General features: G+C 40.0%; 3 protein-coding genes and 2 pseudogenes across 3 annotated transcripts; 4 read left to right on the top strand and 1 right to left on the bottom strand.

The window, feature by feature from the left end:
- The first annotated feature begins 9,212 nt into the window (after positions 1-9,212).
- Positions 9,213-10,160, top strand: LOC147358825 (olfactory receptor 5B12-like). Its single transcript, XM_086342154.1, has one exon. It carries the CDS (start codon positions 9,216-9,218, stop codon positions 10,158-10,160), a length of 945 nt encoding a protein of 314 aa, XP_086198280.1. The 5' UTR covers positions 9,213-9,215.
- A 15,740-nt stretch (positions 10,161-25,900) lies between these two features.
- Positions 25,901-26,839, top strand: LOC147358824 (olfactory receptor 5B12-like). Its single transcript, XM_086338743.1, has one exon. The coding sequence runs from the start codon at positions 25,901-25,903 to the stop codon at positions 26,837-26,839; it is 939 nt and encodes a 312-aa protein (XP_086194869.1).
- A 6,776-nt stretch (positions 26,840-33,615) lies between these two features.
- On the top strand, positions 33,616-36,615 carry LOC147358823 (olfactory receptor 5B12). The gene has a single exon (XM_086338741.1). The coding sequence runs from the start codon at positions 35,645-35,647 to the stop codon at positions 36,587-36,589; it is 945 nt and encodes a 314-aa protein (XP_086194867.1). The 5' UTR covers positions 33,616-35,644; the 3' UTR covers positions 36,590-36,615.
- Positions 36,616-52,031: 15,416 nt separating this feature from the next.
- Positions 52,032-52,975, top strand: LOC147358822 (olfactory receptor 5B2-like; annotated as a pseudogene).
- A 4,290-nt stretch (positions 52,976-57,265) lies between these two features.
- Positions 57,266-58,209, bottom strand: LOC147358821 (olfactory receptor 5B3-like; annotated as a pseudogene).
- Between the last annotated feature and the right edge of the window lie 13,880 nt (positions 58,210-72,089).

Raw genomic sequence — 72,089 nt, 5'->3', positions numbered from 1 at the left:
TTCTGTACTATGTATGAACACCTTTCTTAGCAGAATAACGTAAAGTTTAAACGTCATACTTAGGATTTCTGTAGCCTGATTTCTCACATGTACCTGCTGTCTGTTTTTGGCAAGTTATTTAACTTCTCAAATGTGTTTCTTTTTCTTATTTTTAAAAGATGATAGTAATGATATCTCTCTGGGAGTTTTTGTGAGTATTGTATTAGATTGAGCCAGGCATATAATATATGCTCAGCAGTCATATATATTTCATGCAAATAACATACAATCTACATTATATATATGAAAGTGGAAGTCACTCAGTCTTGTCCAGCTCTGAGACCCCATGGACTATATAGTCCATGGAATTCTCCAGGCCAGGATACTGGAGTGGGTACCTGTTCCCTTCTCCAGGGATCTTCCCAACCCAAGGATGGAACACAGGTCTCCTGCATTGCAGGCAGATTCTTTACCATCTGAGCCATAAGGGAAGCCCAAGAATACTGGAGTGAGTAGCCTATCCCTTCTCCAGGGGATGTTCCCAACCCTGGGACTGAATCCAGGTCTCCTGCATTGCAGGCAAATTCTTTACCAGCTAAGCCAAAAGGGAGCTCATATTTTATATACATTATATATATTTATATATATATGTATACACACACACAAATATACTATTAATGAAGACAACATTACAGTCATTCTAAATGCTAATAGCAACTGACTTGTAATTTTCTGACCATAGTCATCACTTTTTATTTGTAGCATAATAATTTGTATGCATGTTTTATATTAAATTTTAAAGCATAAGCTTCTAGGCTTTCTGGGGGAAAAAAGGATTTAATATGTTGTGTGTTGTTAAGGGAGATTTAATAAAAGAATAACAATAAGCAATAATAATATTTTTGAGTGATTATCACTTCAGGCACTATAATGAGATTATATATAAAAGTTGCCTTCCAAGTGTATTATGATACAATGATGTGAGCAGTAGTATCATGCCTATGCTACACATGTTTAGAGTTTCCTAGTACAAAATGGGGAATCTGGTATTTATATGTCTGCCTGCACTTTATATGCTCATCTCTCTCACACTATATAGATGTTGCCCAACCATGGACTTAGAAGATTCTAATGCATTTCTAGTAATAAGAGTAGCAGCTGTTTCTTCGAGGATGAGAACAGTAAACAACAGACACTGGTCGTCTAAGATGGTCTCAGTCCTCTGGTGTATGAGCATTCCATTCAGGCATGCCTCCGTAGTGCAGACATTACTCAAACTGTTACCGAGTCTAAGCTTGCTTTGCTAGATGCATGACAGGCCAATGAATTGGAGAATGAATTACAGGCCAATGAATCAGGACTGAGAAGATACAGACTAATGTCTCAAAATATCCATTTTATGGGGTCTGCATGCCAGGTTCTTTTATGGATCAAACAAAGTAAAAAGTCCATTAATCTTGCAAATATATCCAAGTGTGGCAAGCCTCAGGCAGAGGATGTGTTCATTTCTTCCTTCCTGACATCTCCAGATGGACACGGGTCTGAACAAAGGCTCTTTAGATCGACAGTCGGGCACAGGAGCAGGATTCTGTGAGGCGGGCCTTTATGTATGATTCTAGCAACTGAAACAACTAAAAGCAAGTCAAAGAAACAGAATCAGAGCTGATTTTTCCCTGCAACAAGAAAAATTATCACAAGGAAAATTCTAGGAATTAGTGCACTGGGGCTTTTAAAACTGATAGGCTGTAAGAAATAGATTTTAGGTGTGATAGATTCTCCTTGAGAAATACATTATGGCTTGGCACACAATGATGCATATTTCCAAATTAGTGGGAATAAAATGTACTCCAGTCTGAACCTAATCGTCAGTCCCAATGGTTTTTGCTTTATGCAGGACAGGATTTCAATTATTCTTGCCAGTTGTCCACGCTGGTCTTATGGTCCACACCAATCATTCCTCCTGATGATTTTGGTGTTTGGGATGGGCATTTTTGTTTGTTTGCATTTGTTTATGAATTTTTGTTCTGAAAAGGACGTAGAAAACAAACTTTCAAGGGACAAGTCTTGCTAACTGTTCAGTAGACATTGTGGGTTCTTTAGATTCTGCCAACTTCTTTGACAACTTGAAGACACCATAGCTTTTCACTTTGTTTGGGCAATCGTTCCTATGCAATGGAGAGGGAAATGGCAACCCACTCCAGAATTCTTGCCTGGAGAACTGCAGGGACAGTGGAGCCTGGCGAGTTACAATCCATGAGGTCGCAGAGTTGGCCACGACTGAGCGACTCTCACTCACACTCACTATGTTACCTCTATCCATCCTTCATGCATTGGCTGAGGTGTTGATTCTCTGAGAAAACCTTCTGCCTGTCATTGAAAGTATGTTTTTATGGGACTTTTCTATAGTGAAGTGAAAGTCTCTCAGTCGTGTCTGACTCTTTGCAACCGCATGAACTATACAGTCCATGGACTTCTCCAGGCCAGAATACTGGAGTGGGTAGCCTTTCCCTTTTCCAGGGGATCTTCCCAGCCCAGGGATTGAACTCAGCTCTCCTGCATTACAGGTGGATTCTTTACCAGCTGAACCACAAAGGTTCCCTGTATTAGTCAGTGGTTTAAAATCCACCTCGCAATTACCTAGCAATGCAGGCAACAGATTCAATCCCTGGTCGGGGAAGTAAGAGCCCACATGCAGAGGAGCAGCTGAGCCTGCTTGACACAACAAAACACCCCGCTTCATGCAACGAAGATCCCGCCGGCCAACTAAGATCTGACACAGTCAAATAAATGAAGGTTTTCAAAAGTAGATTTTCATTATTCATTCTCATGTGGGCACCTTGTTCTAACCATAATTGTGTATCCTTATTTGTGAGTTTCCTTGATGTTTGTCTTCTCCTATAAACCTGAGAATGTGAGACTATGAACATGGTTGTTTTGCATGGATATTTACATGCATGGTCAGGACTATGCCTAAACTCATCTGGGACCAATACACAATTGAATGAATGAATGAATCAGATCAGTCGCTCAGTAGTGTCCGACTCTTTGCGACTCCATGAATCACAGCACGCCAGGCCTCCCTGTCCATCACCAACTCCCAGAGCTCACTGAGACTCACGTCCATCGAGTCAGTGATGCCATCCAGCCATCTCATCCTCTGTCGTCCCCTTCTCCTCTTGCCCCCAATCCTTCCCAGCATCAGAGTCCTTTCCAAAGAGCCAACTCTTCGCATGAGGTGGCCAAAGTACTGGAGTTTCAGCTTTAGCATCATTCCACCCAAAGAAATCCCAGGGCTGATCTCCTTCAGAATGGACTGGTTGGATCTCCTTGCAGTCCAAGGGACTCTCAAGAGTCTTCTCCAACACCACAGTTCAAAAACATCAGTTCTTCGGCGCTCAGCCTTCTTCACAGTCCAACTCTCACATCCAGACATGACCACAGGAAAAACCATAGCCTTGACCAGACGAACCTTTGTTGGCAAAGTAACGCCTCTGCTTTTGAATATGCTATCTAGGTTGGTCATAACTTTCCTTCCAAGGAGTAAGCGTCTTTTAATTTCATGGCTGCAGTCACCATCTGCAGTGATTTTGGAGCCCAGGAAAATAAAGTCTGACACTGTTTCCACTGTTTCCCCATCTATTTCCCATGAAGTGGTGGGACTGGATGCCATGATCTTCGTTTTCTGAATGTTGAGCTTTAAGCCAACTTTTTCACTCTTCACTTTCACTTTCATCAAGAGGCTTTTTAGTTCCTCTTCACTTTCTGCCATAAGGGTGGTGTCATCTGCATATCTGAGGTTATTGATATTTCTCCTGGCAATCTTGATCCCAGCTTGTGTTTCTTCCAGTCCAGCATTTCTCATGAATGAATGAATAATTCTTATCAATGGTGCAAATGTTTGAGATGAAGTAAGGCATGCAATTCTATCTGAAATCCATTTGGCTTAATAACAGACTTCTGTCCCTGTTACTCCATGTTTATACCAATATGCAACCCTAGAGGTAAGGATATAACTTGATTTTAGCATCATCAAAGAGAATTAATACAAGTCATGTTAATACACTCATGGTCTCCCTCAGCAGTCAGAACTGGATTCCTATGCACAGATTCATCACTTTTTGTCCAGTAGTCTGAGATAAGGACCTATTGTTGCTCTCATGGGAGCTTTGTCCCCTGAGAGCTCCATGGGTGTATAACACTCTCTTTCAGTTCCCAATAACCCCATTTGACTTTATATGTAATAGACCAAGTGCCGGAGTTCCTTGAACATTCATTCATTCATTCCACTAATTGTCAATGGTGTCTATTACCTTCTTTGGCCTTTACCCAGAGTGGGATCTCTCCAAACTGGGAGCCTGCAGTAATGACCAGGGCAAATACCTGCAAATACTCATGACTTTGATTGTGATGATCACCATTTTCAGGACACTACAGGGATTCTCTTCTGTTCTCATGCCAGCAGTAGTCTTTCAGCGAGGGTGTTGTTTGGGGCTGCCTTTCTAATCTCTCCATTTTATAGATGAACATATAGTGACTTAAAGCAATTAGGTGACTTATCTGAAGGGACAGATCAGCAACTCCTACCATACTGTCATGTTAGCTATTTCTGTGGCATTGCTTTTTTTTCTCATCCTCTCTTGGCTGTGAAGAACTTTTCCCTTTTGATCAAAGACTAAGAAGAACATCTCAGTTGAATGTTTCTCATCTTTTATGAATTGAATTTCTGATTTTAGACTCAATTGTGAAATCAATGAACTTGCTTATTCATTGTTCGGGGAGCCGGGTAAGCCTCCAATCAAATCTACAGTCTGTATATGTTTTCTGAGACAGAGGTAAGCAGGAAAATATATCAAGCCACCCATTTCCCTCCTGATTTATTCATAACTAAATACTGAATGTTTTTGCAGCATATTGGATATTATTATGTGTTTGTGATTTTTAATGACAGACTGTGTTACAAATACCATGGAAATTCTTAAGAAGGATCTGTATTTATGTTGTAAAAAAATAAAAAGACCAAGAGGGTCTCGAGTCCCTGCTTTGCTATACGTGAGCTTATAGACCTTGGACAAGTTGTTAAACCTTTCTCAATTTAGCTTCCTCTCTTGAAGTATGGTAATATTAGTTAACAGTGGCTAATCCCAAGATCTTTGAGAGCATCAAATTAGATCTGAATTTGAAAATTTATTATAATTTGGAGAGTACATTTGTCTTTAATGAAAAAGAGAAAGAATAGAAAGAAATAAAATGAGGGGGACCCAGGCTAGTCATCAACTATAAAAATGCACTAAAATGAGAGGCATAAAAAATCATATCAGATCAAAGAATATAAGAGAATGAAGTAATCTGAACTGTTGTTATTATTCTGAAGTTTGCTAGCATTAGACACTCAGATTAATTATTAGATATATTGGCTGGTGATTTATAGTGTAAATGAGACCATGGTACCACCCCACTGGACTGAGAGATAAAAATAATGCTCTCTGCTTGGGAATAAAGAATAGGAATATCCCAAATAATCATCATTTTATATATTACTCTTGTACTTCTATACTTTCTGATCAGGGAATATGTTTTTTACATCATTCTAGACCTTAGAATGGAGAAGGAAGCGGCAACCCACTCCAGTGTTCTTGCCTGGAGAATCCCAGGGATGGCGGAGCCTGGTGGGCTGTAGTCCATGGAGTTGCACAGAGTCAGACATGACTGAAGCGACTTAGCAGCAGATCTTAGAAAAGCACACAACCTGATACGCTGTAAGGACTTAGGTTGGAGAGAGAATGAATGTTGGATGAATTACTGAACAAATTCCAGCACTTTATGTGGCTTACTAATAGGTGTTATTGATAATTCATATAACTTTTAAATATAGAAGTAATCTCGCATACAGGGTTATCGCTACCATCTTTCTAAATTCCATATATATGTGTTAGTATACTGTATTGGTGTTTTTCTTTCTGGCTTACTTCACTCTGTATAATCGGCTCCAGTTTCACCCACCTCATTACAACTGACTCAAATGTATTTTTTTAATGGCTGATTAGCAAAAGAGACACAGATGTACAGAACAGTCTTTTGGACTCTGTGGGGGCAGGGATGATTTGGGAGAATGGCATTGAAACATGCATAATATCATATATGAAATGAATCGCCAGTCCAGGTGTGATGCATGATACAGGATGCTCGGGGCTGGTGCACTGGGATCACCCAGAGGGATGGTATAGGGAGGGAGGTGGGAGGGGTGTTCAGGATGGGGATCACAAGTACACCCGTGGTGGATTCATGTTGATGTATGGCAAAACCAATACAATATTGTAAAGTAATTAGCTTCTAGTTAAAATGAATAAATAAAAATAATTTTTTTAAAAGTAATCTTTCCTTTCCTTTTCTTTCTTGATAGAGGGAGGAGAGGAATTTTATTGTAAACACATGTGGGTATATTTCTTGTTACTTGACTTGTAATCAGAAAGATAGTATATTAGCTAAATTCCTAGTAGCTAATTGTGTATTTGATTCCAAAACCAACAATTTTAATTTCTCCACATTACTTGTGAATAATGCACACAACAAATTAGTTATTCATGAACAGGTCAATATTATGAATAACATATTTCATGCCCCAGCTGGGGTAGATTGACTATATATAAAATACTAGGAGAATATTTCTTGGTGATCAAGAACTTGGGCTTTGATTCAAAATGACATGACTTCAAGTATCAATGCTGCTACTTGCTAGATTTATGGACTTCATTGTGTAACTCTTTGTGAGCAAGCTTCACTTCCCCATTTGTGAAATGGGGATAGATAATACATCACAGAGTTGGGTGATAAATCAATGTAGGTATAATACACACGTATATTTCAGGTGCCTTGAAAATAGAAAGTACTCAGTAGTTTCTGACTATCATTTAATTCATTATTGAAGTTTGTACATCTGCTTATTTAGTATTGATGATGTATATGGGAGATGAATCCAAATTAAGATGAAACAATTTATTACAAGTAACAAAGTGGTCGATGGTGTTCCATAGGTTATAACAGAAAGGTACTGTCTAGAGAGTAGGAGTTTTTGAAGACTTCATGGATGTTTTGAAACTCATGTTATTCTCTGAAGAACAAATTTGGATTGTACTAAGTGGGATTGACAGCCAGTCATCAGCATAGCCAGAAACTCTCCTCTGGAAATTCCCTTAACCTACTGTCCAGCTGAAATCTGTGTCCTGGGACAGAGCTTCCCTAGCGACCACCTCATTGGTGACATTCTCTCTCCCCTCTCTTGTTAGTGCTGTACTGTTCCATGATCTTGACTTTACAACATTATCATACTCTTATTTTTTCCTCCAGGCTCCTTCATTTAGGTTTTAATGGTCTTTTCTAGTTTTGTTAATTTAATATGATATGTCAAATTTAAACCATTAGCAAATTGCCAATATAGTTTTTTGGATGGACTGATGCTGAAGCTCTAAATCTTTGGCCACCTGATGTGAAAAACTGACTCATTGGAAAAGACCCTGATGTTGGGAAAGATTGAAGGCAGGAGGAGAAGGGGATGACAGAGGATGAGATGGTTGGATGGTATCACCGACTCAATGCACATGAGTTTGAGTAAACTCCAGGAGTTGGTGATGGACAGGGAGGTCTGGTGTGCTGCAGTCCATGGGGTCACAAAGAGTCAGACATGACTGAGTGACTGAACTGAACTGAATGTAGTTCAAATTAATAAAATCTGATGCAACTGGTCCAATTTTTTATTCAACCTTTTTTAGCTAAAAGGAATCTCAAACTCACCACATCTAATCTGAAATCATCTTTCTATTCTTTCTAAAACATCTGTTTCTTCTACACCACTCCCTCTGTTGGTATACAAAAAATGGAGTCATCATTGTTTCCCATTTCTCTAAAGTATTACATTCAACACATTGTGAAATCCAGCCAGCTCTATTCTGGAATATATCTAGAACTGAATACTTTCTGATTGCCTCTTTCACTACCAGTCTACTCCAAGCCATCACCATCTGTTACATAGATTAATGAGATTAATGCAAAGAAAAATGAAATGGGTGAAATCATAGTGTACTAGACCTCAATCTCACATGCAAGTTGTCCTTATCCTCACCTACATTTTGAGTCCCCAGAGATTCTGTCACTACCTTCTAACAGTAAGAATATCTTCATTGATTGTATTCTGTTAAGTGCCAGGCAATGTCATTACATCCATTTTATAGGTGGATAAACTGAGGCTAAGATACACTAGTTAATATGCAGTGTCATTCAGGGAAAAAAAATGAATTCTTACTTGGAATAGCTATAATGTCCTCTATGTGAGTAGACAATAAATATTGTATGAAAAGTTGGAGGAAGGCGTGAGTGGAATATGATAGTGGAAGAAATTTGGGGCAGAAACAAATAGAATGCATCGGGATACAGGACATTCGATTTTCTAGTTACCTGGAATTCCTCTAATCTTCTTCTCAAATCAGTGCATAGATGGTAACCTATCCATAATACTTAAAAGCCTGCAATGCCAGTTTGTATTATCTCTCCAGTTTGATAATGAGTTCAAGGAACAACTGATGGACAAATGATATCGAGTAATACCCAACGTCTGTCATCTAGTACAGGATAGAGCAGAAATGTGCATCCAGATGTCTCTATTCTGAACACACACTTTTAACTTTTATTCTCTAGATGTCTTTATTTCTTGTACAGGATTCACTACAGTATCCCAATCTGTGGAAGTTACATATTCTTTGTATCCCATTATCCTTTGAGACTACTAAAGACTAGAAAATGATATACTAAACTATGTTTTAGTAGAATATAACACTGCTCGATACAATAGCAGTAATTGAAATGAAATGAAGTAATTTACAGGATCCTATTTTATTGAGTAAATAGTCTGTCAGTGTATAAAAATCTGAATTGTGATGCTAACGTATCTAATTTAATAACAAATCCTGTGATTTTCCATAAGTTGCCTTTTGTCTCTGAACTTTAATTTTGATAATTTATTAAGATAGAAGATAGGGTTGTATTACCTCCAAAATCATTTAAGCTAGAACAATCTATTTTTAACCAATGTTTAGAAATTACAGTTTGTTGTTACACCCATGTGAAATTCAAAAAATTCTGATACAAGGTATATATTGGACATAATGATAATTCTAACTCCGTTGCTAACAAGCTCCTCTTTTCTCATTGCTATAGGCCATTCACATACTGCACAAATAACCCCCATGAAGAACAGTACAGTCGTGACTGAGTTCATTCTTGTCGGGATAACTGATGACCCACAACTGCAGATCCCACTCTTTCTAGTGTTCACACTCATCTACCTCCTCACTCTGGTTGGGAACCTGGGGGTGATCACGCTGATCCTGCTGGACTCTCGTCTCCACACTCTCATGTACTTCTTCCTTAGCAACCTCGCTCTGGTGGACTTTGCTTACTCCACAGCCGTCACTCCCAAAGTGATGGCTGGATTCCTCACGGGAGACAAGGTCATTTCCTACAATGCTTGTGCTGCTCAGCTTTTCTTCTTTGCTGTCTTTCTCATTATGGAAAGTTTTCTTTTGGCTTCAATGGCCTATGACCGTCATGCAGCGGTGTGTCAACCACTCCATTACACCAACATCATGACACCAAGAATGTGTTCCTGGATGGTCACAGGGTCCTATGTTCTTAGTTTTCTGGAGGCCTCTGTTCACACTTGGAACATATTCAGTCTGTCTTTCTGCAGATCCAATGTGATTGATCACTTTTTCTGTGATGCTACTCCTCTCCTGGCTCTCTCATGCTCAGAAAGCAACAGAAGTGAGATGGTTTTATTTCTTTTGGTTGGCTTCACTGTCCTCTCTTCTAACCTGGTCATCCTGGTCTCCTATCTGTTTATCTTTGTCACCATTCTGAGGATGTGCTCATCTGAAGGACATCAAAAGGCCTTTTCCACCTGTGCTTCCCACCTCACTGCTGTCTCCATCTTTTACGGGACAGCTTCTTTCATGTACTTTGAGCCCGGCTCCTGCCATTCCATGAGCACAGACAAAATGGCGTCTGTGTTCTACGCCATAGTCATCCCCATGCTGAACCTTCTGATCCATAGTCTGAGGAACAAAGAGGTCAAGAGGGCACTAAAAAAGGCTGTGGGGAAGGCAAAGTCTTCTCTAAGATTCAAAATTTAATTAACTAGAAACACATTTCATACGTACCAATCAAGCTAGGGAAAATAGTGACTTGCTAGACCAACAGGTTTATAAATTATTGATGTACTTTCTCAAATCCTTTATTAAGTGTATGATGAAAAGAAAAATAGTTTAGGTAGTATCAACCTTGAACTCAGACATCTTATATAAAATTTCTCTTTAATTGCATTTCATTATTTCACATTATCAGCCCCACTCTCATTTCATTCAATGTATATTAAGTAAATGCCCAAAGAAACATCATTTATGGAAACCTCATGTAAATCACACATTCATGAATGGACAAAAAATGAGTTCAGTATAAATGAGATTAGGCTATTAGAATATATTTGTAATATATATTAAATAATTTAATAAAACAATGATTTTGGTGTCTGATAATGCATTCTTAAATAAACTTGGTGCCAAATATCCTGGCTATAGTTTTATTGCTTAATGTTTTGTTTTCTTTTTTTTTCCTGTTTCAATGATAATAAGCATAATTATATGGTCATCTTTAATTTGCTCAATTTTCCTATTTGTCAGCTCATTATCCAGAATCTACATCTTCATATGACAATTTGGGGACTTTCTTGGTGGCTCATTGGAGAAGGCAATGGCCACCCACTCCAGTACTCTTGCCTGGAAAATCCCATGGACGGAGGAGCCTGGTAGGCTGCATTCCATGGGGTTGCAAAGAGTTGGACACGACTGAGCAACTTCACTTGGTGGCTCAGAAGGAAAAGAATCTGCCTGCAATGCAAGAGACCTGGGTTCAATCCCTGGGTCAGGAAAAACCCCTGTAGATGGAAATGGCTACCCATTCCAGTATTCTTGCTGGAGGATCCCATGCACAGAGGAGGCTGGTTAGGTACAGTCTATGGAGTCGCAAAGAGTCAGATGTGACTGAGGGGCTAACACTTTCACTTTCATGAAAATTTTAATTTAAAAATTAGACCAGAGTATAAGACAAGAGAAATAATAATATATGCATATTTTAATTTATGGAAATAAAAATAACATTTGATTTAAAAAAAAGATGACTCTGTCATCAGCCTAGGACACATTTTATTTCCATTCCTTCCTGTTTACAGTCAGGCTGCCAACTTAGAGACTGGCATTTAAGCTCAGAGTAGAAGTTGGCCTAGTCCTTGTCAATCTCTGTGAATAATCTAGCCTATGTCTCAATTTTTGGATGTCACAACACAACAAATCATTCTGTGTTATGACAACAATTACGAAGATATTTTTTAAAGAAATCTAAAGATTTAACATCATGATCAGATAAGATTTATTTCATTTATTTCACATGAATTGTTCACCATCCAGAAATCAATCAATGTGGTAAACCACATTATCAAAAGGAAATACAAAAACCACATGACAGTATCATGGATGCAAATGTCATGCATATTTTGAAAGTAATTGCATTAAATATGTGGATCTCTTTGGGTAGTGTAGCAATGTCAAAAAAGCATTTGACAAAATTCATTGTCCTCTCATGATATAAAATTATCATTAAAGTGGGTATAGAGGGAACATATCTCAATGTGTAAAGGCATTTTATGGCAAACTCACACCAACATAATCAGTCAGTTCAGTCGCTCAGTCATGTCCAACTCTTTGCAACCCCATGAATCACAGCACGCCAGGCCTCCCTGTCCATTACCAACTCCCAGAGTTCACTCAAACTCACGTCCATGGAGTTGGTGATGCCAAAGGAGATCAGCCCTGGGTGTTCTTTGGAAGGAATGATGCTGAAGCTGAAACTCCAGTACTTTGGCCACCTCATGTGAAGAGTTGACTCATTGGAAAAGACCCTGATGCTGGGAGGGCTTGGGGGCAGGAGAAGAAGGGGACGACAGAGGATGAGATGGCTGGATGGCATCACTGACTCGATGGACATGAGTCTGAGTAAACTCCGGGAGTTGGTGATGGACAGGGAGGTCTGGTGTGCTGCGATTCATGGAGTCGCAAAGAGTCGGACATGACTGAGTGACTGAACTAATTGCAATTTTCATCTTTCACTTATTACATTATACCTTAATATTTATTTTTCTTCATTATATAGCAGTTTAATTCTGATTGATTCCTACTCCTTTTGCTCTTATTGTCAAATATTTTAACTTTACATACAATTAAAACTTTAGAAGATTTTTAAACAATATTTAAAACACAATATATTTATTTGTGCTATTGACATAGTTTTTCCACTATTATTTCTAACTTTCTCTTTTTTTCATTTTGGAACTTTTTCCTAGAAGAACCTCCTTTAGTATTTCTGTCAGGATAGATATACAGGCAATTAGATCATTCCACTCAACCCTGAATTGATTGCTTATGTTGAGAAATCTGCATTCAGTCTCACTGTAGCTCTTACCAAAATAAGTTAGTTTTCTTCTCTGGTTGCTTTTCATATTTACTTTTTGACTTTCATTAAATGAAAATATCATGATGAATCTGAGGAACTCAGGAGTATTTTGAATTACATTGCTACATTTATTCTCAAACATATGCTATATAAATTCCCTGGTGGCTCAGATGGTAAAGCGTCTGCCTACAATGCAGGAGACCCAGGTTCGATCCCTTGGTCAGGAAGATACTCTGGAGAAGGAAATGGCAACCCACTCTAGTACTCTTGCCTGGAAAATCCCATGCACAGAGAAGCATGGGAGGCTACAGTCCATGGGGTGGCAAAGAGTCGGACACGACTGAGCAACTTCACTTTCACTATGCTATATAAAATTTATCGGAGTTCCTTTACAAGTAGGTCCAGAATTAAATAAAGTTGGGAAAACATTGGATTTGTCAAATCTAAACTTAACTTTAGAATCACAGATAAGTAAATACCCATGAAAGTGTTACACAGCATATTATGAATATTTGAAAAAATATTACCATGTTGAAGAAATAGATGCCCATGGATCAATTTTCAAGACAAACAGTCTCACTGTGATCCACTTCTACCATATACCCATTGTTCTGCACTGTGTATGAACACCGTTCCTAGGAGAAGAGCTGCTGCTGCTGCTGCTGCTAAGTCACTTCAGTCGTGTCTGACTCTATGCGACCCCAGAGACGGCAGCCCACCAGGCTCCCCCGTCCCTGGGATTCTCCAGGCAAGAACACTGGAGTGGGTTGCCATTTCCTTCTCCAATGCATGAAAGTGAAAAGTGAAAGTGAAGTCGCTCAGTTGTGTCTGACCCTCAGCGACCCCATGGACTGCAGCCTACCAGGCTCCTCTGTCCATGGGATTTTCCAGGCAAGAGTACTGGAGTGGGGTGCCATTGCCTTCTCCGTGGAGAAGAGCATAAAGTTTAAATGTCATACATAGGACTTCTATAGCTTGATTTCTCACATGTACCTGATGTGTGTTCTTTGGAAGTTACTTAACTTCTAAAATGTGTCTTTTTTTCTTATTTTTAAAAGATAATAATAATGTCTATATGGGGTTTTTGTGAGTACTGTATTATTTAGCCTGACATATAATATATGCTCAGCAGTCATATATATGTTATGCAAATAACATAATCTACATTATATATAAGTTAAAGTTAAAGTGACAGTCACTCAGCTGTGTCTGACTCTTTGTGATCCCATGGACTATACAGTCCATTAATTCTCCAGGCCAAAATACTGGAGTGAGTAGTCTTTCCTTTCTCAAGGGGATCCTCCCAACCCAGGGATCGAATCCAGGTCTCCTGCATTGCAGGCGGACTTTTTTACCAGCTGAGACACCAGGGAGCCCACATAATATATATGTGAACACATATATTGTTGTAGCCACATGTTCCAGGAAACAAACTCACTCAGAAGGACAATGCAGATAGTGGAGTGCAGTTTATTTCACCGGTGGGCCCAAGGCAGAGTATCCTCTTAGCCAAGGACTCCAACCAGTTTTTGTGAAAACCTTATATACCCTAAGTGTATAAGGTTCCCTGAAACTACTTTGAACAAAGGAAAAAGAAAGATACAATCAAAGTTAACCAGTGATTCATATGCCTTAAGCTTAGGTAGTTAACACTGGACAATTATCAATAGGCCTGTGGTCATACCCAAATAAGCATAATAGAATGTATGATTCCATTTGATTACACAGATAATTAGGGTATTCTTTTAGGTGATGGAGAGCCCTGGGGCTCTTCCTTCCGGGGGCCTGGTTTTCCAGTTGGTTTGTCATTTCCATAGATATTGGGCATATAGCTCTAAGTCCACATTCCGGCCCAAGATGGAGTCCTGCTTTCAAGATGGAGCCTGTTCTAATTCCTCCTTCAACATATATCAGATCAGATCAGATCAGATCAGTCACTCAGTCATGTCCGACTTTTTGCGACCCCATGAATCGCAGCACGCCAGGCCTCCCTGTCCATCACCAACTCCTGTAGTTCACTCAAACTCACGTCCATCGAGTTGGTGATGCCATCCAGCCATCTCATCCTCTGTTGTCCCCTTCTCCTCCTGCCCCCAATCCCTCCCAGCATCAGAGTCTTTTCCAATGAGTCAACTCTTCGCATCAGGTGTACATATATACATATTATACTATTAATAAGGACAACATTGCAGTCATTCTAAATGCTAATAGCAACTGACTTGTAATTTTCTGACCATAATCATCACTTTCTATTTGAAGCATAATAATTTGTATGCATGTTCTATATTCCAATTTAAAGCATAAGCTTCTGTGTTTTCTGGGAAAAAAGGATTTAATATTTGTGTGTTCTTAAGGGAGACTTAATAAAAGAATATAAGCAATAATATTATTTTTGAGTGATTATCACTTTAGGCCATATAATGAGATTATATATAAAAGTTGCCTTCCAAGGATATTGTGATACAGTGATGCGTGCAGTAGTATCATGCCTATGTTACACATGTTTAGAGCTTCATAGTAAAAAATGGGGAATCTGATATTTATATGTCTGCCTGAACTTTATATGCTCATCTCTCTCACACTATATAGATGTTGCCCAACCATGGACTTAGAAGAAAGATTCTAATGCATTTCTAATAATAAGTGTAGCAGCTGTTTCTTCCAGGATGAGAACAGTAAACAACAGACACTGATCGACTAAGATGGTCTCAGTACTCTGGTGTATGAGAATTCCATTCAGTCATGCCTCCGTAGTGTAGACATGAGTTACTCAAAATGTTACCAAGTCTAAGCTTGCTCTGTTAGATGCATGAATTGGAGAGAATGAATTACAGGCCAATGAATCAGAGGCAGTTGGGTGACTGAGAAGATACAGACTAATGTCCCAAAATATCCATTTTATGGGGTCTGGATGCCAGGTTCTTTTGTGGATCAGGAAACAAAGTAAAAAGTCCATTAATCTTGCAAGTATATCCAAGGGTGGCAAGCCTCAGGCAGGGGATGTGTTAATTTCTTCCTTCCTGACATCTCCAGATGGACAAGGGTCTGAACAAAGGCTCTTCAGATCAAAAGTTAGGCAGAGGGGCAGGATTCTCTGGGGCGGGCCATTGTGTATGATTTTAATGACAAAAGCAACTAAAAGCAAGTCAAAGAAACAGAATCAGAACTGATTTTTCCGTGCAATACAATATCACAAGGAAAATTCTAGGAATTACTGCACTGAGGCTTTTCAAACTGATAGGCTGTAAGAAAGAGATTTTGGGTATGATGGATTCTCCTTGAGAAATAGGTTACAGCTTGGCACACAATGATGCACGTTTCCAAATCAGTGGGAATAAAATGTACTCCAGTCTGAACCTGATCGTCAGTCCCAGTGGTTTTTGCTTCATGCAGGACAGGATTTGAGTTATACTAACCAGTTGTCCACGCTGGTCCTATGGTCCACACCAATCATTCCTCCTGATAATTTTGGTGTTTGGGATGGGCATTTTTGTTTGCTTGTATTTGTTTATGAATTTTGTTCTGGAAAGGACACTGAAAACAAACTTTCCAGGAACAAGTCTTGCTAACTGTGCTGCAGTCCCTCTGGCTTCTTTAGATTCTGCCAACTTCCTTGACAACTTGAAGACACTGTACCTTTTCACTTTGTTTGGGCAATCCTTCCTATGCTGTGGAGAAGGAAATGGCAACCCACTCCAGAATTCTTGCCTGGAGAACTGCATGGACAGAGGAGGCTGGTGGGCTACAGTCCATGGTTGCAAAGAGTCAGCCACGACTGAGCAACTGTCATTCACGTTTACTATGTCTATTCATCCTTCATGCATTGGCTGAGGTGTTGATTCTCTGAGAAAACCTTCTGCCTGTCATTGAAAGCGTGTTTTTATGGGGCTTCCCTATAGTAGTCAGTGGTTAAAAATCTACCTTGCAACTGCCTTGCAATTTAGGCAACAGATTCAATCCCTGGTCTGGGAACTAAGAGCCCACATGCAGAGGAGAAACTGAGCCCTCCTGACACAACGAAAAATCCTGCCTCGTGCAACGAAGATCTCACGGACCAACTAAGATCTGACACAGTCAAATAAATGAAGATTTTCAAAAGTAGATTTTCATTATTCATTCTCATGTGGGCACCTTGTTCTAATTATAATTTTATATCCTTATTTGTGAGTTTGCTTAATGCTTGTCTTCTATTAACCTGAGCATGTGAAACTATGAACATGGTTGTTTTGCATGGATATTTACATCCATGGTCAGGACTATGCCTAAACTCATCTGGGACCAATACACAATTGAATGAATGAATGAATAAGTTTTGTCAATGGTGCAAATGTTTGAAATGAATTAAGGCATGCAATTCTGTCTGAAATCCATTTGGCTTAATAACAGACTTCTGTACCTGTTATTCCATGTTTATGCCAATATTCAGCCCTAGAAGTATTGTGTAACTTGATTTTAGCATCATCAAAGAGAATTAATTCAAGCTATGTTAATACACTCACGGTCTCCCCCAGCAAGCAGAATCAGATTCCTATGCAAACATTCATCACTTTCTGTCCAGTAGTCTGAGATAAGGACCTATTGTTGCTCTCCTGGGAGCTTTGTCCCCTGAGAGCTCCATGGGTGTATAACTCTCTCTTTCAGTTCCCAAGCACATTTGGCTTTATATGTAAAAGACCAAGTGCCAGAGTTCCTTGACCATTCATTCACTCAACTGATTGTCAATGCTGTCTATTACCTTGTATGGCATCTCCCCAGAGTGAGATCTCTCCAAACTGGGATCCTTCAGTAATGACCAGGGCAAATACCTGCAAATGCTCATGACTTTGATTTGATGATCACCATTTTCAAGACACTATAAGGATTCTCTTCTGTTCTCATGCCAGCTGTAGTCTTTCAGTGAGGGTGTTGTTTGGGGCTGTCTTTCTAATATCTCCGTTTTATAAATGAACATATAGTGACTTAAAGCAATTAGGTGACTTATCTGAGGAGACAGATCAGCAACTCTTACCGTACAGTCATGTTAGCTACTTCTGGGGCATTGCTTTTTTTTTTCTCATTCTCTCTTGGCTCTGAAGAACTTTCCCCCTTTGATCAAAGGCTAAGAAGAACATCTCAATTGAATGTTTCTCATCGTTTATGAATTGAATTTCTGATTTGAGTCTCATATGTGAAATCAATGAATTTTCTTATTCATTGTTCAGGAGCCAGGTAAGCCTCTAATCAAATCTACAATCTGTATAAATTCTCAGGGCCAGAGGTAACCAGGAAAATATATTAAGGTGCCCATTTCCCTCTTGATTTATGCATAACTGAATACTGAATGTTTTGAATGTCACTATATGCTTGTGATATTTAATGGCAGACTGAGTCACAGATACCATGGGATTTCTTAAGGAGGATATGCATTTATCTTGTAAAAAAAAATAAATACATAAAAGGAACAAGAGGTTCCTGAGTCCCTGCTTTGCCATACATGAGCTTGCAGACCTTGGACAAATTGTTAACCCTTTCTCAATTTTAGCTTCCTCTTTTGGAGTATGGTAGTGTTAGCTATCAGAGAAGGCGATGGCACCCCACTCCAGTACTCTTGCCTGGAGAATCCCATGGACAGAGGAGCCTGGTGGGCTGCAGTCCATGGGGTCAGGAAGAGTTGGACACGACTGAGTGACTTCCCTTTCACTTTTCACTTTCATGCATTGGAGAAGGAAATGGCAACCTACTCCAGTGTTCTTGCCTGGAGAATCCCAGGGATGGGGGAGCCTGGTGGGCTGCCATCTATGGGGTCACACAGAGTAATGTTAGTTATGCTGGCTAATCCCAAATTCTTTAAAAGTATCAAATTGGATCACAATTTGAAATTTTATTATAATTTGGAGAATACTTAACAACATTAATGAAAAAGAGAAGGAATAGAGAGAATAAGATAAGGGGACCCAGGCTAAGTGACCAACTATAAACATGCACTGAAAGGAGAGGTGTAAAAATCACATCAGAATGAAGAATTTATGGGAATGAGGGAGCCTGGACTTTAGTTTTTATTCTGAATATTTGCTTGTATTAGGCACCTAGATTGATTAATTATTAGATCCACTGGCTAGTGAACTATAGCATAAATAAATGAGACCATGGTACCATCCCACTAGCTTGAAGACAAAAGCAATGCTCTCTGCTTGGGAATAAAAAAATAGGAATATCTGAAATAAGCAACATTTTATATGTTTCTCTTGGTCTTCTATACTTTCTGACCAGGGAATATGTCCTTTATGTCATTCTAGACCTCATGTATTGTAAGGACTTGGTAGCTGAAGAAAGATGAATGTTGGATGAATTACTGAACAAATTCTAGCATTTTATGTGGCTTATTAATTAGGGTTACTCAAAACTTATGTAACTTTCAAACATATGTAGAGGTATTCTTTCCTTTCCTTTTCTTTCTTGATAGAGGGGAAAGGAATTTGATTGTAAACGTGTGGATATAGTCCTTGTCACTCAACTTGGATTCAGAAAGATAGTATATTAGCTAAATTCCCAACAGCTAATTGCATATTTGATTCCAAAAGTCCATGCTCTTTATTTCTCCACATTACTTGTGAACAACACACTCAATAAATTAGTCATTCATGAATCAGCTCAGTTCAGTGCAGTCGCTCACTCGTGTCTGACTCTTTGCAACCCCATGGACTGCAGCATGCCAGGCTTCCCTGTCTATCATCAACTCCCAGAGCCTATGCAAACTCATGTCCATTGAGTCAGTGATGCCATCCAACCATCTCATCCTCTGTCATCCCCTTCTCCTCCTGCCCTCAATCTTCCCCAGTATCAGGGTCTTTTCCAATGAGTCAGCTCTTCCCATCAGTTTGCCAAAGTATTGGAGTTTCAGCTTCAACATCAGTCCTTCCAATGAACACACAGGACTGATCTCCTTTAGGATGGACTGCTTGGATCTCTTTGCAGTCCAAGGGGCTCTCAAGAGTCTTCTCCAACACCACAGTTCAAAAGCATCGATTCTTTGGAGCTCAGCATTCTTTATTCATTCATGAATAGGCCAATATAATGAATAACATTTCTGTGCCCAGGGCTGGGGTAAGAGATTACATATAAAATATAAGGAAAATATTTCTTAGTGTTCAAAATCTCAAGCTTTGATTCAAAATGACGTTATTTCAAATACCAGCTCTGCTATTAGATGGTTTAATGGACTTCGTTATGTAACTCCTTGTCAGCAAGCTTCAGTTTCCCCATATGTTAAATGGGAATAATATCTCACATGGTTGGGTGATAAATCAATGGAGGTATAGCATGCATGAGGTTCCCTGAACATAGAAAGTGCTCAGTCGTTTCTAGCTACCATAGTTCATTATTTAAGTTTGTACATCTGCTTATATAGTATTGAAGTCCTATATGTGAGATACAGCTTAGATTAAGACAAAACAAATTATTATAAGTAACAAAGTGACCAGTGGTGCTCCATAGGTTATAACAGAATGGCAGTGTTTAGCGGAGAAGGCAGTGGCACCCCACTCCAGTACTCTTGCCTGGAAAATCTCATGGATGGAGGAGCCTGGTAGGCTGCAGTCCATGGGGTCAGAAAGAGTTGGACACGACTGAGCGACTTCTCTTTCACTTTTCACTTTCATGCATTGGAGAAGGAAATGGCAACCCCCTCCAGTGTTCTTGTCTGGAGAATCCCAGGGACGGGAGGAGCCTGGTAGGCTGCCGTCTATGGGGTCGCACAGAGCTGGACACGACTGAAGTGACTTAGCAGCAGCCGCAGCAGTTTTAGAAAGGAGTTTTTGAAGACTTCGTGGAAGCTTTGAAACTCATGTTATTCTTTGAAGAACAAATTTGAATTGTACTAAGGGCACAGAACATCTTGTACCCTTTTAAACTATGTCCTGAATATCCAATATGTGGTGGCCCAATCAAACAAAAAAATGTAAAAAGGATTGCTAAAATGTCAACACGTGATTTAAAGACATTTTATAATTCTACCTTTTCAGTAGATTAATGTCAACACAGGAATGTGCTTGAAACTATTTTTTCTTCCCTGTAGGAAAGTGCAGGATTAAGACTCCCTTCTTCATTTTGTTGAGAAGAAAGATGGTAAAAAAAAATAAAATAAAATGCTTTCAGTACATTCTACCCCCACCCCCAGATTTGGGGGACATCTAATATGAGTATTGATTAAGGTAAGTAGGAACCAAGAGGGTGTCTTCTCTGAATGATAATGCCCCCCAGTGGCCCCCCTACCACCAGCAGCAGGAGTAAAGATGGAGTGGACAGCTGCAGGCTCCTGTCAAGACTTTCACCCTCCCCTTCCCCCCACAACCTCCTAGCCTGATTGCCACCCTCTAGACCATCTAATCTAGAGATTAGACCTGAGGACTAATCTCCTGATTCTCTTTACTGGTGTGTCATTCACCAAGCTGAGGAATTCAAGTCAGCCCTAAACTCCTGTTAAATAATGTCCACATCTCTTCATATCCCTCTTTCTAAACCCAGCAGCCACTCCTGCCCAAATCCTGAAATCACTCTACTGTTCCTTCTGGAATTTACAGAAGGATTTACATTTATCAGCATAACCAGGATATCTGGACGCTCCCTTTACCAACTGCTGCTAAGTCACGTCAGTCGTGTCCGACTCTGTGTGACCCCATAGATGGCAGCCCAACAGGCTCCTCTGTCCCTGGGATTCTCCAGGCAAGAATACTGGAGTGGGTTGCCATTTCCTTCTCCAATGCATGAAAGTGAAAAGTGAAAGTGAAGTCGCTCAGTCATGCCTGACTCCTAGCGACCCCATGGACTGGAGCCTACCAGGCTCCTCCCTCCATGGGATTTTCCAGGCAAGAGTACTGGAGTGGGGTGCCATTGCCTTCTCTTTACCAACTAGTCCACCTGAAATCTGTGTCCTGGGGCAGGGCTTCCCTCGCAGCCATCTCTGTGGTGACAATTTTCATTCTCACTTTCCTCTTAATGCTTTATTGTTCCATGTTCTTAAATTTGTAACATTATCATACTCTGATTTTTTTCTCTAAACTCTTTCCTTTAATGGTCTGAGTTAGATGTGTGGATTTAATATGATATATGAAGGTTAAACAAGTAGCAAATAGCCAATATAATTAGAATTAATAAATTCTGATGCAACCAGTCCAATTGTTTATGCAGCCCTTCTAAGTTAGATGGCCAAGAAGAATCTCCAACTCACCATGACTAATCTGAAATCATCATTCTTGCTCTTCCTCAAACATCTGCTTCTTCTACTCCATTCCCTTCACGATTCATACAAACAAATGAAATCATTTTTCCCTCTTTCTCTAATATCCTCTCTAAACTCCAGCAAGCTCTACTTTATAGAAATATATCTAGAGTTTGGTAATGTCTCCTTGCCTTTCTCCCTACCACCTTGCTCCACACCATCATCTATTGCATAGGTTAATGAGACAAATGCAGAGAATATGAATTGGGTGAAATTATAGTATCCCACATTTCATTCTCAACATGAGAGCTTTCCTTAACCTCGGACCTTACGTATTACCATCTGAGCCAGAGCCCTGGGTCAATAAGATACATAGAATGTATAATTCCACTCCACTGGAATGCATCTACCCACTCCAGTATTCTTGCTGGGGAGATCCCATAGACAGAGGAGCCTGGCAGGCTAAGGCCATGGGGTCAAAAGAGTTGGAAATGACTGAGCAACTGAACATATTAAGTCCCTTGATAGAGTCCATCACTATCTTCTAACTGTAAGATTATCTGCATTGATTGAATCCTACTACATGCCATGAAATATTGTTGTATCCACTTTAGATATGGAGAAGCTGAGGCTCAGAAACCTTAGCTAATACACAGGATGACTCAGAAGAATAAATTAATTAATTCTCAGTATAGCTGTGCCCACCACTATCTGAGTAGAGGAGAAATATTGTGTGAAAATTAGAGGAAGGCATAAATGTAATATGACAGTGGAAGCGATCTGGAGCAGAAGCAAATGGAGTGAGTGAGGATATAGGATGTTTGATTTACAGTTATCTGCAATTCCTCGATTATAACATCCACTCCTTTAATCAATACAGAAACAAATAACTCTGTCCTAGTCATAGTGTGTAAAAGCCTACCATGCCAGTTTGAATTGTCACTCCAGTTTGATAATGAGTTCAAGGAAAAACTGATGGACAAATGATATTGAGCAATACCCAAAGTCAGTCATCTAGTACAGGATGGAGCAGGATTGTGCATCCAGATGTCTCTAGCTTGGAATCACACTTTTAATGTTTATTCTCTGGATGTCTTTATTCTTTCTACAGGATTTTCTACAGTAGCCCTTTGTGTTGGAATTATACATTCTGTGTATCTTATTGACCTAGAGATCTGGCTCAGATGGTAAAGAATCTGCCCAAAATACAGGAGGCCCAGGTTTGATTTCTTGGTCTGGAAGATCTCCTGAAGAAGAGAATGGCTACCCACTCCGGTATTCTTGCCGGGGAGATCCTATAGACAGAGGAGCCTGGCAGGCTAAGGCCATGGGGTCAAAAGAGTTGGAAATGACTGAGCAACTGAACATGTTTCCTATTATCCTCTGAGGCTATTGAAGAATCAGTTCAGTTCAGTCGCTCCATGGACTGCAGCACGCCAGGCCCCCCTGTCCATCACCAACTCCTGGACTTTCTCAAACTCAAGCCCATTGAGTCAGTGATGCCATCCAACCTCTCATCCTCTGTCGTTCCCTTCTCCTCCTGCCTTCAATCTTTCCCAGCATCAGGGTCTTTTCCAATGAGTCAGGTCTGCACATCAGGTGGCCAAAGTATTGGAGTTTCAGCTTCAGTATCAGTCCTTCCAAAGAGTATTTAAGGTTGATTTCCTTTTGGATTGACCAGTTTGATCTCCTTGCAGTCCAAGGGACCCTCAAGAGTCATCTCCAGCACCACAGTTCAAAAGCATCAATTCTTCAGCACTCACCTTTCTTTATAGTCCAAATGTCACATCTATACATGACTAATGGAAAAACCATAGCTTTGACTAGATGGACCTTTGTTGGCAAAGTAATGTCTCTGCTTTTCAATATGCTGTCTAGGTTGGTCATAGCTTTTCTTCCAAGGAGCAGCCATCTTTTAATTTCATGGCTGCAGTCACCATCTGCAGTGATTTTGGAGCCCCCCAAAGTAAAATCTGTCAGTTTCCACTGTTTCTCCATCTATTTGTCATGAAGTGATGGGACCAGATGCCATGATCTTAGTTTTCTGAATGTTGAGTTTTAAGCCACCTTTTTCACTCTCCTCTTTCACTTTCATCAGGAGGATCTTTAGTTCCTCTACACTTTGTGCCATAAGGGTGGTGTCATCTGCATATCTGAGGTTATTGATAATTTCTCCCATAAATCTTGATTCTAGTTTGTACTTCATCCAGCCCAGCATTTCTCATGATTTACTCTGCATATAAGTTAAATAAGCAGAATAACAATATACAGCTTTGATGTACTCCTTTACCAATTTGGAACCAGTCTGTTGTTCCTTGTTCGGTTCTAACTGTTGCTTCTTGACCTGTATACAGATTTCTCAGGCGGCAGGTAAGATGGTCTGGTATTCCCATTTCTTTAAGAATGTTCCACAGTTTGTTGTGATTCACACAGTCAAAGGCTTTGGCATAGTCAATAAAGCAAAAATAGATGTTTTTCTGAAACTCTCTTGCTGTTTCTATAATCCAATGGATGTTGGCAATTTGATCTCTGGTTCCTCTGCCTTTTCTAAAACCAGCTTGAACATCAGGAGGTTCACGGTTCACATATTGCTGAAGCCTGGCTTGGAGAATTTTGAGCATTACTTTACTAGCATGTGAGATGAGTGCAATTGCGTGGTAGTTTGAACATTCTTTGACATTGCCTTTCTTTGAGATTGGAATGAAAACTGACCTTTTCCAGTCCTATGGCCACTGCTGAGTTTTCCAAATTTGCTGGCATATTGAGTGTAGCACTTTCACAGCATCATCTTTTAGGATTTGAAATAGCTCAGCAGGAATTTCAACACCTCCACTACTTTTGTTCGTAGTGATGCTTCTTAAGGCCCACAACCATTTTGCCTTTTTGCATTTGTTTTTCTTGGGGATGATCTTGATCACTGCCTCGTATATAATGTCATGAACCTCTGCCCATAGTTCTTCAGGCACTCAGTCTATTAGATCTAAGCCCATGAATCTGTTTGTAACTTCCACTGTATATTCGTAAGGGATTTGATTTAGGGCATACATGAATGGTCTAGTGGTTTTCCCTACTTTCTTCAATATAAGTCTGAATTTTGCAATAAGGAGCTTAGAACATGATATATTAAAACTTCTGTTGTTAGATCAAGTATATTCCCCTTGATACAATTGTAGTGAAATGAAGTAAATTGCAGTAACCTATTTTGTTACATGAATATTCTGTATCAGTTTTTAAAGTCTGACTTGTGATGCCAATATATCTCATTTAGTAAAAATCCTATAATTTTTCATAAGTGACCTCTATTTCTGAACTTAAATGTTATCATTTACTAGGGTAGAAGATTGGGTTGTATTATCTACAAAATCTTTTAAGCTAGAATAGTCTGTTTTCCTGTTGTTGTTACTATTTAGTCTCTAACTCGTAACAGATTCTTTGCAACTCCGTGGAGTGTAGCCCTCCAGGCTCCTCTGTCCATGAGATTTCCCTGGGTTGCAATTTCCTTCTTCAGGGGATCTTCTTAGCCTAGGGATTGAACCCGCATCTCCTGCATAGCAGGTGGATTCTTTACTACTGAGCCACTTAGGAAACCTATCAATTTAACAATGATGTTTTGTTATTAGGCCCAGTGAAATTCACAGAATCCTGATATAAAATATTCAGCTCAGTTCAATTCAGTTGCTCAGTCATGTCTGACTCTTTGTGACCCCATGGACTGCAGCATGCCAGGCTTCCCTGTCTCTCACCAATTCCCAGAGTTTGCTCAACCTCATGCCCACTGAGTCAGTGATGCCATCCAACAATCTCATCTTCTGTTGTCCCCTTCTTCTCCTGCCTTCAATCCTTCCCAGCATCAGAGTCTTTTCCAATGAGTCAGTTCTTCCCATCAGGTGCCCAAAGTATTGGAGCTTCAGTTTCAGCATCAGTCCTTCCAATGAATATTCAGGACTGATTTCCTTTAGGATGGACTGGTTGGATCTCCTTGCAGCCCAAGGGATGATCCAGAGTCCTCTCCAACACCATAGTTCAAAAGCACCAATTCTTTGGCACTCGGCTTGCTTTATGGTCCAAGTCCACATCCATACACTGGACACTATGATAGTTCTAACTCAGTTACTTAACAGTTCCTTTTCTTTTCTCTTTTTAATTGCTATAGGACACTCACATAATGTACAAATGACCCCCATGAAGAACAGTACAGTCGTGACTGAGTTCATTCTTGCCGGGATAACTGATGACCCACAACTGCAGATCCCACTCTTTCTAGTGTTCACGCTCATCTACCTCCTCACTCTGGTTGGGAACCTGGGGGTGATCACGCTGATCCTGCTGGACTCTCGTCTCCACACTCCCATGTACGTCTTCCTCAGCCACCTCTCCCTGATGGACTTTGGTTACTCCACAGTCGTCACTCCCAAAGTGATGGCTGGATTCCTCACGGGAGACAAGGTCATTTCCTACCATGCTTGTGCTGCTCAGTTTTTCTTCTTTGCTGTCTTTCTCATTATGAAAACTTTTCTCTTGGCCTCAATGGCCTATGACCGTCATGCAGCGGTGTGTCAACCACTCCATTACACCAACATCATGACACCAAAGGTGTGTGCCTCGATGGTCATAGGGTCCTATGTTCTTAGTTTTCTGGAGGCCTCTGTTCACACTTGGAACATATTCAGTCTGTCTTTCTGCAGATCCAGGGTGATTGATCACTTTTTCTGTGATGCTACTCCTCTCCTGGCTCTCTCATGTTCAGACAACAAGAGAAGTGAGATTGTGTTTTTCATTTTGGCAAGCTTCAATATCGTCTCTTCTGTCCTGATCATCTTGATCTCTTACCTGTTTATCTTTGTCACCATTCTGAGGATGCACTCATCTGAAGGACATCAGAAGGCCTTTTCCACCTGTGCATCCCACCTCACTTCTATCTCCATCTTCTATGGGACAGGCGCCTTCATGTACCTACAGCCCGGCTCCCGCCATTCCATGAGCACAGACAAGATGGCGTCTGTGTTCTACGCCATAGTCATCCCCATGCTGAATCCTCTGATCTATAGTCTGCGGAACAAAGAGGTCAAGAGCGCCTTTCACAGGCTGTGTGGAAAGCAACGTCTTCTATAAAATTCATATCTTAATTATATAGATACAACAATAAGGTGGTTTCATACAGGTCAGATCAAGTTATGGGAAGTATAGGCCAACATTATGCACATTTTTGATATACTTTCTCAAGTTCTTAACCAAGTCTATGACACAAATGGCGTGAAAACAGGATATCTCAGGAATAATAGCTTAGGAATATCAACCTTGAACCTAGAAGTCTTAGTGCATAGTTTCTTCTTAGTTACATTTCATTATTTCTCATGATCATCCCGTCTCACTTTATTCAATGCATATTTAAATACATGCCCACAGAAACATCATTTAAACAAGCCGGTGCAACTCACACATCCATGAGTGACAGAAAAATGAGTTCAAAGATGAATGGGATTAGTCTATTTTCATAGTATAATTTAAAGCAGTGATTATGATATCTGATAATTCATTCTTAAATGTAAACTTGGTGTCAAATAGTCTGGGTATTGCTTAATTTATTGCTTAATTTTTGTTTCTGTTCTTGTTTCAGTGATAATCAACATCATTATATGGTTATCTTTAATTAGCTCAATTCTTGTCTTTATCAACTCATTATGCAGAAGTTGCATTGTCATATGACAATTTTAAAATATCAGACCAGAGTAAGAGAAATAAGAATAATGGCATATTTTAATTCACTGAAAAAAATAGTCTTTAATTTTAAAGTAAGGCTTCAATCCATCTTCAGATGGTCAATCTTGTACTCCTTTAATGCTCCCTCTTTCATGTAGGCATTCAGGCCACCAAATTATAGATTGGCAATTGGGCTCAAATTAGAGGTTGACCTGATTGGTCCTTACCAATCTCCAAGAATAACCTATCCTGGCTTTTAAATTTTGGCATATTAGGACACTATGAATCATTCAGGGTTATGATAACACTTATAAAGATACCTTTTAAGGCAATTTGAAGACTTAACATCATGCATGACAAGTTTGATTTATTCCATGGTCACTTGGGTGGCTCATCATACAGAAATCCATGTGGGACAGCACATTAACAAGAGAAAAGTTTAAAAATCACACAGTAGCCTATATGGGAAAAGAATCTTAAAAAAGAGTAGATATTTGTATAATTGATTCACTTTGCTGTATACCTGAAACTCACACAACATTGTAAATCAACTACAGTCCAATAAAATTTTTTAAATGAAAAACATTTTTAAATTTCATCACATTATAATCTCAATAAATGCAAGCCAAGAATTTGACAAAATCCACTGTCCATTCATGATAAAAAAAAAAAAAATCTCATCAAAGTGGGTATAGAGGGAACAAATCTCAACATGATAAAGCCATTTTATAACAAAACCACAGCCAACATAACACACAGTGGGAAAATCTGAAAGCTTTCCAGTTTGATTTGACAAGAATGACCCCTCACCACTTCCATTTAATATAGTTTTGGGAGTCCTAGCCACAGAAGTCAGACAAGAAACAAAATTACAAGCCATGCAACCTGGAGGAAAGAGTAAAACTGTCACTTTTGTAGATAATATGTAATATTTTATATTGTGTAAAAATCCTTCTTCCAAAAAAAAGCCCAAAAAACTGTTAGAACTATTAAGTGAATTCAGCAAAATTGCAGAATACAAGATTAATATACAGAAATCTGCTGGATATATGTACACTAGTAATGAAATATCAGAAAGAGAAAGTAAATAGTCCTATTTAAAGTCACATCGAAAAACCTAAAGTATCTAGAAATAAATTCTATCAAGGACTTGAAAGATCTGTACTCTGAAAACTATTAAACACCAATGAAGGAAACTGAAAATGATGTAAAGAAATGGAAAGAATGTAGCCCATGCTCTTGAGTTGGAAGAATTAATGCTATTAAAATTGCCATGGTATCCAAAGAGCTATGCATACTTAATGCAATCACTATCAAAATGCCCATGACCTTTTTACAGAACTAGTACAAATAACCATAAAATTTATATGGATCCACAAAACACCCATAAGTGGCAAAGCAATTTTTGAGAAAAAGAACAAAGCTGGAGGTATCTCACTCCCAGACTTCAGATTGTACTGTAAAGGTACAGCAATCAAAGTAGCAGATATTGGCACAAAAATAGACACACAAATCAATGGAATAGAATAGAGAACTCAAAACAAACCCACACAGTTAACGGTCAGTTAACCAATTACAAAAAGGGTAAGAGAAATACCAATCACCTCAGATATGCAGATGGCACCACCCTTATGGCAGAAAGTGAAGAGGAACTAAAAAGCCTCTTAATGAAAGTGAAAGAGGAGAGTGAAAAAGTTGGTTTAAAGCTCAACATTCAGAAAACTAAGATCATGGCATCTGATCCCATCACTTCATGGCAAAATAGGTGGGAAAACAGTGGAAAGTGTCAGACTTTACTTTTTGGGTCTCCAAAATCACCACAGGTGGTGATTGCAGCTATGAAATTAAAAGACGCTTACTCCTTGGAAGGAAAGTTATGACCAACCTAGACAGCATATTCAAAAGCAGAGACATTACTTTGCCAACAAAGGTCTGTCTAGTCAAGGCTATGGTTTTTCCAGTGGTCATGTATGGATGTGAGAGTTGGACTGTGAAGAAAGCTGAGCGCTGAAGAATTGATTTTGAACTGTGGTGTTGGAGAAGACTCTTGAGAGTCCCTTGGAATGCAAGGAGATCCAACCAGTCCATTCTAAAGGAGATCAGCCCTGGGTGTTCTTTGGAAAGAATGATGCTAAAGCTGAAATTCCAGTACTTTGGCCACCCATGTGAAGAGTTGACTCATTGGAAAAGACCCTGATGCTGGGAGGGATTGGGAGCAGGAGGAGAAGGGGACGACAAAGGATGAGATGGCTGGATAGCATCACCGACTCGATGGACGTGAGTCTGGGTGAACTCCGGGAGTTGGTGATGGACAGGGAGGCCTGGCGTGCTGCGATTCATGGGGTCGCAAAGAGTCGGACACAAGTGAGCGACTGAACTGAACTGAAGAATATACATTGAGAAAAGGACAATCTTTTCAAGCAGTGGTGGTAGAAAAACTGGACAACACATATAAAACAATGAAATTAAAACATTCTCTCATACCGCATACTAAAATAAACTCAAAGAAAGTTAAACATAAGACCTGAAATTATAAATTTCTAGAAGAGACCATAAGTGAAGAAGTCTTTAACATAAGTTGTAGCAATATTTTCTTAGATCAGTCTTCCAAGGGAAAATAAAAGCAAAAACAAACAAATGGGGTCTAATTAAACTTACAAGCTTTGCAATGAAATAATAACCCACAGACTGGGAGAAAATTTTTGCAAGCAGTGTGACCAACAAGGGATTAATTCTCAAAATATAGAAAAAGCTTATGTAACTCAACAACAACAGCAACAAACCCATAAACAAGCAAATTTGAAAAATGGTCAGAAGACCTAAACAGACGTTTCTCCAAAGAAGACATACAGGTGGTCAGCAGGCACATGAAAAGATGGTCAGCATCATTAACTAATAGAAAAATGCAAATTAAAGCTACAATGAGATATCATCTCACACCCATCAAAATGGCTATCATCAAAAAGTCTACAAATAAAGAATGTAGAGGATGTGGAGAAAAGGGAACCCTCCTACACCATTGCTGAAAATGTAAATTGTTGCAGTGATTATGCAAAACAGAAGTTACTTAGAAAACTGAAAATAGACCTAGCATATGATTCAGCAGTTACATTCCTGGGCATTTATCCAATAAAGACAAAAGCCCTAGTTAAAAAAGATACCTCCGCTCCAATGTTCCTGGTAGCACTATTTACAATAACCAAGACCTGGAAGCCATCTAAGTGCATATTGACATATGAATGGATAAAGAAGATACATATCTACATGAAATATTAATCAGCAACAAAAAAATGAAATAATCCTATTTGCAGTGACAAAGATGGATCTAGAGATTATCATACTAAGTGAAGTAAGTCAGAGAAAGACAAATACTATAGGAGATCACTTATATGTGGAATCTAAAAAACAGTAAAAATGAACTTATTTACAAAATAGAAACAGACTCACAGACATAGAAAACAAGCTTATGATTACCGAAGAGGAAGAGGGGGAGGGATAAATGAGAGTATGAGATTGACAGATACACACTACCATTTATAAAATAGGTAAATAACAAGGATTTATTGTATAGTGTAGGCAACAGTATTCAGTACCTTGTAATAAACTATAATGGAAAAGAACTACAAAAAAAGAATATAAAGTGTATGAATATATATGTGTATATATCCAACCACCAAATCATTGGATTATATATACCTGAAACTAACACAATTTTGTCAATCAAACATACTCAGTTAAAAAGAACATTTTTCTTTTGATCCATAAAAAAGAAATTGTGTACTTTTTAATTTATCAATAAAGCTCTAGGCCACAACTTCTTTGTTGACACAAATTAGAATTTTTGTTAAAACATTGCTTTGATTCCCAAATATCACTTAAAAATTGTAAATATAAAACAGATTGTATCAAAAAGTGCACTTTTATTATGTTTAAATAAGAATATATTGGTGTTTTTAATTAATATTTATTCAAAATATTGAGAGTCTAGCAATTCAAAATAAATAGCTTTCAAGTTAAAAAATGTTTTCCACAACAAGGGAAACCACTGAAAATAAGAAAAGACAATGCATGGAACTGGAGGAAATGCATGCCAGTGCTGTGGCCAACAAGGGCCTCTGGTTCCTGCCTTTTCTAAATCCAGCTTTTAAATCTGGAAGTTCTTGGTTCATGCGCTGTTGAAGCTCTCTGCAGGTCATGGGGTTGCACAGAGTCAGACGGGACTTAGAAACTGAAGAACAGCAACAACAGTTGAGTGCAGCACGTTCACAGCATCATCTTCTAGGATTTGAAACAGCTCAGCTAGAATTCTATCTCCTCCACTAGCTTTGTTCATAGCAATGCTTCCTAAGGCCACTCTAGGATGCCTTTCTCTAGGTGAGTGATCACACCATCATGATTACACAGGTCATTAATACCATTTTAAATAGTCCTTCTGTGTATTCTTTCCACTTCTTAATCTCTTCTGCTTCTGTTGGGTCCTTACTGTTTCTATCTTCTGTCTTGCCCATCCTTGGCTGAAATAGTCCCTTGCTATCTCCAGTTTTCTTGAAGAGATCTCTAGTCTTTCCTATTCTATTGTTTTCCTCCATTGTTTTGCATTGTTCACTTAGGAAGGCTTTTTTATCTCTCCTTGCAGTTTCCTGGAACTCTGCATTCAGATGACTCTCTTTCCCTTTCTCTCTTGCCTTTCACTTCCCTCCTCAGCTACTTGTAAAGCCTTCTCAGACACCACTTTGCCTTCTTGAATTTTTCTTTGGGATGGTTTTGATGATCACCTCTGTCCGTAGTTTTTCAGGCCCTCTATCTACTGGATATAAACCCTTGAATCTATTTGTCACCTTCCCTGTATAATCATAAAGGATTTGATTTAAGTCTTACCTGAATGGCCTTGTGGTTTTTAGTACTTTCTTCAATTTAAGTCTGAATGTTGAAGTGAGGAGCTCATGATCTGTTACAACCAATGCCAGGTCTTGTTTTTGCTGACTGTGTAGAGCTTCTCCATCTTCTGCTGCAAAGGACATAATCAATCTGATTTTGGTATTGACCATCTGGTTATCTCCATGTGTAGAGTAGTCTCTTGTGTTGTTGGAAAAGGTGTTTGCTATGACCAGTGCATTCTTTTGACAAAACTCATTAGCCTTTACCCTGCTTCATTTTGTACTCCAAGACCAAACTTGCCTGTTACTCCAGGTATCTCTTCACTTCCTACTTTCGCTTTTCAATCCCTCATGATGAAAAGGACATATATATATATATATATATATATATATATATATATATATATACATGTGTGTGTGTGTGTGTGTGTGTGTTTAATAGTTCTAGAAGTTCTTGTAAGTATTCATAGAACTGTTCATCTTCAGCTTCTTTAGCATAGTGGTTGGGGCATAGACTTGGATTATTGTGATACTCAATGGTTTGCCTTGGAAACAAACTGAGATAATTCTGTCATTTTTGAGGTTTCACCAAAGTACTTCATTTCAGACTGGCTTTTTTGTTTGTTTGTTTGTTTTTACTATGAGGGCTGCTCCATTTCTTAAGGCATTCTTACCTGCAGTAGTAGATATAATGGTCATCTGAATTAATACTTTGGCCACCTGATGTGAAGAACCGACACACTGGAAAAGACCCTGATGCTGGGAAAGAGTGAGGGCAAGAGGAGAAGGGGCCAACAGAGGAAGAGATGGTTGGATGGCATCACTGATTCAATGGACAGAGTTTGAGTAAACTCAGGGAGACAGGGAAGGGCAGGGAAGCCTGGGATGCTGCAGTCCATGGGATCGCAAAGAGTTGGACATGACTGAGCGACTGAACAACAAAGTGAAGAGCTAATTCCTGGAGTCCACTTCACTTTTTTAATTACAAAGTATTACCCCATCCCCCAGTATTTATGTCAAATTGCAGCCCCAGAGATCATGCCATGGATGATTTTGTGCATCAGCAAAAACAATTCCTGCAAATTGTATATATCCACTCATGGTCTCCCTCAGCAAGCAGAGCTGGATCCCCACAGACACTTCAGTCACATGTTCCCTGGTTAGGTGAGATAATAAGGTTTGTAGCCGTCACAGGGGGTTTGTCCCCTGAGAGTTCCACGACTACATAACTCCCTTCTGGTTTCCACATGACTCCAACTGTCATCAGAGCAGAGTGCAGTTGAAAAGTCAGAGTTATTTTGACCATTTATTTTTCTTTTCATCTGTTAATAATCATCTAGTAGCAACAATGACCTTCCCCCAAACTGTGTTATTGCTAAGAACATTCAACAATGTCCAGGGAAAACAACCCAAAATAATTGTCATGATGACTGTGACTGTGATGGTCACCTTTACCAAGTATGAGGTACTTTTGGACTTTATTTTCTTATCATAGCAAGAGTCTTAAGTGAGGGTGTAACTTTCTATTATTTCCATCTTATAGATGAAGATATCGAAGTTCAAAGAGTTCTTATCCAAGAAGAGTGACCAGCAGATCAAAGAGTAGAATTTCAGGAAACTGATTCCAATAGCATTTTTTCCCTTCAGTTTCTTCCTATCTCTGGAGAATTTTATGCATTCTGGCCAAACACTGAAGAACAACATCACAATAGGGTGTTTACTTTTTTTTTCATTGATTGAATCTCTGATTTAAGATCCACTCACATATGAAGGTGCTAGACTTGCATGTTGAATTGTTCCAGGAATAAGATAAACCTTTAAATCTACTAGATGAAATCTAGTGTCTGCATAAATTTGCATGGATGGAGGTAATCAGAAAAATCTCTTTAGAGAAAGGAACAGGTCTCTCATTTATTCAGTTTGATGGGCTTGATGTTTTGAAGATTTTTTCTGTTTCATGTAATTGGGAATTGTACATCTAAACAATATATAGATCCTATTAGAACATGGATGCTTATTGTGTGGCTAAGAGGAAAACACAAAAATATCTTGAGTGTCTGCTAAGTATAAATTTGTTGAACTTTGGACAAATTAAGCTTCTTTAATCTGCTCTGTCTTTCAAGTAATGTAATAATATTAGTCATTTGGACTAATCCCACAGCTGTCACAGTTTATATCTCTTAACCCATACCCCTCTCTCCTTTGCTTCCCCTTTGGTAAGCACTTTTGTTTTTTCAGTCTATGAGTCTGTTGTTGCTGTTTTTTAGTTGTATACATTCATTTGTGTTATTTTTTTAGAGTCCACATACAAGTGATGTCATTTGTACTCATATACACAAATTCACGTTCACAAATACATCATAGGATTTGTCTTTCTCTGTATTCTTTCACTAAGCGTATTATCTGGGTCCATCTGTGTTGCTGCAAACAGCAGAATGTCACTCCTCTTTATGGCTGAGTAATATTCCATCATACTGATGGATATGTACCGTATCTTCTTTAGCTATTCATTTGTTGATGGGCACTCGGGTTGCTTCCATGTCTTGACTATTGTAAATAGTGCTTCTGAATACTGGCGTGCATGTGTCTTTTCTAATTATTTTGTTCTTCAGCTATATGCTCAGAAGTGGGATTGTTGTATCATATGGCAATTGTGTTTTTAGTTTTTTGAGGAACCTCTCTACTGTTGTCCATAATGGCTGCCACCATATATTCCCACCAACAGAGTATGAAGATTCACTTTTTCCCAAATCCTATCCAGCATTTGTTATTTGTAGAATTTTTGATGATAGCTGTTTTGACAGGTGTGAGGTGATAACTCATTGTGGCTTTAGGACATGTCTTATTTAACTGTCTTTCGTTACCATATTCAGATGTTCTGATGCAACAAAAAAGACAATATCAGTTGAAGTAAAGTTAATTCAGTTTCACATTAATTTTATTAAACTATTGTAGTTTAATACAAAAATAATTTGTGATTATTTTGTAAACTTTGACTTGGCTGTCCGAGCTGCTCTGGTTAGCAACTAATCTGATAAAATTGCTTAAATCCTTTTATTTTTATCTGAATTCCCTTTTCTATGAACTTAGGAGATTGGATGTGTTATCTCCAAGTCCTTTTACCTGGACTATTCTATGGCTTATTAATAATCCAAAATTGCATTTGATCGTCATGGCCATGCTTTAAATCTAAAAACTCCTGGGAACAAGTTATTGCAATACTGAAATAAGGCACGAGTAAACACGCTGACTGGTTTCAGTAGAGTCTTTCCTCTATTTATCATCCTGATTATATTTTCCCATTGCTACAGAGCAGCCACACAATTCCCAGTTGATCTCCATGGAAAACACTACAGAGGTGACTGAGTTCCTCCTTGTGGGGTTATCCGATGACCCGCAAGTGCAGATCCTGCTCTTCATCACTTTCTCTCTCATCTACCTCCTCACCCTGGTTGGGAACCTGGGGATGACCGAGCTGATCCTGCTGGACTCTCGTCTCCACACGCCCATGTACTTCTTTCTCAGCCAACTCTCGCTGGTGGACTTTGGTTACTCCTCAGCTGTCACTCCCAAAGTGATGGCTGGATTCCTCACAGGAGACAAAACCATTTCCTACGAGGCTTGTGTCACCCAGTTCTTCTTCTTCGTAGCCTTTATCACAGTAGAAAGTTTCCTCTTGGCCGCAATGGCTTATGACCGCTATGCCGCCGTGTGCAAACCCCTGCACTACACCACGGCCATGACGACCAAAGCGTGCGCACGTCTGCTCATAGGCTGCTACTGCTGTGGCTTCCTGAATGCCTCCGTCCACACTGGGAACGTTTTCAGGCTCTCCTTCTGTAGGGCCAACGTGGTCAATCACTTCTTTTGTGACGCTCCTCCTCTGCTGGCTCTCTCATGCTCAGACAACTACGTCAGTGAGATGGTTATTTTCTTTGTGGTGGGTTTCAATGACTTCTTTTCTATTCTGGTCATCTTCATCTCCTACCTGTTTATATTTATCACCATTCTGAGGATGCGCTCTTCTGAAGGACGCCAGAAGGCCTTTTCCACCTGTGCTTCCCACCTCACTGCTGTCTCCATCTTCTACGGGACAGGCATCTTCATGTACTTACAGCCCAGCTCCAGCCACTCCATGAGCGCAGACAAAATGGCGTCCGTGTTCTATGCCATGGTCATCCCCATGCTGAATCCACTGGTCTACAGCCTGAGGAACAAGGAGGTCAAGAGTGCCTTTAAGACGGCTGTGGGGAAGGCAAAGTCTTCTATAGGATTTGTATTTTAATTACATTAAACCTATAATAAGGCAACTTTGCTGCTGCTGCTGCTGCTGCTAAGTTGCTTCAGTCGTGTCCGACTCTGTGCGACCCCATAGACGGAAGCCCACCAGGCTCCCCCGTCCCTGGGATTCTCCAGGCAAGAACACTGGAGTGGGTTGCCATTTCCTTCTTCAATGCATGAAAATGAAAAGTGAAAGGGAAGTCGCTCAGTCGTGTCCGACTCTTAGCGACCCCATGGACTGCAGCCCACCAGGCTCCGCCGTCCATGGGATTTTCCAGGCAAGAGTACTGGAGTGGGGTGCCATTGCCTTCTCCCACTGCCATTGCCATTGCCTCCCAAAGTGGAGGCAACTTTATCCACCTCCAACTATCTAGGGAAAATATTTTCCTGTCTGCCCCACACATTTCTAAATTCTTACGGCAATTTCTACAGCTGTTGATTAACTTCATGAATTAAAATCTCCAAAAATATGATAACAAGGAAGAATAGGTTACCAGGAACATGGAATTTTTATTTTAAATATTCTACCTAGTAAGCCTACTCACCCACACTCTCACATGAACATATACATTTACATGTATGTATTAGCATAGGCACACATGTACATCACTCATGAGAAACTCACGAAACCCACACATCTACAGAAGAGAAATTAGTTAAGACATAAAGTAATGCTCAAAATTCTCCAAGCCAGGCTTCAGCAATATGTGAACCGTGAACTTCCAGATGTTCAAGCTGGTTTTAGAAAAGGCAGAGGAACCAGAGATCAAATTGCCAACATCCGCTGGATCATGGAAAAAGCAAGAGAGTTCCAGAAAAACATCTATTTCTGCTTTATTGACTATGCCAAAGCCTTTGACTGTGTGGATCACAATAAACTGTGGAAAATTCTGAAAGAGATGGGAATGCCAGACCACCTGACCTGCCTCTTGAGAAACCTATATGCAGGTCAGGAAGCAACAGTTAGAAGTGGACATGAAACAACAGACTGGTTCCAAATAGGAAAAGGAGTACGTCAAGGCTGTATATTGTCACCCTGCTTATTTGACTTATATGCAGAGTACATCATGAGAAACGCTGGGCTGGAAGAAGCACAAGCTGGAATCAAGATTCCCAGGAGAAATATCAATAACCTCAGATATGCAGATGACACCACGCTTATGGCAGACAGTGAAGAGGAACTAAAAAGCCTCTTGATGAAAGTGAAAGAGGAGAATGAAAAAGTTGGCTTAAAGCTCAACATTCAGAAAACAAAGATCATGGCATCCAGTCCCATCACTTCATGGGAAATAGATGGGAAAACAGTGGAAACTGTGTCAGATTTTATTTTTTGGGGCTCCAAAATCACTGCAGATGGTGATTGCAGCCATGATATTAAAAGATGCTTACTCCTTGGAAGAAAAGTTATGGCCAACCTAGATAGTATATTCAAAAGAAGAGACATTACTTTGTCAACAAAGGTCCATCTAGTCAAGGCTATGGTTATTCCAGTAATCATGTATGGATGTGAGAGTTGAACTGCGAAGAAAGCTGAGAACCGAAGAATTGATGTTTTTGAACTGTGGTGTTGGAGAAGACTCTTGAGAGTTCCCTGGACTGCAAGGAGATGCAACCAGTCCATCCTAAAGGAGATCAGTCCTGGGTGTTCTTTGGAAGGAATGATGCTAAAGCTGAAACTCCAGTACTTTGGCCACCTCATGTGAAGAGTTGACTCATTGGAAAAGACTCTGATGCTGGGATGGATTGGGGGCAGGAGGAGAAGGGGACGACAGAGGATGAGATGGCTGGATGGCATCACCCACTCTATGGACGTGAGTTTGAGTGAACTCTGGGAGTTGGTGATGGATAGGGAGGCCTGGTGTGCTGCGATTCATGGGGTCGCAAAGAGTTGGACACGACTGAGCAAATGAACTGAACTGAACTGAGATGGGTCTATTATTATAATAGAATTTAAAACAATTATTTTGGTGTCTGGGAACACATTCTTAGTATAAATATTTGACTTAATGTAAATAAGATATATATGTTTGGCTTTTTGAAAATTGTATTTCAGTTGATCTTTTTTACATTGAAAAAGCAATAGGTTACTATTTTTTTTTAAATAACATTTATGAAAGTGCTTCCAATGCGTTTTGAGTATAAATTATTGAGTTTGTTTATTCCTATTTTTAATAAAACTGCATGTCTTTATACAGGCATTTATTTTCCTAAATAAATTTTCATATGTCATACCTAAAAATAATTTTTATATGACATTTTAAATAGAGAAAATGTGCAGAAATATAGGAAAAAGAAAAGGATCATAAAGGCAAGTTTAATTTACTTAAATAAAAGTATAATATTTAATTTTAAAATTTTGAGCACCAAGAATTACAGTAGTATCAATAACTTCTCTGCATATAAATGCTATGAATTGTTACTGTCCAAAGGCATTAATATTTTGAGTCTCAAAATGTTAACAATTTTGATTTATATATATGTCCATTGTTTGTGTCAGATTTGGCATGTTTTTGCTATTATTTCTTCAAAAATTTCCTGTCCCTTTCTCTCTCTCCTTTTGGGAATTGCATTATGAGTATGTTGGTTCTTTTGGAGTATCCCACTGTTCTCTGAGACTATTTTTTATTCTTTTTTATCTCTGTTCCTAGGACTGTATATTCTCAACTGACATATCCTAAGGTTCACTGTTTTTTTTTTTTCTTCTGCCAGCTTAAATCTGCTATTCATACACTTTAGTGAATTTTATACTTTATATATTTGATTTATTTATTTATGTCCTGGGATAAAACTGCTAGAGGTCTACTGTACCCAGGGTAAGTCAAGATCACTGAGAAGGGCCCCACCTCTGAGATCAAGGAGATTTCTGTGTAAGATGAAAGCCATATCAAAACAGTGAAAGGACTGTGCTTTTTGCAAGTGGGCTAAGCAACTTTGAGCAGTAAGGAAACACGATCTACTGCTAGGAGCGGGGCAAGATCGTGGAGGTCCTGTCTAAGGCTCAAGTGCAAAGGAAAGGTTTAAAACTGAGATGGTAACAGATATTGAGAAACATCTTGTAAACCAGCCTCCATCCTAAAACGTGGCCAGGCTGTATGAAGTCTCTTCATGTGTGATTCATTGACAGTAACTATAGAAACAAGATCCAAATTCAGTTTGACTCGTCTGTAACTAGATTGACTCAGCTGTCTACACTAATATTTTAGCCAAACAACAACAAGAACAAAAAGTAGACCTATCTTCAGGCATAAAGTCTACCACCAGCTTTATTGCTTCATCCACAATGCGTGGCTTCCAAAACAAAATTGCAAGAAATACAAAGAGGCAATACATTTCTGAGTGACAAAGCAACTGACTGAATCAAATGCTGATGTGACAGAGATACTGAAACTATCTGAGAGGCCATACGAAATATTGGGTTGGCCAAAAAGTTCATTTGAGTTTTTCTGCAGCATCATAAAGAAACCCTGACAAATATGTTGGCCAACCAATAAATATGATTAATATGTTAAAGATTCTGGTGGAAAAATTGGAAAAACATAGCCATCAGGCTGATGATTTTGATAAAGGAATGAAAACTTATAAGAAATGATCAAATGGAAGTGCTAAGGTCCAGAGCATCCACAACTGCATGGTCCACATAAAAAGTCTGGCTGGACTTCTATCACTATACTGAAGTGGTTAGAGAGGGCACCTTGTCTATTTCCTGATCTTAGAGAAAAACTTTCAATTCTTCACTGCAGAGTATGATACAGCTGTGGGTTTGTCATGTATAGTGTTTTTTAGTACATTCCTTTCATACCTAATTCATGGAGAGCTTTTATCATGAAAAGCTGTTGAATTTTGTCAAATGCTTTTTCCACATCTGCTGAGATAATCATAGGAATCTTGTCTTTCATTCTATTAATGTGATATATTACATTGATTTATTCTTTTATGTACAACTATCCTTTTCATCATTGTGTGTGATCAAATCTAATAATATATAAAATGCTTAAAAAGTCATGACCAAGTGGGATTTCAAGTTAATTGCAAGTGGGACTTCAAAATAATATCCTATATTAAGATGTTGTGGAATTTTTTATTTGTATGTTTTTTGTTCTCTTTTAATTAATTTCTATTGAGGTTACATTGGTTTATAACATTATGTAAGGTTCACATTTACTGTACATATTTCTAATTCTGTAGACACTACAGCAGCCTCACCACCAAAAATTTAGTTTCCATTTATTCATTATATTGATTACCTTTACCAGTTTTGTCCTCCCAACTGCCTCTTCCTCTCTAGTACAACTACTCTGTTCTCTGTATCTGTGTGTGTGTTTCTGTTTGGTTTGCTGTGTTCATTAATTGTCTGCTTCTTTTTTAAATGTATACTGGAGGTGATGGAATTCCAGTTGAGCTATTTCAAATCCTGAAAGATGATGCTGTGAAAGTGCTACACTCAATATGCCAGCAAATTTGGAAAACTCAGCAGTGGCCACAGGACTGGAAAAGGTCAGTTTTCATTCCAATCCCAAAGAAAGGCAATGCCAAAGAATGCTCAAACTACCGCACAATTGCACTCATCTCACATGCTAGTAAAGTAATGCTCAAAATTCTCCAAGCCAGGCTTCAGCAATATGTGAACCGTGAACTTCCTGTGTTCAAGCTGGTTTTAGAAAAGGCAGAGGAACCAGAGATCAAATTGCCAACATCCCCTGGATCATGGAAAAATCAAGAGAGTTCCAGAAAAACATCTATTTCTGCTTTATTGACTATGCCAAAGCCTTTGACTGTGTGGATCACAATAAACTGTGGAAAATTCTGAAAGAGATGGGAATACCAGACTACCTGACCTGCCTCTTGAGAAATCTGTATGCAGGTCAGGAAGCAGCAGTTAGAACTGGACATGGAACAACAGACTAGTTCCAAATAGGAAAAGGAGTTCGTCAAGGCTGTATATTGTCACCCTGCTTATTTAATTTAATGCAGAGTACATCATAAGAAACACTGGACTGGAAGAAGCACAAGTGGAATCAAGATTCCCAGGAGAAATATCAATAACCTGAGATATGCAGATGACACCACCCTTATGGCAGAAAGTAAAGAGGAACTCAAAAGCCTCTTGATGAAAGTGAAAGCTCAACATTCAGAAAATGAAGATCATGGCATCTGGTCCCATTACTTCATGGAAAATAGATGGGGAAACAGTGGAAACAGTGTCAGACTTTATTTTTCTGGGCTCCAAAATCACTACAGATAGTGACTGCAGCCATGAAATTAAAAGATGCTTACTCCTTGGAAGGAAAGTTATGACCAACCTAGATAGCATATTCAAAAGCAGAGACATTACTTTGCCAACGAAGGTCTGTCTAATCAAGGCTATGGTTTTTCCTGTGGTCATGTATGGATGTGAGAGTTGGACTGTGAAGAAGGCTGAGCACCGAAGAATTGATGCTTTTGAACTGTGGTGTTGGAGAAGACTCTTGAGAGTCCCTTGGACTGCAAGGAGATCCAACCAGTCCATTCTGAAGGAGATCAGCCCTGGGATTTCTTTGGAAGGAATGATGCTGAAGCTGAAACTCCAGTACTTTGGCCACCTGATGTGAAGAGTTGACTCACTGGAAAAGACTCTGATGCTGGGAGGGATTGGGGGCAGGAGGATGAGGGGACGGCAGAGGATGAGATGGCTGGATGGCATCACTGACTCATTGGACATGAGTCTGAGTGAACTCCGGGAGTTGGTGATGGACAGGGAGGCCTGGCGTGCTGCGATTCATGGGGTCGCAAAGAGTTGGACACGACTGAGCAACTGAACTGAGCGGAACTGATAGTTGATTTACAATGTGTTAGTTTCAGGTGTACAGCAAAGTCAATCATTTATACATATGTGCACTTTGTTTCAGATTCTTTTCCAATATAAGCCATGACAGAGTACTGAGCAGAGTTTCCTGTGCTATACAGTAGGTACTTATTAGTTATCTAGTTATCTAAATATAGTAGTATGTATATGTCAGTTCCAATCTTCCAATTTATCCCTCTTCCTCCTTAACCCTGGTAACCATAGTTTATTTTTTTCATTGTAACTATTTCTGTTTTGTAGATAAGTCCGTTTATATGACCCCTCTTAGATTCCACGTAAAAGCAATATCATATGATATTTGTCTTTGTTTGACTTCGTTAGTCTGACAACCTCTAGATCTCTCCATGTTACATGTTTGTTTGTTCTATATTCCACATATGAATGAAATCATATGGTAGCACTAGACTAAACCATACAGTCATCTCAATAGATGCAGAAAAAGCCTTAGACAAAACTCATCGTTTATTAACAATGAAAACTCTCCAAAAGGTATGAGTAGTGGGAAACTTCATAAACATGATAAAAAAACAGCTATGAAGCATAGCTGGCTTCACACTTTATGATGAAAGACTGAATGCTTTTTCCCCAAGATTAGAAATAGGCAAGGATATCTCCACTTACCACTTCTATCCATCATGATAGACATTAATACAGCAAAGCAAGAAAAAAAGAAAAAAGAACACATTGGTTGGAAAGGAATAAATAAAATTCCCACAATTCAGAGACTATATGACTTTCTGCTTATAAAATCACAAAGAAAATAACAAAACTATAGAACTAATGAGTTTAGTAAGTTATCAAGAAGATAGGTCAATATTCAAAAATCCATCATAATTCTATATAATGTCAATAAATGATTGGAAATTGTAATTTTATTTATTTTTTGTTTGTTTTTTCCTGTATTTTATTTTTAATTTACTTATTTTAATTGGAGGCTAATTACTTTACAATATTGTAGTGGTTTTGGCCATACATTGACACGAATCAGCCATGGGTGTGCATGTATTCCCCTTCCTGAAGCCCCCTCCCACCTCCCTCCCCATCCCATCCCTCAGGGTTATCCCAGTGCACCGGCCCCGAGCACCCTGTCTCATGCATCGAACCTGGACTGGCAATCTGTTTCACATATGATATACAAATTGTAATTTTAAAGCAGTACCATTTGCAACAGTACCAATGACATAAAGTCCTTAGGTATAAGCCTTGCAAGATATGTGTAAGATGTGTTGAAAACTATAAAATTTTGAGGCTTCCCTGGTGGCTCAGTGGTAAAGAACCTGCCTGCCTATGCAGGAGATGCAGGTTCGATCCCTCAGTCAGGAAGATCCCCTGGAAAAGGAAATGGCAACCCACTCCAGAATTCTTGCCTGGAGAATCCCATGGACAGAGGAAAGTGGTGGGCTACAGTCCCTAGGGTTGCAAAAGAGTTAGACATGACTTAGTGATTAAACAACAACAAAAATATAAATCAGATATGATAAATGGAGAAATTCAGTACATTCATGGATTGGAAGACTAAATAATTTTAAGATATCTGTGTTCCCAAATCGAAGAAAGAATTTTTGTAAAATTTGGGAAGCACATTGGAATATTTATATGGAAAACCAAATAAATTAGAATAACCAAGATAATTTCAAAGAGCAGCAAAGTCGAAGCACTCACAGTCCTCCTTTCCAGATCCACCCTTAAACTACAATAGTCGAGTAGTGCAATATTGGACAAAGGATAGCTGCATTCGAGTAAACGTTACTGGAGCTCGACAGAGGTTTGAGAAATACAGCAATATTGATACAGTTAGTGGCCATTTGACAATTTTTGCAAAGGCAATTTTAAATAGAAAGTATAGTATGTATTTTCCACTGATATAGTTGGAATATTTGTTAAAAACTCTAAAAGGTATGTTACGAACCAGGGGAAAGTGTTTACAAATCACATATGAGTCCTTATCAGTAAAGGACTTGCATTTTGGAATACATAAAGTATTCTCACACTGCTATCATAATAAAACAAGCACAGTAAAATGAGCAAAAGATTTTAACAGACACTTCACAAAAAAGGATAATAGGGATGGCAAATGAGCACACAAAAAGATGTTGAACATAATCAGTCATCAGAGAAATGCAAACTAAAAAAAAGAGAGAGAGATACACTAGAAACCTACTGGAGTAACTAATTTAAAAACCTTGTAAATATCAAATACTGCCAAAGATATGGAGCAATCAGAACTCTCATACATTGCTGGCAGGAAAGCAGAATAGTATACCGTCTTGGAAGACAGGTTGACTATATCATATAACCCAGAAATCTCATTCCTAAGAATCCATCCAAGTGAAATATAAACATATGCTCACATAAAAGTCTGTATGTGAATGTTTATCGACACTTTATTTGTAATAGCTAAAAACTGGAAACAACCCAATTTTTTTTCAGCTGTGAAATGGATAAACAGTCTGTGCTGAGTACACAGATTACCTCTCAGCAATCAACAGGAACCGACTGCAGAAGAACTACACAAATCCATAAATTGCAAATTCATTATGCTAAGAGAAAGAAGCCACCCTCAAAAGCCAACCTATGGTTTGATTCATTTTTTAATGACGTTCCTACAAAGTCAGAACTGTAAGGGCTGCAAACAGGTTCGTGGTTGCTAGGCGGTAGAAGGGTCAAGCATCAAGAAGCATGGGAGATTAGGTGAGTTGATAGAACTGTTCTGTGTCATGATGGGGTGGTGGCTGGCATGGGAGATTAGGTGAGTTGACAGAACTGTTCTGTGTCATGATGGGGTGGTGGCTGGCATGGGAGATTAGGTGAGTTGATAGAACTGTTCTGTATCATGATGGGGTGGTGGCTGGCATGGGAGATTAGGTGAGTTGATAGAACTGTTCTGTATCATCATGGGGTGGTGGCTGTATGGCCACACCCTTTTGCACAAGCTGTTAGAGCTATACATTAAAAAGTGTGGCTATAACTTTATGTAAATTATGCATCCTCAACCAATGATTTTTCTAAGGCCAAGTAGTACAAATGAATCGGTGCACTTACTCAACAGGCGCTCACACTCCCCACAGACCGTTTAATTGCTTTTCTACTAAACAAGCCAGATGAAGAGCTGTGGATGTTCTCATAAGGGGCCTATTCCCCTGACTGTTCTGTGTCCCTATGACTTCTCTAAGTTCCCGTTCAGTAGCCTTTGGAATCTCCAAAGTTACTACTTTAAACATCACAATAGAGGGCCAGTCTGTGCACACAGCCCCGTTGTTCCTTTTCTTATTCACCTGAATGGTAATAGTTTCTAGCACACATGTCAGTTTTCCTCCAAACAGGATTTGCTTAGAACCTGCAGCCACAGTCAAAGAAAACACTCCAAAATCAGGATTATACTTATTGAGGCTAAAATGATAACCCCTTTGCCCGAGTGTTTTGTACATCATTTTTCATTTGCTACTCACAGACAGATTTCTGTGAGATGTGTGGGACAGGTAAGTTTATTATTTTGTTTCATAAATAAGAAAACAGAACTTGAAAGAGGTAAATGACTCTTCCAAGGTATCATAAATAATACATTCAAGATATAGGGCTTGAACCCAGGTTTCCTAGTTCCATGTAAATGATTTTTCTTCCACTTATTCACTCTTCAGAGACCTTAAAATCTTTTTGCCAGTACCCGAGAGAGCTTTTCTGATAGGCTTATACATTCCACCCTGGCTGAGTTTCTGCTGGTTGCCTTTCCCGTTTTGTTAAGGAGCAGGGTAAGCTTCTATGCTTTCCTATATAATTTTAGTGAGAAGTGAAATCCATGCAAAAACAGCAAGGAGGCTGGGTCTACTATGTGATATTGTCACAGAATATTGGATGTTTTCAGTATTTTCCTCAAACTGTGAGGAGGAACTGGTTATGAAATATCAAAATCTACATCAGTGGGGAGTTTGTGATACTCAGGAAACGCCACACAGGCAGTGTTCCTAAGAGGATAAGAGCAAACAGACAGCAACAAAAACAGAACAGAGCACGTGAAACAGACTGTGCTCTGATGTGGTAGCTTCATTCTGTTTACTAACTCTAGGCTTGTTATAGAAGTTAAATAGAACGGGGTGAAATGACACTTCTTTGGACCAGCAGAGGATCTCCATGAATTATGAAGCCTTTATTTCAGCCTCCTTTCCCCCTTAATGTCACTCACGTTATTACCAGCACACCGTGTTGTTGTTAGATGCTCAGTCATGTCCAACTCTTTCGTGACCTCGTGGACAGGGGTCCATGGAACCCCCACAGGGTTCCTCTCTTCACGGGATTTCTCAGGCAAGAATATTGGAATGCATTGCCATTTCCGTCTCCAGGAGATCTTCCCAACCCAGGGAGTGAATTCGTGTCTCCTGCATTGGAGGCAGATTCTTTACCACTGAGCCACCTGGGAAGCCCCTAGCACATCCCGAAAAGTCAAAAGAGTGGTGGCTAAGGGCATAAGCTTTAAAATCTCTCTCACCTGGGTGTGAATCTTGAATTTATTTCTTATTAGGTGTGGAATTTTTTGAAGTAATGTAGCCTCTCAAATCCTCAGTTTCCATAACACCAAAATGTGGGTAATAATAATCCATACCTTATAACACTGTAGGATAAAGTTGTAGAAAAATGTAACTTAAAAGTTATTCCTGTCAACTCATAAATTACCTTAATAAATATCATAAGCATTGTGTAAATATTATGCTACCTAACTTAAGTCATGAGGATAAAATGAAATATATACACAGTTGCATATATAAAAAGCTCTTATTAGAGATTATAGAACAAAGAATATGCTAAAAAGTTATTTATATTAGTTTAGGGTGAACAAATACAATTGTCTTTATGCTCTGGGCATGAACATTGTGAAGGGGAAGATGGTAAAAAAGAGTGGTTACTAATAAACGGAAGCTGTGACATAAGCTTCAGGTCCAAATGAAAAAATTTAGAACGTGAAGATCACCTCAAAAGCAGATCTGAAAGCTAATCAAATACAATTTCAACCCTAGATTTTTGTGATGCAGATTATAGGTGATGGCCATGGGAGTAAGTTGAAGCAGACGACTCTTTCAACCCAAGGTAAAATATGGATCTCAAAGAATAACTTGAGCAAATGGCCACTACAGCCAATGACGGGCAGGGAAGACACAGTGAGGCCGGCTGGAGGGGTCAGAAGATCTGAGTGGATACCGTGTGTGTGCGTGCTCAATAGCTCAGTTGTGTCCAGCTTTTTGAGATTTCATGGACTGTAGCCCACCAGGCTCCTCTGTCTACGGAATTTTCCAGGCAGGAAAGAGGAGCCTGGTGGGCTACAGTCCATTTCCTACTCCAGGGAATCTTCCCGACCCAGGGATTGAACCCAGGTCTCTTGAGCTTCCTGCATTGGCAAGTAGATTCTTAACCAGTGTCACCTGTATGAGGAAAGACTAGTTAAGAAGAGAGGCTATCACACTTCAAAAATAATCCACAACCTGAAGACTTGACTATTGCATCCTACTTTTTCCAAACCAAGGTAGAAACCATGCTTTCATCCTGATATATTATTAGAGCTAGCACTCATCAGGCTTATGCTTATTGCTTCTCAGGCATTATTTTATTAACTTTAACTATGGCCCCATTCACAGTACATCTTTGTTTTTAATGATGAGAAATGTGAGGCTCAGAAAACTTAAGTTAGCACAGTGTCTCCCGATAGTAAATGGTAGGGTACTTTCAGAATGCTATTCAGCTCGTCCCAGATCTTGAGTTCTTACACTCAGGGCACTATTTTCCTTCTGTGCTGTTGTTTCTGGTTGGATACATTTGCTGTTGCAGTCACTGTGCTGCATGTGCATATGTCTCTGTTACTCCATTGTAAGTCCCAAACCCAGAGACAGTACATTAGTTCTTTCAGTATTCCTAGTAACTAATATTGAGTGTGGCCCAGTGGACTCGGTGAAAGACGTAAGCTGAATTAGTTCACTTCAATTCAAATTTCAGTTAATATCATGAGAACTAGGAACTAGTCTATCCGAGCATAAAGCTTGGCTCTGCCAGTTACTACTCATGTAAATCAAATTAAGCAATCTTTTGGAGCCTAAGTTATCCCATAAAATCAGTGATGGTAATGACTAATGACTATGAACCTCATAGCATTGTTGAGAGGATGAAATGAATATATGTACATACAGTCAATCTTCAGATTCACAGATTTCCTATTTACAGATTTTCTTATAGTTAAAATTTATCTTAATCCTAAAATAAATATTTGCAGAGCTTTTGTGACCATTTAGGGACATGTGCAGAGTGGTAAAAAATCTGAGTTGCTTGACATTCACATTTCCGGCAGAGGTTGAACAAGGCAATTGTTCTACCTTCTTATTTCCATTTCCGTATTGTTCTTTTTTTGAGATTTAATTAAAGGGTAATTGCTTTGCAATGTTGCATTGGTTTCTTCCGTACGACAGCACGAATTAGTCATAGTGTAGTGAAGTCGCTCAGTTGTATGCGACTCTTTGTGACCCCATGGACTGTAGCCTACCAGGCTCCTCCGTCCATGGGATTTTCCAGGCAAGAGTAGTGGAGTGGGGTGCCACTGCCTTCTCCAAGGGATCTTCCCGACCCAGGGATCGAACCCAGGTCTCCTGCATTGTAGGCAGATGCTTTTACCGTCTGAGCCACCAGGGAAGTCTATCAGCCATAAGTATATACATATGTCCCCTCCTTCTTGAGCCTCCCTCCCTCCCACCGCCAACCTCACCCCACCCCTTTAGGTGGGGTTGAACTCCTTGTGTTATACAGCACCTCCCCTGGCTGTCTCTCTTACACACGGCAATGTCTCTGCTTCAGTGCTCCTCTCTCAGCTCATCTCACCCTCTCCTTTCCCCGGTGTCCACAAGTCTGTTCTCCGTGTCCGTGACTGTGACTCCATTCCTGCCCAGTAACGGTACAGCTCATCTGTACCATTTTTCTAGATTTCATGTATATGTGCTGTTCTTTTCAGTCACTAAGTTGTGTCTGACTCTGCAACCCCATGGACTGCAACATGCCCGGCTCCCCGGCCCTCACCATTTCCCGGAGTTTGCCCAAGTCCATTGTCATTGAATCGGTGGTGCTATCCAACCATCTGATCCTTTGCTGCCTTCTTTTCCTTTTCCCTTCAATTTTTCCAAGCCTCAGGGTCTTTTCAAATGAACTGGCTCTTCGCATCAGGTGGCCAAAGTACTGGAGCTTCAGCTTCAGCATCAGTTCTTCCAGTGAGTATTCAGAGTTGATTTCCTTTAGGGCTGCTAGTTTGATTTCCTTGCAGTCCAAGAGACTCTCAAGAATATAAATATAAATATATATAAAATAGTCCATTTTATATATGTACTACAATTTCTTTTTGTTTGTTTGTTTGCCACTTTATTTTTGTTATTGAAGTTGTGTTAGTTTCTGGTATACAGCAGAGTGATTCAGTTATACATTCTTTTTCATATTATTTTCCATTGTGGTTTATTACAGGACTGAATATAGCTCCCTGTGCTACACAGGAGGACCATGTTGTTTATTCATTCTGTGTATAATAGCTTGCATCTGCTAGTCCCGAGCTCCCAATCCAGCCCTTCCCCACCCCTGTCCCCCTAGGCAACTGCAAGTCTGTGTCAGTGCGTCTGTCTCTGTTTCATGGATAGATTCGTTTCTGTCATATTTAGATTCCACATGTAGATGATACCATACGATATGTCTTTCTCTGTTTTACTTCACATCATATGATGGTCTCTGGTTCCATCCATATAGTTGCAAATGGCATTATTTCATTCTTTTTGTGGCTGAGTACTGTTCTCTTTTGTGTGTGTGTGTGTGTGTGTGTGTGTGTGCTTGTGTCTCACATCTTTGTCCACTCAGCTGTCAGTAGACATGTAGGCTGTTTCCGTGTCTGGGCTATTGTCAATGGTACTGCTATGAATGTAGTGAAAGTCACTCAGTCATGTCCGACCCTTTGTGACCCCATGGGCTGCAACCTGCCAGGCTCCTCGGTCCATGGACCTCTCCAGGCCGGAACACTGGAGTGGGTAGCCAGTTTTCTTCCCCTTCTCCAGGGGATCTCCCCAAGCCAGGGACCGAACCCAGATCTCCTGCATTGCAGACAGACTCTTCACCATCTGAACTGCCAGGGAAGCCCATGAACACGGGGTGCATGTGTCTTTTTGAACTATACTTTTGCCCTGATATATGCCAGGAGTGGGATTTCTGGATCACATGGCAACTCTATTTTTAGCTTTTTAAGGCACCACCATGCTTTTCTCCATAGTGGCTGCACCAATGTACGTTCCCACCAACAGTGTAAGAAGGTTCTGTTTTTTCGACATCTTCTCTAGCATTTGTTATTTGTAGACTTTTTAATGATAGCCACTCTGACCAGTGTGAGGTGGTACCTCGTGATTTTGATTTTGTTTGCCACTTTGAATAATCCTCAAACAGGCAAGTAGCAACAAAGTATCTCCCAGAGAATTTCCTGGTGGCCCAGGGGTTGGGACTATAATTTCTTTACCCATCCATCTCTTGATGGACACCTGGGTGCTTCCACGCCACGGATACTGTACAAGTGCTTTCATGCAGGCTTTGCAGTGTCAGTTTTCACATTTTTATGCTTCCTGTTGTGTGATTTTTTAATTAAGAAAATTAAATTTTCCTGAGTGTAGTGCTAAAAGAAGACTGTGATGTGCCTTAAGGAGAAAATAAGTATATGACATATAATGCTGTTGGCTGTGAGATCAATGTTAATGAATCCACATATATATTAAATAAGATCTCTTTAAAGAGAAACATACATAAAAAATATTTTGGATTGAACGACTGATGAAAATGTGGCCAGAGTCTTGCAGGAAACTATTTTTGCTGGGAGCAAAGAAGCATTCATGAATTCGCTGCTCACTGTTATTTTATAGAACCTAACTGCTACAGATAATGGGGACCAGCTGTGACATATATATATATGTATATGTATATATGTATATTCCTGAAAGTGAGCACTGTAGAAGGGTAAGCTGTTTCTATTCTCAGTAGATATGATTTGGAAGATGGAGTCATTCCAGATATGTGATGACCTTCAGTTCAGTTCAGTTCAGTCACTCAGTTGTGTCTGACTCTTTGCGACCCCGTGGACTACAGCATGCCAAGCCTCCCTGTCCATCACCAACTCCCGGAGTTTACTCAAACTCATGTCCATTGAGTCAGTGATGCCATCCAGCCATCTCATCCTCTGTCGTCCCCTTCTCCTCCCGCCTTCAATCTTTCCCAGCCTCAGGGTCTTTTCAAAGGAGTCAGTTCTTTGCATCTGGTAGCCAAAGTATGAATAGTATGATGACCTTAGACAAGGTCGTCATAACCCTTTCTTTACCTCAGTTTCTCATATACAAAATTAGTAAATGGGGTGACTGATCCATGAAACCCTTCAATTTTTACTTTTTTTTTCGCTAATTTTCTTATGTGTATGCTTTAGAGCTGTGGAACAAATTATGCTGTAATTGAAATAGTTCACAGCGCATTTATGCATCCAGTCCCACTGTGCCCTGTCCTTTCCATTCCTCTGCTCCTCTACTTCTCATTGTTGCAGGGCATCCTGCGATTCCTAAAAGACACCATGGACAACAAAACAGAAGTGACTGCGTTCATCCTTCTAGGACTTGCTGATGCCCAGGACTACAGGTCCCACTCTTCATGATGTTTACCCTCACTTACCTTATCACTCTAGCTGGAAATCTGGGGATGATCATGCTGATTCTGCTGGACCCTCACCTTCACACTCCTATGTACTTTTTCCTGAGTAACCTCTCTCTGGTGGACTTTGGTTACTCCTCAACAGTCACACCCAATATGACAGCAGGATTCCTTACAGGAAATAAGGTCATTTCTTACAATGCATGTGCTGCTCAGCTGTTCTTTTTTATGGTCTTTGGCACTGGGGAAAGTTACCTCTTGGCATCAGTGGCTTATGACCGATATGCAGCAGTGTGCAAACCTCTGCATTGTGCCACCACCATGACAAAAAATAGGTGTGCTTGCCTTGTCATAGGCTCTTACGCATGTGGTGTTCCGAATGCCTCTGTAAACGTTGGAGATAACTTCAGTCTGTCTTTCTACAGGTCCAGTGTGGTCCATCGCTTCTTCTGTGATATTCCAGAAGTCATTATTCTTTCTTGCTCTGATAAGCACATCAGTGAGTTGATTCTTGTTTATATTAATACCTTCCATGTGGGTTTTACTCTCATGATTATCTGTATTTCCTACCTGCTCATATTTATCACCATTCTGACGATGCACTCAGCTGAGGGACATCAGAAGGCTTTGTCTACCTGTGCTTCTCACCTCACTGCTATCTCCGTTTTTTATGGGACAGTCATGTTCATGTACTTACAGCCCTCCTCCAGTCATGCCATGGATACAGATAAAATGGCCTCTGTGTTATATGCTATGGTCATACCTATGCTAAACCGTGTGGTCTATAACCTGAGGAACAGGGAGGTCAAAAGTGCATTCAAGAAGGTTGTTGAGAAATCAAAATTGTCTCTAGGATTAGCTCTTTAATGATGTAGGATCCAGAAAAGTTAGCGTCATCTCTAAGGTATCCTTTCGTCATCTCTAAGGTATCCTTTGCTCAGTGACTCACATGTTAAGGCCCACACTGAGCTTATCTTCCTGAGGAGATATGCCCCCATCGTATGATGTTAGATTCCTAGTGGAAACCTATTATTATCATGTTGATGCAAATGGACATGCAAAAACAGGAACATACACAAGCCTAGGGTTAGAACTGTGTTTCTTTGTCCCATGTATGCACATACAGACTGGAGCAGGAAATTTGTTAAATAAATAAATCACATATGGCTAGTTTTTGAAAAAGAAAAGACTTAAATGATCGATTGGGGTACCATATGATCCAATAATTCCACTCCTGAGAATATATCAGGACAAAACTATAATTCAAAAACATACATGCACCCTTATGTTCATGTCAGCACTATTTGCAATAACTAAGATATGGAAATAACCTCGATTTCCACTGACAGATGAGTGGATAAAGAATATGTGGTACATTTATACGATGGAACACTACTCAGCTATAAAAACAAGAATGGTATTTGTACCAACAGGGAGGGACCTGGAGATTATCATATCAGATAAAGTAAGTCACAATGACAAACACCTGTGATATCACTTACGTGTGGAATCTAAAATATGATACAAATGAACTTATCTACAAAACAAACTGTCTTGCAAGACACAAAGAACAGACTGGTGGTTGCCAAGGGGAAGGGAGACGAAGGAGAGCTGGATCGGGAGTTTGGGATGAACAGATGAAAACTATCACATACGAAATGGATAAACAGCAAGGCCCTACTGTATAACATGCTGTTTCCCTTTTCCCCATCTATTTGCCATGGAGTGATAGCACCAGATGCCATGATCTTAGTGTTTTGAATGCTGAGTTTCAAGCCAGCTTTTTCACTCTCCTCTTTCACTTTCATCAAGAGGCTCTTTAGTCCCTCTGCACTTTCTGCCATAAGGGTGGTGTCATCTGCACATCTGAGGTTACTGATATTTCTCTCAACAATCTTGATTCCAACCTGTGCTCCATCCAGCCCAGCGTTTCGCATGATGTCCTCTGCATAGAAGTTACATAAGCAGGGTGACAGTATACAGCCTTGACGGACTCCTTTCCTATTTGGAATGAGTCCATTGCTCCATGTCCGCTTCTAACTGTCGCTTCTTGACCTGCATACAGATTTCTCAGGAGACAGGTAAGGTGGTCTGGTATTCCCATCTGTTTTAGAATGTTCCACAGTTTGTTGTGATCCACACAGTCAAAATGGAAATGAGTTTGGGTAAACTCCCGGAGTTGGTGGTGGACAGGGAGGCCTGGTGTGCTGCGGTTCATGGGGTCGCAAAGAGTCGGACACGACTGACCGACTGAACTAAACTGAGCACAGTCAAAGGCTTTTACGTAGTCAGTGAAGTAGAAGTAGATGTTTTTCTGGAGTTCTCTTGCTTTTTCTATGATCCAACGAATGTTGGCAATTTGATCTTTGGCTCCTCTGCCTTTTCTAAATCCATCTTGTACTTATGTATATATTCAAACTAAAACATAAATTCCATATGAGAAATAGCTTCATCTGTTTTGTTCATAACTCCTCGGTAAAAGTGAGTCAAAGCATTAGTTGCTCAGTCATGTCCAACTCTTTGTAGCCCTCCAGACTCCTCTGTCCATGGAATTTTCCAGGCAAGAATACTGGAGTTGATAGCCATTCCCTTCATGGGATCTTCCTGACCCGGGAATCAAATCTCAGTCTCTTGCATTGCAGGCAGATTCTTTCTCATCTGAGTCACCAGGGAAGCCCCTAGTCCTTGGTACCTAAATCAATTTCTGGATCATAGGAGAGTTAAATAAACATTTTTAAATGAATGAATGTGTGAATGAATGGATGGATGAAGCTTTTATTTCAGCTTCACCCATCAGGATGAGTATATTAAATATCTGAATCAGGATATTTATAATTCATTCATAAAATAAATCTTCTATGTAAAATTAGCATTTTAAGAGGCATGACTGGTGTTTTGTTTGACTGAAATATTTTCTACATTGTCACTCAGTGCTTTTGATTCCCACTGACAGACACAATGATTATCTGGAAACTTTGTCATCATTCCTTAGAAATGAAATCTCATTGTTGCTAAGTCACTTCAGTCGTGTCCGACTCTGTGTGACCCCATAGATGGCAGCCCACCAGGCTCCCCTGTCCCTGGGATTCTCCAGGCAAGAACACTGGAGTGGGTTGCCATTTCCTTCTCCAGATATCTCACTGACAACACATCAAACAGATTCTATCTAGTGAGTCATAAAAGACAAAGAGCTGACTTATTTGGAAAGATCCTGATGCTGGGAGAGATTGAGGGCAGGAGGAGAAGGCGACGACAGAGGATGAGATGGTTGGATGGCATCACCGACTCACTGGACATGAGTTTGAGTAAACTCTGAAAGTTGGTGATGGACAGGGAGGCCTGGCGTGCTGCAGTCCATGGGGTCACAAAGAGTCAGAGACGACTGAGCAACTGAACTGAAATGAACTGAACTGAAAAGACAAAACGTATCAAACTATTTTAATGCTTAATATCTGAGTTGGTTATGGTAATGCAGTTCATTCCAGTGACTCTAAGCCTCCATAGATAATGTAAACATAATCGTACTTATCAACAGTAAACATAACCTATATTAAGTATCCGAGTAGAATAATATTTATGTGTTTTACTTTGATCCTTGGGGAACTCAATTCTGTAATAAAGATGCCCATAGGAACTTGCACTGATATTCCTTTCTCTGCATCTACATACTTGGAGGCTTCCGTACTCCCAGTATTTGCAAGACTGAGTTTGGATGTACTGAGATGGACAGCAGTGTGGACGGATGTTGTAATCCTAATATAGTCTCTTCTGGCTCTAAGTTTATGATGATAGTGATGTGTCTTCTACTGGGGTCATTTAAAAGCTACTTTTTAAAATTTTAATATTTTATTTTTAATCGTAGGGTGAGTATAATATTGTGATGTTTCTTCATACAGCACTGTGAAATGGCCGTAGGTGTACATGTGCCCCCTCCCTCTTGTACTTCTCTCCCACTCCTCCCCCTCCCAGCCCTCTAGGCTGTAACAGACCAGCAGCAGCGTCCCACTGGCTGTCTGTTTCACACGTGACATTGTGTGTGCCAGTGCTGTCCTCTCAAACCGCCCCACCCTCTCCTCCCCCGACTGTGCCCCAAAGTCTGCTCTCTGTGTCTGTGTCTCCTCCACTGCTCTGCACGCAGGATCATCGGTACCAACTTTCTAGATTCCTTACGTATGTGTTAATATACAGTGCTTGTCTTTCCGACTCACTTCACTCCATATAATAGGCTCTAGGTTCATCCATCTCATTAGAACTGACTCAAATGTGCTCCTTTTTATAGCTTAGCAACATTCCAGTGTGTATATGTACCACAACTTCCTTATCCATTTATCTGTCAATGGACACCTAGGTTGCTTCCATGTGCTAGTTACTGTAAATAATAAATGCTTTTAGGATATGTTTTAGATTTACAGAATAGGAGCAAAGATCATGTGAGCCACAAAACAGAAAGAACTTGGATTACTGTTCTACTGAGCTTCTGTAGAACAACTAACTGAACAATAGATGAGCAAGAAAAATCTCTGCGGTTAAGCCACTGTAATTTTGGACTTTGCTTGTATAACAGCAAAAATAGTAGTATTTATACCAACTAACATAAAGAGATTCCCCAAAGACAATCTGGATGCTGCTTGAAAGAAGTGGAAGGACACTGTGGCAAGAAAGACCATGAAGTGTCTACAGCACAATTTAATTTCACTAATATCTGTCAATTCTCAATCAGCTTCTAAAACACAACCAGGAGAAAAAAAAACCCACAAGTTCTTGGGGAAAAAAGACCATTCTAACCACATTTTCTTATCTAAGGAAATTTACCAAAGTCTTCAGAGCTTCTTGCGTTTATTCATGGTTTTGTGTGTCCAGTGTTTTACTGATATGCTTGTGTTGTTATGTGGTAGAGAAAATAAGAGCATATGAATGAATCAAATATAATTAATAAAGTTTATTACAAGCAGGGCACCAAATACTCAAAGACCCCTGTGGACATCCTCATTCAGATATTACTTAGTTGGACATTTTATCTTTTCTTGATGATGGACTTTTGAAGGAGAAATGGTAACAGTATCTCAGTAATTTAAGAGTGGTGTGGGCCCTAAAATGTGATAATTTCATGGTTAAAACAGGAGAGGAATGAAACTAGTTATTTGGAATATTACAGCTTTAAAAGGTAAAGCCTAGAGACAAGTTTGCTTTTTCCACTGCCTTCTTGAAAGCACTTTTAACCTCCTTGTTTCTTAAACTATAGACCAGGGCGTTCAGCATTAGGATGACCATCGTACAGAACACAGATGCGATTTTGTGTGTGTCCATGGAATGACTGGAGCTGGGCTGGGAGTACATAAAGATAGCAGTCCCATAGAAGATGGAGACTGTGGTGAGGTGAGAAGCACAGGTGGATAAAGCCTTCTGATATCCCTCAGCTGAGTGCATCTTCAGGATGGTGACAAATATGAACAGGTAGGAAATCAAGATAACCCAAGAGGGCAAAAAAGATATTGAAGCTTGCCACAAAGACGAGAACTAGCTCACTAACATGTCTATCAGAGCAAGAGAGAGCCACGACTGCTGGAACATCACAGAAAAAGGATGCACTGGATTGGACCTACAGAAAGAGAGACTGAATGTGTCCCTGCTGTGAACAGAGGCACTCAGGAAGCTGTAGATGTGGGGGCCTGCAGCCAGCCCAGCACGTACACGGGTTGTCATGGCGGTCGTGTAGAGCAGGGGTTTGCACACGGCTGCATAGTGATCATAAGGCATTGAGGGCAAGAGGAAATTTTCCACGGTGGCCAGGGCTACGAAAAAGAACATCTGAGCAGCACACGCATTGTAGAAGGTGACCTGGTCTCCCACAAGCAGCTCAGCCGTGACCTTGGGAGTGACAGCTGTAGAATACAAAAGTCCACTAAAGACAGATTACTAAGGAAAAGGTACATGGGAACGTGAAGACGAGAGTCCATGAGAATCAAAACAACCATCCCCAGGGTTCCAACCACGCTGAGGAGGTGGATGAGAGTAAACACGATGAATAAGGGGACCTGCAGTCCTGGGGCACTGGCGAGTCCCAGCAGGACGAACTCAGTCACTCCTGTTTTGTTCTCCATGGGTGTGGTTTGGGAATCACAAGACGCCCTGGAGCAATGAGAAATAAAGGAACAGAGAAATTGAATGGAGAGAAATTGAAACAGATTGGTAACTGGATGATTGGTAGATAGGTAGATGTGCATTATTGCATTATAGCAGTAATTACAGCCTCAATATTATTCATATAAAATATGGCTTTGGCAACAAGTTTTGCTGCATATTAATAAATTATAGAGTTATACATTGTTGAAACTGAAGGATCTTTATGGTTCATCTCCTACTGTCTAAATTTTATAAACTTGTAAACTGAAATATGAAAATATAAAGTCTTGATCAAGATGGCATGTCTAGAGTGAATACATGTCATTTCAGTTCCCTGAGCCTCGTAAATGCTTACATTTCTGTGCTGCTGTTGTGCCTGGAGCTGCCCTGTACACTTCACCTGGGTATCAATTTGCTTTTCTCAATAAGCTCGTAAGACTGACTAGTTGTTACCCTCTTTTAACTTTTGAAGTATAGGGGTTGAGTATTGTATTTAAATTCACAAAATGATTACCGTCGAAGTCAAGTTTTGTACCCATGAAGAGTTGTTCTTTGGCCCCCTGGTCTGAGACTTTGGGATTAACAGATGCAAAGTATGGTATACAGGATAGATAAACAATCAGGTCTACTGTAAAACACGGAGAACTGTATTCCATAGCTTGTGGTAAACCATGGTGGGAAAGAACATGAAAAAGAATGTGTATGTATAACTGAGTCACTTTACTGTACAACAGAAGTGAAACACGCAGTGTAAATCAACTGTACTTCAATAAAATTTTTAAAAGAAATAAATTAAACTCTCCTCCAATAAGTAAATAAATAAAATTGAGTTTTACTCGATTTACGATTACTCATTGTCTCCATTGGCCCAAACTCAGTGTTTGGGCTTCCCCATTAAGTGGCTGAGACACGTGTGTGCAATAGATACAGCAGGATAACTAGAGCACTTGCCCTCAGAGGCCGTCCTGAGGGGAAGACAGAGAATTGGGTATGAAGCTTGGGTTCTGGGAAGAGATGCATGTAAGTCATACCATTTGCTACCCAGGAGTCTTTGGTTGTAACCTAACTACTTGATCCTGGTTTTCTCCATGTACAGAAGAATAATACCTCAAGGTAGTATTATGAGAATTAGATGAAATAATGTATCAAAAAAAAAAAAAAAAACAAGTCAAATGCTGAGTGCCTAGCATCTCCTGATAATCATTAGTTGTGACATTATCATTAGGATGGAATGAGAGGCTACATGTTTGAGAAAGGCAGGTGAAATCAGGGATTCAGGTGTGGATGAGTTTTGAAGTCTTGCAGCCTCTCTCTTCCTTTATCTCACACTCTGTCCACCAAAACTTTTGTGTCTTCCAATGTCTCCCCGTCTACCGGGTCTTTGCTACCATCAATGGCTGTTCCAGCCACTCCACATGAACCATTCGTTTGTCTATTTTCTTTCTTAAAGTCTTTATTTTAGCATGAGTTGAGTCTCTTTCTTTAAGCTCGTTCTTTCTCTCGTTACCCGCATCTCACCTCATTGGCTCGCTACAGAGAGCATGTATGTGCTGTGTTGTGTGCGTGTGCACTCAGTCATGTCCAGCTCTTTGCGACCCCATGGACTCCCCACCACGCTCCTCTGTCCTTGGGATTTTTCACACAAGAATACTGGAGTGGGTTGCCATTTCCTTCTCCAGGGGATCTTCCCCACCCAGGGATCATACCCACTTGTCTTACATCTCCTGCATTGACAGGTGGGTTCTTTAGCAGCTGAGCCGCTGGGGAAGCCCCCATTAAGAGCATATGAATCTATGTTTATGCATATGTATACACATATAGTTACTCGTGTGTTTATATGTATATACACATGTATATAAATAATACACACTCATTCCTCTGAGTGAGTGAGTGAGTGAGTGAGTGGAAGTTGCTCAGTTGTGTCCAACTGTTTGCAACCACATGGACTATAGCTTGCCAAGCTCTTCTGTCCGTGGAATTCTCCAGGCAAGAGTACTGGAGTGGGTAGCCTTTCCCTTCCCCAGGGAATCTCCCCAACCCAGGGAAATTCTTTACTGTCTGAGCCACCAGGGAAGCCCACCTTTCCTTTTAATCCTCAGTGATGCTGTAAGGTGGACCATGTTATAATACCCATTTTACCAGTAAGAACACTGAGGACTTGAGCAGCTATGTAAAGCTGCAGAATTACGTAGTTAGTATGAAAAAGATTCAGGATTCAAGATTCAAACCCGGCCGTGACCAAATCAGAAGCCTGTGCTTTCCGCCACCTCACTAGCTGCATTTGCAAATGTGAGAGTAATCACAAGGATGAGATTATGGGGGAAGATTACAATAGAGTAGAGATCTCGCTAACTTGATCAGAACACTTCTGTGGTTTGAAGAAGCGTTATTTCACTCTCTTGTGGTTTTCTTTCTTGCCTCCAATGAGAGGACATAGGATAGTAACTAACATGAGATTAGGACTTAGTAACAGGGCCATTTATAATTAATTTTTTTTTTTTGCTATTCTTTTATAGGAGAACAACATGACTTTATTCCGTACATATCTCTAAACTCCCGTTAATGGAAATTTTGACATTCAAACTTCAGCCTCAACTCACCGTTTTAGAAAAAAAATGTTGAGGCCATCTCTTTCTGTGCTCAGATAATTCATAGTACATATAGCTGCCCCATAGATCTTACATGAATTATACTTCTCACTAAAAATGTATATGAAACATAGAAGCTTACCTTGCTGCTGGAAAAGAAGAGAGTCAATCCGAAGAGTGATAATGCAATCAGATATTTAGTCATGGAATAAAGCGCATATCCCTTGTAGCTCAGTTGGTAAAGAATCCGCCTGTGATGCAGGACACCCTGGGTTCAGTTCCTGGGTCCAGAAGATCCCCTGGAGAAGGAAATAGCAACCCACTCCAGTACTCTTGCCTGGAAAAATCCCATGGACAGAAGAGCCTGGCGGGCTACAGTTCATAGCTTTGCAAGATTTGGACACGAGTTAGTGACTAAACCACCACTGTTGAGACGTTCTTTATCAGATACCGGTCCAAAGATTCCAAGACCTCGAAGACAAGTAAAGATGGAGGAAGGCACCCAACATGGAGTTAGAAACCTGCATAAAAGTCCCGAATTCACCACTAATTCTGACTATGCTCTTGGAGAAGTCACTTTTCTTCTCCTTGTTTGAAAAACAATTAATAATATTACCTCTTTTCATATATTTTGTACAGACTTGTGCTTGCAACTAGCAGATGAGGGAAGCTCCATGAAACACCTTGCTGAGAGGTTATCACTTTAAAGCTGATCAATATAATTTTACTCTGAGACGTTTTCTCTGGCCACTATAGCAAATCCTCAGGTTTGAGGTCAGACAGGGATGCCTGTGTTTGCTAAACGATGGCCAAGGGGCTCAGCACAGTCAGTGATGTCATGTAGATTTATGTTGGGATTTCAGAAGCTGGCTCATGGGAGTCAGAAGGGAGCCATAGAAACACAGAATTCTCTGCGGCTTTCCCCCATGAGAGCATCTGTAGCTCTCATCCCATGTTTTTAGGGAAGACAGAATTAAATAGCTTGTGGGATTCTGCTGGATATATTGAGAGTGTACACGTGTTTTCACATTCACTGCTTGTTCTTCATTTTTTTTTCCACTTTTTCCTCAAAGTATAATGTACAAACCATCAACATCCACAGCTTTTAGTGTATTATTCTAAGAGTTTGGTTAAGTTTTATCTGGTCAGGTACCACTGCCACAATTACAATACAGAAGAGTTCTATCACCTTAACAAAAACCCTGAGCTTTTTAATGCCAAGAGCAGACTATCAATGTCTTAAGCTCAAGCAGTCAAGTAGAAAGTGAATTCAACTTGCTACCATTTTGTTTTATTCAGGCCCACAATGGATTGGATGGTCATCACTCACATCGGAGAGGGTCATCTGCTTCACTCATGTCGCTGATTGAAATGCTGGTCTCGTCTATGAACACCCGCACAGTCACACGCAAAGACAGTGGTTAATAACATATCGGGCATTCCCTGACCTACTCTAGTTGATACATATAATTAGCCATCACAGAGGGACTAGTTATTTTCATTTTGCTGTCTTTTGCTGTCTTGTAGCCATTTCCCCCCTCTTTTATTCTCTTGATACCTTGCTTTGTGCGTCGCTGACTTTTTGTAGTGATAGACTGATCCCTTTCTCATTTTCTGTGGTGCGTCTTCTGCTGGTACTGTCTTTGGGATTACCTTGGGGCTTACACAAAACATCTCTTAGTTACAACTGTCTTTTTGACTGGTAACAATTTAACTTCCACCACTTACAAAACTCTGCTCCTATATACCTCTCTTTCTCTTTTCGTTACTCATATCACAAATTGTATCTTTTCATATTTGGTATCTGGTAATACAAAATTACAGTTATAGTTATTTTTATCTGTTTACCTTTTATATTCTATGCTAGAATTCAAAGTGATTTACATACTTCAATTACCATATTGCAAAATTCTATATATTTGCCTTTATTGGTGAGTTTTCTATTTTCATATGCTTTTGTATTGCTGTCTAATGTCTTCTCATTTCAACTTGAAGGACTGCCTTTAGCATTTCCTATCAGGCAGATCTACCAGTGGTGAACTCCTTCCGCCTTCCTAAAAGTTGGGCGCAGAATTGACATACAATGGTACATGAGTTTCAGGTGTATAACACTGTGACTTATACGCATTAAAGATGATCACCGCAATGAGGTTAGTTACCATCTCTCTCAATTTAAAGTTTTTGTAGCACTATTAACTAGTATAATTGGAGATGGTGCCTTTTAATCGCTTTCACCTACTTCACCAATCCCCCACCCTCTCCTTACGGCAGACAGCTACACAGTGCCACCCCGCCAGCTGCCTGTTTTGTTTATGGTGATGTGCACGTTCCAATGCTGCTCTCTCGATCTGCCCCACCCTCTCCTTCCCCGCTGTGCCCACAGTCTGTTCTCTGTGTCTGCGTCTCTGTTCCTGCCCTGCAAATAGGTTCTTCAGTACCATTTTTCCAGATTTCCTATATATGTGCTAGTACACAATATTTGCTTTTCTCTTTCTGACTGACTTTGCAGGAATTTTGATTGGAACTCTACTGAGTTTGTCTCCTCAAAATTCAGAATTGCCTAGTCCAGCCCTCTAGTGTTTCACCCTATTACCTTTAACAAGTGACGTCTTGTGAGGGCAAGTGTCTTGAAACAGAGTTCCCCCTTCTAGCAGTTTTTTGTCTCCTCATGTAAAGGTACTTCAGGGGAATTTACTCTAACAGAAGTGAAAGAAAGTGAAAGTGAAAAAGTGTCTCAGTCGTGTCCAACTCTGTGACCCCATGGACTATACAGGCCATGGGATTCTCCAGGCCAGAATACTGGAGTGGGTAGCCTTTCCCTTCTCTAGGGGATCTTCCCAACCCAGGGATCCAAGCCAGGTCTCCTGCATTGCAGGCAGATTCTTTACCAGCTGTGCCACCAGGGAAGCCCAAAAATGCTGACATGGTTAGCCTATCCCTTCTCCAGCAGATCTTCCTGACCCAGGAATTGAATTGGGGTCTCCTGCACTGCAGGCAGATTCTCTACCAACTGACCTATCAGTAATAGAAGAGTTTGGACCAATTCTTCAGCACCCACTTATCCAAAACTTAAAGACTACTAGTAATATATGGAGATTTGCTTTTTACCACATGTCCAAAAATATCTGTTATAATCTGTTTATTCAGTTATAGCCATCCCAGTGTATCTGATATGGTATCTCATTGTCATTTTAATTTTTATGATTTATGATCATTATCTCTTCATGTGGATGTTAGGTACTAATACATGTTTTTCTATAAAATGTATTTTCAAATTTTCCCCATCTTCAATTGAGACATTTGTCTTCCCATTACTGAGTTATAAGATTTCTATATTCTCAAAATTATCTTTTTAATTAGATATTTGGTTTGCAAACTTTCTCTCCAAATTTGTGGTTTAATCTTTTTATTTTATAAATGATGTTTCTTAATATAGAAACATTTTGAACTTTAATAAAGTTAAAATTATAACTCCAGAATTTCTAACTGCTTCTTTTTTATAACTTTAATATCTTTGTTGATATTCTCTATTAGATGTTGTTGTTTAGTTGCTAAGTCAAGTCCAGCTCTTTGCGACCCCCATGGGCTATAGCCCTCCAGGCTTCTCTCTCCATGGGACTTTCCAGGCAAGAATACTGGAATGGGTTGCCATTTTCTTCTCCAGGGGATCTTCCTGACCCAGGCATCAAACCCACATCTCCTCCATCTCCTTCACTGGCCGGCAGATTCTTTACCACTGAGCCACCAGAGACTCCCAGTCTCTATTACATGAGTCACTGTAATCACGCGTGTTTGTGTGAACTGTTGCTTCATTCCTGCCCGACTCTTTGCGACCCTATGAACTGTAACCTGACAGGCTCCTCTGTCCATGGGATTCTCCAGGCAAGAATGCTGGAGTGGGTTGCCATTTCCTCTTCCAGGGGATCTTCTCATCTCAGGGCTCGAGCCTGCCTCTCTTATGTCTCCTGCAGTAGCAGGCAGGTTCTTTACCAATGTGCCACCTGTGTTTTCCTTCAATTCTTTACCTGTTGTTTCCCTCAGTTCTTTGAAAGTGTGTGGACATCCTCAGAGAGTTTCTGTTGACTACTTTTTCATATTTTCCTCCAAATTTTCATGATTCACATTGTGTGTGTGTGTGTGTGTGTTAAATAAATGGATGCTTTAGACAATATAGTGTAGAAACTGAATTCTGACTAGCTCTGTGAAGCAACAGTTAGAACTGGACATGGAACAACAGACTGGTTCCAAATAGGAAAAGGAGTACGTCAAGGCTGTATATTGTCACCATGCTTATTTAACTTATATGCAGAGTATGTCATGAGAAACGCTGGGCTGGAAGAAGCACAAGCTAGAATTAAGATTGCTGGGAGAAATATCAATAACTTCAGATATGCAGATGACACCACCATTATGGCAAAAAGTGAAGAGGAACTAAAAAGCCTCTTGATGAAAGTGAAAGAGGACAGTGAAAAAGTTGGCTTAAAACTCAACATTCAGAAAACAAAGATCATGGTATCTGGTCCCATCACTTCATGGGAAATAGATGGAGAAACAGTGGAAACAGTGTCAGGCTTTATTTTTGGGGGCTCCAAAATCACTGCAGATGGTGACTGCAGCCATGAAATTAAAAGACGCTTACTCCTTGGAAGGAAAATTATGACCAACATAGATAGCATATTCAAAAGCAGAGACATTACTTTTCCAACAAAGGTCTGTCTAGTCAAGGCTATGGTTTTTCCTGTGGTCATGTATGGATGTGAGAGTTGGACTGTGAAGAAGGCTGAGCACTGAAGAATTGATGCTTTTGAACTGTGGTGTTGGAGAAGACTCTTGAGAGTCCCTTGGACTGCAAGGAGATCCAACCAGTCCATTCTAAAGGAGATCAGTCCTGGGTGTTCTTTGAAAGGACTGATGCTAAAGCTGAAACTCCAGTACTTTGGTCACCTCATGCAAAGAGTTGACTCATTGGAAAAGACCCTGATGCTGGGAAGGATTGGGGGCAGGAGGAGAAGGGAACGACAGACGATGAGATAGGTGGATGGCATCACCGACTTGATGGACGTGAGTTTGGATGAACTCCGGGAGTTGGTGATGGACAGGGTGGCCTGGCGTGCTGTGATTCATGGGGTCGCAGAGAGTCAGAGACGACTGAGTGACTGAACTGAACTAAACTGTAATTGTTTGATATTTGCTTTTGTTTGTTTAGTGACCTGACTGTACTAATTTTAGGGTCTGTTTCCCTGTGCTGTAGAGCCACTAAAGTCTCTGCCCAGTCTTTTAAAATCTCATTTTTATTTATAAGCCTGTCTTCTCTGGGGTTGCAGCTGTTGTGTTGGCCAACCAATAGTCAGAGTTTTCCCTATACACATTTTGATGAGAGGGTCTGAATGTGTGGATTGGGGACCATATCCGAAATTTAGACAGTTGACAGATCTTGCTTTGGGTTTTGCTTTCTGTTTGTGCAGGTCCTCAAGGTCAGCTGGAATAAGTAATTGGCATCTGCTCTGTTCTTTCCTCATAGCTCAGTTGGTAAAGAATCTGCCTGCAGTACAGGAGACCCAGGTTTGATACCTCAGTCGGGAAGATCCCTTGGAGAAGGAAATGGCAACTCACTCCAGTATTCTTGCGTGGAGAATCCCATGGACAGAGGAGCCTGGCAGGCTACAGTCCATGGAGTCACAAAAGTCAGACAAGACTTAGCGACTAAACCACCAATTGTTCTTTCCATAATCTTGAACATGACCATAACCTTCTCAATACCCAGGGAAATGTCAGAACTTCTTAAAGCCTTTGTATCATTTTCTAGATATCATTAAAAACTTTCATTTTTCCCTTACTTCTCCTGAACAATATCACGGCTTCAGGCACCTATGGTTCCAGCAATTGCTACTGTGGAACCAGTCGACTTCCCTAAGTTCTGTAAGCAACATAACTTCCTCACGGCCTAGTACCTTCACTCAGCTGCTTCGTTCTGTCAGGAACACTCAACCCTGGTGTAGACAGTACCAAGGACTGGCAATGGCATGAAGGAATTGGGATACTTTACCGGTGGGAATGCAAGTGGTATGTTACTTGTTTATAAAGTTGGCAGTCTTATAAAGTGAGACATAAACTTACCCCATCAGCCAACAATTCCACTTAAAGGTATTTACTCAAGCAAAATGCAAACCAGTGTTCAAACACAAAACTATATGCAAATGTTTATGGCAGATGTAACTGTAATCAATAAAACTAAAAAAAACAGCCTGGCTATATTCCGTATAATAGAATAGTACTTGATAAATAAAAAATACCAGTCTACTGATATGAGCCACAAAAGGATGAATGTATTATATGTTATCCCAGATGAGAGTAGCCAGACTCCAAAAGCTACATGCTATATGATTTCACTTGTATGATGTTTCTTACAAAGGAACAGTCATATGACAAATTCAGGTCCCAGTATCTGGGAGTGGCAGGAGAGCTTCCCTGAGAAACAGCAGGGAAATTTGAGGGCAGACAAGCCTGTTTTTAATTTTGATTGTGTTGGTGGTTACATGATCACACACATTTGTCCAAACTCTCAGAACTGTACACTAAAATATGAAGCTGCAAATAAATTACAGTTAAACTGAAAAAAAGAAAGAAATGACAAGAAAATAATGTAAATATATCTGCGTGCTCCTGGCTCAGGAAGCCAAGCTCATTCTCGAGGCAGTTTAATTGCTTCTTTCTAGAGTAAGTGGAATGAGCGCCTTTGGCTATCTCATGGGGGCTTGTCCTGAGACGAGCTCAAGGTCCCTAACATTCCCTCCTGGCTCCCATTAATTAGCTTCCAAAATCCCAAAACAGTTTTCCTTTACATCATTTTAGAAGGAACAGACTACATACGGAACCTCTCTGGCCATTTATTTACTCATCAGAATGTGAATAGTTGCTAGTACACATAAAGGCCTTCCTCAAAACAGGATTTCCTGTGAGTCTGCAACCACTGACAGGGGAAACCCCAAGATAAACATCATATGGAATGTAGTCAAAATGACAGTGATTTACTGAGCCATACTATAGACCTTCTGTCCTTAGCTCTTCGTGGCCACAAGTCACTGAATTATGCTGATGTGTCAATCATATTATATCTATTTCACAAAAGTTTGTTCTAAGGTAAGTGACAATTATAAGGACACCCTTTGGTTAGCATCACACAGAGAGCTTCTTCCACAGAATTTTTAAATTCTACCCTTGAAGAGCTTTAGATCAGACTGAAAATTCAGGATTTGCAGCCTATTTTCAAGAGACAGGTAAGCTTCTATATTCCATCCACGTTTTGAGCAAGTGTAATACATGTAAAAAGCAGTCAGGAAGCTGATACTGTGAGCTATTTGAGCTCAAATTGGAATGTCATAAACATTTTCCTGAAAAAACTGGGATAGAGTCACATTACAAAATAATTCCACTAGTTGGAAGTTCAGTTATGCTCATGAAGCTCTACATTATGTTCCTAAAGGGGACGGGCAAAAACAGCAGGAGATGCTCCGACTGAGTAGGTGGCAATTTCATTGTTTTCTCTCTTCTCATGTCATTGTGGTGGAAGCTTACAGTGTTTGAATTAACAGTTGTTTAGATTCCAGAAGAGTCCTCATGAGATCTTTTTAGATCTGTATGCTATTTACTATCCTTTACCTCACAATCTTACCCTTTTCAGAAAATTTGACGGAGCAGTCATTTAGAAGCAAAGGTTGTAAAATGAACCATATATTCCTTTAAATCTTAAATTTATGCTGTATTAGATATGCAATTTAGGAAATACCTTCTCAAATTCTCATTTTTAGTATCTCTAAAACATTCATAAAAGAGTTAACATTTACTATGAAGATTGAGACATATCTATATCTAAATATATACTTCTCTTATTAGAGATCATAGGACCTAGCGTATGCTATAAATTGTTATAGGTTATTTCACCATGTTTTTTCAGAAATTGATAAGCTCAAACCCTTTAGAGACTAGGAATGGAAACTTAAATAGCAGTGTGGACAGAGGAAGGTTTGAGAGACAAACGCTGCCAGAGAACGAACATTCTTCCAATATTTCAAATCTCAACTAAAAAGTACAACCGTGGACCTTGCCCCAGAGCAGAGGTGCAGACTAGAAGTAAACTCCTGGTCCAACATTTATCAATCCTGTATTTCTGTGACCCAGCTAGTGAATGCGAGTGAAGTGGGTAAAAATGAGTTTTATAGAAGAAAACTCCTTCAAAGATGGATCAGAAGGAAAATTACGCAAGGTAGGCTGAACATCCCTGAATTTTCATATAAAATGTCTGCGGTTGTTAAGTAACTAAGTTGTGCTGAAATCTTTTGCAACCCCGTGGACTCCTCTGTCCATGGGATTTTCCAGCCAAGAATGCTGGAGTGGCTTGCCACTGCTTACTCCAAGGGATTTTCCCCATCCAGAGATCGAACCAGCACTTTCTGCATTGACAGGTGGATTCTTTACCAACACACCACCAGGTAAGCCCTAAAATGTCTGGGATAGAGTAAGAAATCCTGCAGGGCACAGGAAAGACTAAATGAACTCATGTGTGAGGAAAAGGCACATGAAGAAATAGGTCTCCCAGACTTCAAACTCACCCATATTTTGAAACCCTGAAAATCACCATCCGCCTTTCCTAAACCAAGATCAGATCAGATTAGACACTCAGTCATGTCTGACTCTGCGACCCCATGAATCGCAGCACGCCAGGCCTCCCTGTCCATCACCAACTCCCGGAGTTCACTCAGACTCACGTCCATCAAGTCAGTGATGCCATCCAGCCATCTCATCCTCTGCCGTCCCCTTCTCCTCCTGCCCCCGATCCCTTCCAGCATCAGAGTCTTTTCCAATGAGTCAACTCTTCGCATGAGGTGGCCAAAGTACTGGCGTTTCAGCTTTAGCATCATTCCTTCCAAAGAAATCCCAGGGCTGATCTCCTTCAGAACAGACTGGTTGGATCTCCATGCAGTCCAAGGGACTCTCAAGAGTCTTCTCCAACACCACAGTTCAAAAGCATCAATTCTTTGGTGCTCAGCCTTCTCACAGTCCAACTCTCACATCCATACATGACCACAGGAAAAACCATAGCCTTGACTAGACGAAACTTTGTTGGCAAAGTAATGTCTTTGCTTTTGAATATGCTATCTAGGTTGGTCATAACTTTCCTTCCAAGGAGTAAGTGTCTTTTAGTTTCATGGCTGCAGTCACCATCTGCAGTGATTTTGGAGCCTAGAAAAATAAAGTCTGACACTGTTTCCACTGTTTCCTCATCTATTTCCCGTGAAGTGATGGGACCAGATGCTATGATCTTCGTTTTCTGAATGTTGAGTTTTAAGCCAACTTTTTCACTCTCCAGTTTCACTTTCATTAAGAGGCTTTTTAGTTCCTCTTCACTTTCTGTCATAAAGGTGGTGTCATCTGCATATCTGAGGTTATTGATATTTCTCCCAGCAATCTTGATTCCAGCTTGTGTTTCTTCCAGTCCAGCGTTACTCATGATGTACTCTGCATATAAGTTAAATAAACAGGGTGACAATATACAGCCTTGACATACTCCTTTTCCTATTTGGAACCAGTCTGTTGTTCCATGTCCACTTCCAACTGTTGCTTCCTGACCTGCATACAGGTGTCTCAAGAGGCAGGTCAGGTAGTCTGGTATTCCCATCTCTTTCAGAATTTTCCACACTTTATTGTGATCCACACAGTCAAAGGCTTTGGCATAGTCAATAAAGCAGAAATAGATACTTTTCTGGAACTGTCTTGCTTTTTCCATGATCCAGTGGATGTTGGCAATTTGATCTCTGGTTCCTCTGCCTTTTCTAAAACCAGCTTGAACATCAGGAAGTTCACAGTTCACATATTGCTGAAGCCTGGCTTGGAGAATTTTGAGCATTACTTTACTAGCGTGTGAGATGAGTGCAATTCTGCGGTAGTTTGATCATTCTTTGGCATTGCCTTTCTTTGGGATTGGAATGAAAACCGACCTTTTCCAGTCCTGTGGCCACTGCTGAGTTTTCCAAATTTGCTGGCATATTGAATGCAGCACTTTCACAGCATCATCTTTCAGGATTTGGAACAGCTCAACTGGAATTCTATCACCTCCACTAGCTTTGTTCGTAGTGATGCTTTCTAAGGCCCACTTGACTTCACATTCCAGGATGTCTGGCTCTAGGTGAGTGATCACACCATCATGATTATCTGGGTTGTGAAGATCTTTTTGGTACAGTTCTGTGTATTCTTGCCATCTCTTCTTAATATCTTCTGCTTCTGTTAGGTCCGTACCATTTCTGTCCTTTATTGAGCCCATCTTTGCATGAAATGTTCCTTTGGTATCTCTTATTTTCTTGAAGAGATCCCTAGTCTTTTCCATTCTGTTGTTTTCCTCTATTTCTTTGCATTGATCCCTGAAGAAGGCTTTCTTATCTCTTCTTGCTATTCTTTGGAACTCTGCATTCAGATTTTTATATCTTTCCTTTTCTCCTTTGCTTTTCACTTCTCTTCTTTTCACAGCTATTTGTAAGGCCTCCCCAGACAGCCATTTTGCTTTTTTGCATTTCTTTTCCATGGGGATGGTCTTGATCCCTGTTTCCTGTACAGTGTCACGAACCTCATTCCATAGTTCATCAGGCACTCTATCTATCAGGTCTAGGCCCTTAAAACTATTTCTCACTTCCACTGTATAATCATAATGGATTTGATTTAGGTCATACCTGAATGGCCTAGTGGTTTTCCCTACTTTCTTCAATTTCAGTCTGAATTTGGCAATAAGGAGTTCATGGCCTGAGGCACAGGCTGCTCCTGGTCTTGTTTTTGCTGACTGTATAGAGCTTCTCCATCTTTGGCTGCAAAGAATGTAATCAATCTGATTTTGGTGTTGACCATCTGGTGATGTCCATGTATGGAGTCTTCTCTTGTGTTGTTGGAAGAGGGTGTTATGACCAGAGCATTTTCTTGGCAAAACTCTATTAGTCTTTGCCCTGCTTCATTCCGTATTCCAAGGCCAAATTTGCCTGTTACTCCAGGTGTTTCTTGACTTCCTACTTTTGCATTCCAGTCCCCTATAATGAAAAGGACATCTTTTTTGGGTGTTAGTTCTAAAAGATCTTGTCGGTCTTCATAGAACTGTTCAACTTCAGCTTCTTCAGCGTTACTGGTTGGGGCATAGACTTGGATTACTGTAATATTGAATGATTTGCCTTGGAAACGAACAGAGATCATTCTGTCGTTTTTGAGATTGCATCCAAGTACTGCATTTCAGA

Source organism: Bos grunniens, chromosome 15 (genome assembly GCF_055505025.1).
Source record: "Bos grunniens cultivar Pamir isolate PY7600 chromosome 15, Bosgru_T2T1.0, whole genome shotgun sequence".
NCBI lineage: Eukaryota > Metazoa > Chordata > Mammalia > Artiodactyla > Bovidae > Bos > Bos grunniens.
Note: the sequence above shows the minus strand (reverse complement) of the source record. Positions and strands in the feature narration are given on the sequence as shown.

What these genes read in the sequence shown, in the direction of transcription:
- LOC147358825 (XM_086342154.1), top strand. Translation starts at nt 9,216, where the DNA reads ATGAAGAACAGTACAGTCGTGACTGAGTTCATTCTTGTCGGGATAACT.
- LOC147358824 (XM_086338743.1), top strand. Translation starts at nt 25,901, where the DNA reads ATGACCCCCATGAAGAACAGTACAGTCGTGACTGAGTTCATTCTTGCC.
- LOC147358823 (XM_086338741.1), top strand. Translation starts at nt 35,645, where the DNA reads ATGGAAAACACTACAGAGGTGACTGAGTTCCTCCTTGTGGGGTTATCC.